Below are 58,267 nucleotides of genomic sequence, written 5' to 3' on the forward strand. Positions count from 1 at the left end.
AATGGATTTTTTTAAAAAATAAAAGTTTAATATTAAAAAAATTGGTGAACCCACAATTTAAAAAAATATATATATTAAAAAATATGTGCAATAATTACATAAATACATATTTCTGTAATTAATTAAAAAATATAATATTTAAAAAAAGCCTTGATTTGGTCAAAGAATTTTTAATTATCACGCAATTCATCTTCTTCTTTTTTTTACATTGGTGATTTAGTCTATATCAAACATCGAATTGTCACATTATTATGGACATCCGATAATTAATTTTTAAAATAAAATTCTACTCAAAATAAACATTTTTAAATTATTTTAAATAGTATATACAAGAGGTATTAAATTATCTTTCGGAAACTTTAAAAAAAATGGCTAGAATGCATAGTGCTCATGTTTGGAATATTAAGTGCCAAAGCCATTGCATGGGTAGGTTGTCCATCCCTAAAATAGAGAATAAATTTTTTTTATAATTTCTTAAGTAACCTCTTTTTTGGTTTGTGAAGATGTCCTTTAAAGAAAAAAAAAAATCAAATGTTAGGATTTATAAAATACTAAATTTAAAAAAATGAAAAAAATGAGAAAACTAAAACTCAAAAACAAAACAAAAAACAAAAAACAAAAAAAAAAAGAGAGTGAGAGAGAATATTTTTCAAATAAGCAATTTCAGTAACACCCAGTGACTTATGTCCAGAAATAGTAAAATTTTTCAGGTTACATATCTAATGGTAACTTGTAAAAATAAGTTTTTTAAAAATTATTATTAAGTATGATTAAAAGAACTAATTCATAATATATCTTATCAACAAGATTGTTACTGTTAGCTCTTTTAGAGAGTCTAGCTCTACCAATGAGAATTCATTCAATCACTTACATTTTTTGAGCAAAAGATTTGAACTTATGTTTCACCCCCAAGTGAAAAGGACCGTGCGCTACAAAGCTTGTAGCTAAACGTCCTTGATCCAAAAATGTTTTTTTATGTGTTTGCTTAATTTTTTATAAGAATTGTTAGAGAAAAAAAATTGAAAAGGCAACTCATAACTTTATTAATCACATAGCCACGCTAACAATTTGTATACATGTTGTAAATTGCAGTCATTGACCATATAAATTAAATCCAATTAAGATTGAAGTTAAAGAATCCTGGTCAAAGTAGAGTTACTACACTCAAATTTTTCTATTTTAACTTAAATTAAATTTTACATAATTAATTAATTAATTATAAGCCTGTGTTTGCCACCAAGTCCAACCTGGTGAGATTGTTTAATTTAATTTTCCATCCAATGTATATATTCTCTAATTTTTTATAGATTCAACTCTAAACAAAAGTTAATAAATTAAACTTGACTCAAACCACGTTTTAGGTTGGTCTACAGAAGACCATGTGTGAACATGACATCCATTTGATCAGTCTTTGATTTAGTCTGAATAACTTTCAATTATCAAGTAACTTATCTATTTTATATGCTTATTACCGGGTCTATATTAAGCATCTAATTGCCATATTATTTTTGACCGACTATAATTATCTTTTTATTTTTTAAATAATGTTTCATTTTAAATAAATATTTTTCAAACCATTTTAGATAGATCCCATAAGGTAAAATAATAATAATAATAATAAAATACTAACAAACGTCTATCTATTTTCTAATTCACTTCATCTAATAATCACGGAATGTGTAAATTGCTTTTATATATATAAATATATATACTTGCAAAATTTTTAATTTTTAAATTTTTGTAATTTTGGAAAGGAAATTGAGACGATCAAGTTGGGTGACCAACAAAGAGAAAACGTGGCAAATAAATAAAGATCCAATGAATCTTGTTGTCAAGAGCTATACAACAAAGAAAGGGAAGTTCACTAAACACCAAACCAAATTGTGCCATTAATCCAGAGAGTTGCATGGACATATTATTATAAATATCAATGTTCAAATTTGCCTCACTCTTGACTTAGCCTCAATAATCCAAACTTTGACTTCCAAACTTACAAAACTCCAAAAAAAAATATAACCTTTTCCATCCCTTGCCTGTTCAACCCCGGAACAAACTTTAGCCAAGTCTCGCTTGCATTTTTAGACTTGTCCCACTTCATTATATGTATATATATATATATATATGCATATGTGTGATGAGTTAAAGGACAACAAAGAGATCATAGAAGAGTGAAGAAGGAGAATAAAGGACCATGGAAGCAGCTCAAGGATTGCTTCAATGTGTTCTTGATGGTTGTCTCTCCGGATTTGATGATGAGATTCGGCGGAGACCTTATCACCGAAATTGTAGTTGTGCTCTTCACCGTTCTGAAGATAAAGCTCATGCTCATCATTGTTTTGCTAGTTCTAAGATCTCTTTCCCTCTCCGTGGTTCTTGGAATCATGCATCAATTTCTTATTCTTCTTCTATGGATTATGTGCGGAGTTGAAATTCAACGGTTAATAGATTTTTGATATTTTTAAAAAAAAATTAAAATTACTTCTGTATCAAAAGTTGTTATTTTATTTTATTTTTCCTGATAAGAGATAAGAAAACGTTTGTTCGGGATTCATAGTGAACAATTGAGTATATAATCTTTGTCATGAGAAATGAATATATGGATTATTTTTTTCAATGGAGAAAAAAAATGTATCATGATATGAAAGTTTTGAATGGCAAATAAACGCTAGCGAATGAATTCATGATGTCTAAATTTGAAGTTCAATTCAATCAGGCTAAAAAAGAATAAAAGGTGTTCAGATTTGCCACTCTCTGACTTAGCTTCAAAATCAAAATGTTTGACTCCAAACTTGGCCAAAAATTCAAGAAAAAAAATCATATTATTCAGCTGTACCTTCCCTTTTGTATCTTTGGCTCTAAATTTGAAGTTCAATTCAATCAGGCTAAAAAAGAATAAATGGTGTTCAGATTTGCCACTCTCTGACTAAGCTTCAAAATCAAAATGTTTGACTCCAAACTTGGCCAAAAATTCAAGAAGAATTATACTCTTCAATTGTGCTTCTTCCGTTTTGCAATTTTGGACCAGCTAGCCTCTCATTCAACACATTTATAGCTATAATTATAACTATCAGCATAACTATATATCTCAATCTAAAATTAACTTAAAAAATTTTTGAAGGACGACATTGTTAGACACTTATTAATTGATATTATTCTTTATGAAAAGATTGTAGGTTTATGATATTTTTCAAAGGTTCATGAGAATCTTCTAATATTTTAATACTTTAAATAATTTTTTAAAAATTATGCCAAAAAAAAAATTTTATTTTTAAAAATTACTAATTTACAATTTTCTTCTCTTTCAAACATGATCTCATCTGATGAATGCACTAGAAAGTTAGTTTCACTTAATACGATGCCTTCGAAACTCTAGCTTACGAAGAACAAAAAGAACTTTTTAAAACCCAGAAAAAATTTTGGAATAAGCTCATTAGTGGAAAAAAAAAAATTAGAGTAAAATGGTAATATTTAAATATGTTAATTCAATTGAAAAATAATTTGCTAAAAACAATGTTTTGTAGCATGAAGACTTTGACGATTTTAAAATTTCAGGTTTTTTTAATATATGCTATGTTCACGAGGAAACAATAAAATGAATGTAACCCCTGTTTTTTCCCATACATAGTGTCCAAGAGGTAAAAAAAAAAATGAATGTAACCCCAATTTTTTTTCCCAAACACGTAGTGTTCAAGAGAAAATGAATGTAACCCCGGTATTTCCACCATACATGCGATGTTCAAGAGGAAAAAAAGGAAAATGAATGTAAGGTAATAAAATTTTTTAAAAGAATCAATATATAAGATACACATAATCAGATAATAATATTATTTTACATACTAAGCGAATAATTTTTTTTTAATAGTATATATTTAACTTAACGTGGTATGAACTCTTCTCTTCAATTGAGACACGGGGTATCATAATGTGTGGTAGTTGAGCGTATTCTTTATTAATAAAGCTAAGCTTCCCAAAAGAGTTCCCTTATGCACATGTTTTCAAAAGTGATTTATCCACTTTGTCAAAATATATATATATATATATATATTTATATTAATTTATTTTTAAAAAAATATAAAATCTAATTGAGAAGTCAAATTTAAATTTTAATTTACGCAAGTGGAGGGTATAGATGTTGTACAACTAAGTTTTTTAAGTATATTTGTCCTTGACATATATTTTATTTATATTTATGTAAATAAATAAATAAAACAATTCTCAAAATTGGATTACAGGAGGACATGAAATTTCACCGTTCCGTAAAATACTGTGGCAATTCGCTGTCAAGTAAAGTGCAACTCTTGAAAATTATGATGCCCTGTGTCCTTGAGTCTGTAAAGAAAACAATTTGCTAATATATGTATTTCAAGTTCAATGATGTTGATGCTATTAATTTTTATTGATGATGTGTCATTACGTGGCTCTATTACTCTTGTCACATCAACTGCCACATATTATCTGGTTTTAAGTTTTTCAAAATTTTTATAATTATTGATGTGATATAAATTGCCAAAATCAACTTACAATGCTTTATTTATCTACTTCGTTTATAATTTCTAATCTTTTAAAATGGTTGAAACAATTTGCAAAAAAGTACAATTGAAACATGAGTTAAATGAGAACCAATAATATTGTTATAGCAAGGACTAAAAATTATATATATACATATATATTTAAAAATCTAAATTGATTGCTTTCAAATTTAAGATAATAAAAAATAGTTTTAACCATTGGATAGCCCAATGGTATGACATCAAAGTGTAAGGGGGAGGTCATGGCTTTAAATCTCTCCCCAGCAGTCACTGATTCATCGTCTTTCGTTCCTCGATCTGTTCATACATTCGCTCACGGGATCAGTATACTATTCTCATACTCAGTACATCCAGGGTTTTTAGTCTGTCTTTAGTCTTGTTTATATTCATAAAAAGGCACATTTGTCGTCTATTATTCAAAAAGTTTCGAAGTAACCTACAAAATTCAAAAAAAAAATTAAAATACTAAAATAATGATAATAGAAATAAAATTAGTGAGAATAACAAACTACAAATTAAAAAAATAATAAGCTTCAGATCAAAGGAGTGGTGATGTTATTAAATTCTATACTAAAAATTGAAAATTTGACTTAAAGAATTTGTGTGCCATAACTTGTCATGTTATAAATACATAAATAAATAAGTTTTTCCCATTCTTACTAAAATATTTTTTTATGAAAAATAACTATAGATAATAAATAAAATATCAACAATGGCATAATTCAGTAGCTAAAGCTTGATAATGTTACAGGAGAGGTTGAGTGTTGAAACTTGAAACCCCGCCTCATGGATAAACAGTGATTTGTCCTCTTTCACATTATTTTAAATTTAAATAAATTTCTAATTAGTTATGTATGTATATATGTATATATTATAAATTAACATCATATATTAATCACTACAGTGATATGACATCGTGATTCATAACTTTTTTAACATAAATAATCAACATTTAAGGTTCAAATGGAAAAATACTAAAATAAATAAATAAATAAACACAGCTAATGCATGCATAGCCCATCATCATTCTATGATTTAAATACCATTACTTAGCTACCTACCCATTATCCATGTACAAACCTATCCATCCTTTCTATCCATCAAGCCATCATTGAACATCAACATGTACAAGATACGATATGAGACAAATGCATTAAAAAAGGGTCTATTAAATCTATATACATAGCTTTTGTCTCTCTACGAAGTCCCAAGTCTTGTCCCAAAGATACTCTCAATTCTTTTCACAAATTTTACTACAAGTACTGGTACAAGATCACAACAAAGAACACGTACAAGCAAGACCTTCACATCACTTCATTCTTTCTTTTCTCTATTACTCACTTGAAAGCAATGAGGTTATGCTTTCATCATTCACACACTATTAACACTTGTATCAAATCATCTTGTTCTCTTTTATCTTTAATATTTGTAAATATATGTATAAAAATAAAAAGTTTGATTGATGGGTTGTTAATATTGTTATTTGTATTATAATTTAAGATGGTGTTTTGGTTGGTTTTATTGTGCCATGATAATGAATGAAAAAAGGGTATCATTTGTTGTAGATATGGAAAGATCATGAGACATCTTTGAGACTTTCCAACCACATCACACCTTTTGTTCTACCCTCATTTATTTTTTTCGTCTCTCAATCAGGAATGGTAAAACTGGATGGAAGTTTTTTATGAGGGAAACTGGGCGGGACGGTTTTGATTTTAGCTTGTATTGCCTACTTACGTGAATTCCAAATAATTTTAATTATATATATATATAATTTTTTTCAAACATTAAAAAATCCAAAGCACTAAATAATGATACAAATAATTTTAATTTTAGATTGTATTGCCTACTTACGTGAATTCCAAATTTTATGGTTTGCCCTATATGAAAAACCATTTGGAGTTTCTATATATATAAGATTTTTAATGTTGGTTTGACAAGTACAAGTCAAGTTTGTTGAGCTCTATATATATGTTTAGTTTTCATATTTTCCAACATAGATATATCAACATTAAATTTATTTTTAAAAAATTTAAAATTTATAAGTAAAATACTAAAATGCAATAGCAATATTTGCAAATAAAAAATCCTTACGGAAATCCCTACGGGGAAGCAATTTCTCCTGTTAGAGAATTGGGAAAGGGAAATCCAGCCCTATTTTTGACACTAACTATACATATATTTGATCATCAAATATTTTTGATTATTGCTGCAATATGTTGTTTGCCCCACACACAACATATATAAATAATTTTTTAAAAATAAATATTGGCAAACCACAATCCTCAACAGTATATATATATATATATTCTTTTTAATCAGTATGTACAGAATGAAATAATAATTTTATATTTTTAATTATATCCATTTTATTTTATTAGCCAAAAGACATAATTAAAAACGGCTAATAAAAACCATGACATTCCTTAAATAAAAATCTTGAGCTTCAATACCAATAAAATTACCTGAAGTTAAATGGGTAGATAAAATTAAATTATTAAACATATTTTTTTTAAAAAAAAAATGTTCATGACAAGTTTATTATAGCATTCTTTCCAATAAACGCATAAGGGAGTGTAAAAAAAAAAAAATTTAAATCCAAACAGGCCTTTAAGAGTTTATTAATATTAACAACAACATTAGTGTTTCACAGACCTTAATTAAAATTATTTGTTAACTATAAATTAAAAAGAGTTATAATTAACCTCGTGAAGTGTACACTTATAAAGAAGACAAACAACATATAATAAATGAAAGATCACCAAAACCTCCACACACACACAGAGAGACATATATATATATATAATATGAAGTGAGACAACAGCACAACACTCATTAGAGACAAACAACACACTCCAAAGTCATCCATGGTTGACCAACAAGCTCCCCACTTGGTCTCCCTCTCAAATTAGTATCACAAGAAAAAAACACAACTTACACAGTGAACTCGATCACTCCTAGTACACATTTCACATTGGATTACATGCACACTAATGAAAAAAGAAACAATAAACATAAAAGAAAGCACACCAAAACACATCAAAAACCAATACATAAAAGTGAACAAAGAATACTCTCCAAAGTCTTGCATGGTTGACCAACACTATCCTTGCTTCCTTCTCAAACCCTCAACTGTGACAATGAGCTCAGTCTACTCCACTTCTCACAAGCACTAGATTACCAAAAGATGAAATAGAAACAATACCAACAAAGAAAGAAGACCAAAAACAAAGTTAGACAAAGAAGAACACTCTCCAACTCATGCCTTGTTTTACTTTTACCAATTCCCCTCATTGTCTTAATTACTACTTTTACTACCACTGCATAAACACAAAGTCATGCATGGTTGACCAAGTGCCCTCCTTGTCTTCCTTTCAAACCCTCAACACAAAAAGAAGTAGAAGTAGAAGAAGAAGATGATGATGATGAAGAAGAAGTGCACAACTGTGAAAATGAACTCACTCTAGTGCATTTCTTCCTACTAGGTGTACTAGTACTAGTAGTAGAATTAGGAGTAGATGGGATTGGAATAGGGATAAAGAGAGAAGAAGGGAAGTTAGTACGAGCTTTGGAGCCTCTAAGTCTCCGGGCAGCGGCGTCATAGGCTTTGGCAGCGTCCTCGGCGGTGTCAAACGTGCCGAGCCAGTGCCGGCACCGGCCAACACGGTCACGTATCTCTGCTGACCATCTTCCCCATGGCCTCTTTCTCACTCCTCTATAATTCTTATTGTTGTTGTCATTGTTGTTGTTGTTGTTGTTGTTTATCATCATCAAAACTCCTTCATTTGATGATGAACTAGTGGTAGTATTGTTTCCATTCTTGATTCTCAAAGTTTCATTTGCTATCAACATTGTAGATTGTTTTTCTTCATGTTTGTTGCCGAATAATACATGATAACCAACTACTGCTCCTATTCCATCCAGTGGTGGTGGTGGTATTGGTGGGTGATGGGTTTCCGGTGAGGTTGGGTATGGTTTGAGTTGGTTCATTTGGTTTTTGGAGGTTGGTGTGGATGGGAATGGTGGAGGTAGTGTGTAGTATATATATATTATATGGGATGTGTAGTGGTGTGGTTACCGGTTGAGAAATGACACAAAAAAGAGTGGGTTGGTGAAAAAGAATTAGTGGGAGCATTTGAAGATACCGTTGGTTTCAATAAGGCTTCCTGAAATTAATTCCATGAAACATAATTAAAAACTACTTTATACACAAACACACACACATATAATATCTGTAATTATGCAAATTCTCAATTTTTTTTTTTTGATAAAAATAATATATAAACCAATGAGGGGTTGGTCCAACTGAGTTTTTTTTCTTTTTTTCAAATATTAATAATTTAGATGTTTAGATAGCTTAATAAATTAATAATTTTAAACTTGAATCTTTATTTATATTAAAAAAATTTTAAAAAAAATCACGTTAAAAGATATCAATTTTTTTTTATAAGTTATTGTACCTCGTTTAAAGTGGTTTAGAGTTTATGACTTGTAAAAAAATCAGTAAGTAAAAACCTGATATATATCCAATAATTATTAGATAAAGATTGTTGACAAATATATATATCATTATCATCATTTTTATTTAATCCTATAAATTAATCTAAATTAAAATTGAAATAATCATAATAAAATAGACAAGTTGGCTCACCAAATATAATTATACAAGATGAAAAGATTAATTAATAAAGATTGTCATGCAGTGAATAGCTCTAGTGTGATTCTTCAAAACATTATTAAAAAAAAAAAAAAAGAACTAAAAGAAAAATTGATGGTTGATGAGGCAAGATCCGGATTGTAAGAAGAGGTACAATCTGTGTCAGTTTGATAAAAGACAAAGTATGAGTTGTAGTCAAGCATTGATCTTCTTCTTCTTCTTCTTCTTCTTCTTCCTGCAGCTGTGGTTGTAGTTGTGTCACTTTGTGTTGAGTTAATTGATACACTCACAGTTTGCTTCCATTGTCCTCTTTAAACATCTTTTCTCAGAAACATATATCACATTGATTGAAACTTGAAAAGATTGAAGATAAAATAAAATAATATATAATTTCTATATTTATACATAAACTAATATATTCTTTATTTAATATTAAATAATAATCATTAGTTAATTTAATTTAAAAATATTTATGTGTATATGAAAGTTAATTATCACTATATATATGTTTTAAAAATAGAGAAAATTACTGTTCACCTCTCGTAATTTTCAAAACTTCCCAAAAACCCCCTCCTACTTTTGCACACCCGGACGCCCGCTTCCGTTAGTGTTTAACTTCCCTTTTACCCCTCACCGCTCACTTCAAATGGGTCCATGTTGTGAAATCCCATTTTTGACTCGAAAATGGTGGGAAAGGAAAGCGCTAAATCACATCGTGTTCAACTCTTTGAAGGGTTTTCTACTTGGTTTAACGTTTAAATATTTTACTAATATGTTTAATAATTATCATATCCGTGTAATACTTCCCATCTCCGTTTAACGTTGTCTTTACATGTATAACTATTCATATTAACGTGTAAATTCTCAAAGTCTCGCGTAAAAGCGGTGATCTTTTTCGTTGATCTGAATTCTTTGGCGGTGGACGTGGCGGTGGCGAGGTTATGGTATCCCGTGCATAAGAATTAATGACGGCATTAAAATTTATGCACGGTAACATAATTTTTCGAACACCCGTTCGTTCTCATCAGTCAATGTCGGCCACTGTGCGTTTAACTTTTTTCTCGGATATGAAGAGTCAGCCTGCTTGTGGAATTCACACCATAAATAACCAGAAAGAACCCTCCCCATGGACAGACCACTCCTCAGTCGTCCTCATCATCCTCCTCCTCCTCCTCCTCGTCCTCCTCTTCCCATGGACAACCACTCTATCTCGAAAGGATGTTTCAGTGAACCTTCTTCCTTATCTTGAGAATCGTTTAGCCGCGATCACGCAACAAGTTAAACTATCTTTTTCGCCCTGAGTCGAAATGCTCTCATAATTGCACGAATCGGAGGATTCTTGACGGTGGATGACGAGGCGAGCAATTAAGCGAGCATTTCGACTTGGGTAAGAAAAGAAATTTTTCACGTATTTCGTGATTGCGAAGGATTCTCTAGAGGAGGGAGATCAGGAAACATCCTTTAAGATGGGGTTGATATTTATCACTTGAGACTTTACGTTACCATTTAAGAACATTACGTCAGTGTACAACTATTACGTTCTGTGTTTAACTATCAGTATCTTCGTTTAAGTCCGACCATGACACATTGATTAATAGTCGTTTTCATGAATGTGTGTTGTTTAACCTTTTTTTAATGTTATACGTTGTGAAGGTTCAAGTTGATGCGCATGTTATCTGACCGACTGTGAGCGTTCGAATGTCTGAGACACTTGTTTTCGATTATCACGGGTCGAGTCGTGAGTGTCAAAGTCCGAGCGGACGTTGTAAATGTTGTAAATGTTGTAAATCTTTTTATAAATAAAAGCGAAACAAGCTTATTTGTTGTGAACTTACGAAATTTAAACATAGACCTAGTAAAAAAACAAACAATGTGGGAAACAAAAAGAGCGTCGTTGTAAACAATAGAAAATACGTAAATATGTTTTAAAGCAGTGACAACGGTGTTTAAGAAAAAGTTACTCTTTAAACAATGACAGCGGTGTAAACAATAGAAAAAGTTAAACACTACTCAAGTTACTCTTTAAACAATGACAGCGGTGTTTAAGAAAATACGTAAAGATGTTTTAAGCGAGTGACCCGGGGAGGTACCCATCTTCAGCGCGATGTCGGTGAAAAGCATTCGATTTAAACAATAACATATTATTTAAATGATATAGACTTTAGTTAAACAATTAACCGTTTTTTTAAACACTATATGTATCTGTTTAAACATAAAAAAAGCTTAGCGTTTACGAGAGACTCATGTTGAGTTGAGAACTTTCATTCGAGCGATGACAATATGTCTTCCTCGCATGACGGTGACATATATTTCCCTTTTTGCCCATTGGGATGGAGGGAAAAAAATACCGCCCAATCACATCACGTCTAGTCTAACCTCTATCGTACTAGCTGTGCACTTTTTTTGTTTGCCTTTCATTGCTTTGTTTGTTCTTTACATCTTCTACTTCTTCTTCTTCGTCTTCTTTTTTTGTTCTTCATTTCATTTGGTTTTGTACGATTTGGTTTTCGACCCGATATATTATGGAGAGTTTTTTTGTGGTATTGCTAGATTCGACGGGGAGGGAAGAGTGCTAATGTTCACGGCTCGAGACTTCTTGGGAGTTGGTGTTAGGCGAGATATGTGAGCGATGGGGTCTCGAAGTTTCTCTTGTCGAGGGTTAAGTTCATCACACGGATGGATATAAAAGCGGTTTGCCCAATCGAAAAAGCGATGTTGACTTCAGTGGATGTGTCACGTCCGTTCCATCTTCAAATGTCGTTGTAGTTGATCTTGTCGTCGAGGGGCAGAAAATGTGCCCGTTGCGAATCCTAATGAAAAGCGAGGGTTTACTCGTTGTAAGTTCCTTTTTCTTTTAATTATTCCGGTTATGCAGGGGTCGTTATTGTTTAAATATGTCCAGTCATTTTGGTTAACATATTATACTAGTCCTTTACGTTATTAGTTAATTGCTTAAGTATTTAATTTAACGTTTAACTATTGTCATTATCGCTTAAACATTATACTCTCAAAAGCTTAACGTATTGATCTTTTCATTTTGGTGAAGTGTTGGCGAGAATTCGATTCTGCGAGTGCTCCCATTCATCCCCATGGTGACCACTGGCGGTGTGGGATGTCTTTCTTCCTCGTCGAGATCATTACGAAGTGTTGTCGTTGGATATTGGACAACGTTTTTGGCGGTGTCGAACATTTTCGAGGGATGTACTTGAAATCATGCGATCAAAAAGAATTTTTGAATTCAAATTCATAAAGAGCGAAAAAAAACATCGGGTGGCTGTGGAATGCTGCTGCCGATGGTTGTCGTTAGCGCCTTCATGCATCAAAAGAGTATAACAAAAAAATACTTTCGAATCAAGACAATCAACCCGTCGCACACTTGCGGTGGTGGCGTAGGTTCGGCGTCGCATCCGAAAAGCGTCGAAAAAAATGGGTTTAGCGCTGCGAGTGATTCGAAGCTCGAGGACCGTCCCTTATGCAAGGCCATCGACATTCGAGAAGGACATGTTGCGGGAACATGGTGTCCACATACCATACAAGCGAGGCTTGGTTGGGAAAAGAGCATGCCGGGTGGTCCTCGGCAGCGGTGACATCTCCGAGCTATGATTTGTTTGCTTTGGTATGTGGATAAGGTGGGTGAGACAAATCCGGCGGCGTTGCGATCGTGGAGAGAGCGGTGATCGTTTTTAAAGCGTGCATTCTTTTCTTTCGGTAGCGTGTATTGTGGGATTCAAGAGGGCTTGCGGGCCGATCTCTGTTTCTCGATGGTACCCACCTCCTTGGAAAATATCGGGGTACACTACTGGGTGCCACAGGGAAAGATGGTAACAATGGGTTTTTCCACGTTGCCTTCGGTATAGTCGACAACGAGACCGATGCCAATTGGACTTGGTTCATATCTAAGTTAGGCGATGCCTTATCACGAGGTGGAGATTAGCATGAGATAATTACCTTCGTGTCGGACGAGTCGAGGGCCTTGTGAGCGCAATTGCGAGAGTCTTCCCTTCTTCGCCACATGCGTACTATCTTCGACATTTGGAGGCCAATTTTATGAAAGCGATGTCGGACTTGGGAAGGCATTGAGGGAGGAGTCTTGGTCTATATGCTTCCGCATTGCGTGGGCATCCACGGCTAAAGATTTCGATGATACAGTGAATGAGCTGCAGGCCCGTATCACCCGAAGCTCATCATTTGGTTGATTAATAAATCGGATATGGCACATTGGTTGAATTATACTGTTCGGAGGTGATCGTTGGGGTGAGATGTATTCGAGCGTCGCGAGTCGTTCAATGCTTGGATCAAGGAAGCTCGTCATTTACGGTGGCCGAAAATGGTCGACTCCATAAGGTCTGCGAATGTTGGTTTACACTTAACATTTAGTATTACCCTTTAAACATTCTCAATCTTTGTTTCATTACACTTGTCTGACTTTAAATATTAATCATTTCGTTTAAATAATTACAATAATGTTTAAACATGTTGACGAGATTATTTAACCATCATCTATCTTTGTTTAACATTATTTGCGAGGTTCAAGTTGATGCGCATGTTATGTAACGGCGTGAGCAAGCGACCAAATGGGAGAGCTACTTATGCCCGGACATACATTCGAAGTTAGAGATCATTGTTGAGGGGACGGCCGAAAGTCTTCGTGTTGGTCGTTGTGTCGATGATCGATTACGAGTGATCGACCAATCTGACAACTACGTGGATCTCGCCATCGAGAACTTGTTCGTATCGAAGGTGGCAAGTTTATGGTATCCCTTGCGAAACATGCTTGGCGTGACTAATGCGAGCGGACACTCAGCGTACATCGATTTATTAGCGGGTACTTCAGCGTCGACAATTACAAGCTGGCGTACAAAGAGCTATATTCCCCATACCCGAGCGATGGCGGGCCTTGAGGGCGAAATCGTGAGCTTCGTTTCGCGACCGCTTTGTGACTAGAAAGCGACTCAGGCGGCCTAGGGCGAAAAAGAGGATCGAGTCATGGCGTTTGATGTCCGCGAGTTACATTGCGGCAGCTGCCGAGGATCCGGTCGCGATCGGCGATCTTGCAGATGAAAGCGTCATGCCCGACTAGGCATTGTTAATAAACCCGGCGATGGCGGGGAAACATTGTGTATTGATGGGAACCTTTCCACATTTAAACTCTTACTCTTTCTAGCGAATTGAATGTATTTACAGGAGACATTGTTATTTTTAAGCGGATCTGATGTAATTTGAAATATTTCAAGCGATGTTTAAACAATGAGTGCATTTATTTAAAGCGAGGCGAGTGTTATTTTTAAGCGGGTACACGTATTTTTGAAATATTTAAAAGCTGATGTTTAAAGCGATATATAGTATATTTAAACAATGAAAGTGAAATGTACACAATTACAGCGTAAATTAAACAATGAAATAAAAACCCGAGATGGAATTTAACACCTTTACAATTCAAAACAAACAAAATTTACATTAAGATATACAAGTCATGTTCTTGAACACGAAAACAATGAATTGAATTTGTCAGTTACATTTGAAAAAAAAATTGTGATCGGATATACTGAGGACATGTTATTCAAAAACAAAAATTTAACCCGCTTGTGCGACCCCCCTTTGTCATGGGCCATGGTGCCCTCCCCTCCTTAAGTATCACGGGTAACATAGCGTGTCCCGAGGTAAGGAGCGTGCATCTGCGGTGGCCGTAACTTCTCACCCCACGATGATTGCTCGATAAACCGCATGGCGTGAGGCGGTCGCAATCGGCGCTTCCTTGTTTTTGGCGTGGGGTTTTACGTATGCCGTGCTGGCGGGTACTTTGCAGTCGCCGACTCGCCCGAACTCCATATCGACACAAAGGTCGAATAGATTCAGTGTCGAGATATGCAAGTCGAGATTAGAATACCGATTTAAATACCAAAGCGAGATATTAATCGGACGTAATTAAAGAACTTACCATGTCAGCAGCGTCCTTATCGTACCCGGACATGAAGAATAATGCACGTATTCTTGTTTATCATTGTCGGAGACGGCGACATGGAAGTGGCCATTCATGATTATCGGGAGGATGACAATTTGAACTTCATGCGGGTTGCTTGCGGCATCCCGATCATAGCCATAATTGTGTCGTATGCGTCGTCACTGCTTTGGCATAAGCAGTATAGCGATCCGGTGATGGGCGCGCCTCTTGTAAGGATATGGCTCTTTGCTCGGCGACTTTTTGTATGATGCATCTGGCGTCCATCACATCATCGATGACCATCTCCTTCCCCTCAGCGGCGTGTATAATCATCGGCGTGTGGTCTTGCGGCGTCGTTCTTCCATGCAGCGGTCTTTGAGGGATTAAGCGATAGCGGATATAATAAGACCATATTGTAAAGTATTTAAATGATATTATCAATTGTTACATGATATTATATATAATTAAGCGATAAGTAGAAAACTTAAATGATAACATAAAAGGTATTAAACACTATTAGGAAATAGTTAAACACTATAAGAAACCCTTTTAAACAATAACATAAAAAGCGTTACACTTACCCGATCCATAGGCGGTTGAGGAAGATCCTCATCGACTCACTGCTCGTATTTGTTAAAACGACTCGAGGCCAACCCATTTCTTCTTCTTGAATAAAAAGCTTTCCGAGCAAAATGCAGTCGATTTTTTGATTGGCCTTGATCATCTCTCTCGTTGCTCGGTCGGGGTCTTCATCGACATCTTCCTTCGATCGCGGGGGACGATGGCGAGCGAGCATCAGCTCGAACACATCCTTACATGGTTGTTCTTGTTGTGGGATTGTATGCGGCTTGGGCTTGATCTCTTGTCGGCCCCGGCCGCGGCCGCGCAGCGGATTCGGCGATCTTCTCAGCCGTGGCCGTGACAACGGCATCGTTGGGAGACACGCCCTTAACTTGTTCTTGATCTTGAGGGATTGTGTCCATCTTTGATGCACTGATCTCGGCGGTCGGTTCCACGGGTCGGCGATTTCATCGAGAAGAGTCGACGACCTTCTCGACCAGCAGCGGCCAGCATCGTCTGATGTCCTCCAGCGTCGTGTCCATGTCATCAGCGAGCGAGACTCGATGACTGACATCGGCCGCCGATGGTGTTGCTATTGTTCATCGTCGGTCGGCGGTGGAGGCAGAGCGATATTATTCTCCTCTTTTTCGCAAGTCTCTTGAATGTGGCCGCCTTGGAATGACCTTCCGATGATGTACGTCGTCGTCGAAATTCCGACGCCTCGTTCGTCCGGGTGCTTCGAGTTCTTTCGAGGGATGGCGCGGTCGGTTGTGAAACGTCCTTCGAGCGCCTCCGCACGGCGACAAGCAGAAACTCGATCGTCAATATCGGCGTACTGCGTAAGAGTTCGCGGTGACATCTTAGCCCGATATCACCGGTGGGAGTGCTCGCGGTCGGAGGAGCTGCCGTGGTCGGGGAGCTATCGTTGTCGTGGTAGGGGGTTGTTGCGATCTGCAGGGGTAGGGGAGGGCTTCTCGGCGTCGAGGAATGCGTGCGGCGTGGTGGGGTGGAAGTAGGAGAGCGGCGTCCGGCACGCCGCGATGAAAGCTGCCCTCTCATCACGCCTTGACAGAGTGGTTCGGGAGCGATGGCATCCATCAGTCGGTTGGCCCCAACAAATATTTCTTCTTGACGTTAGCTGGAACCATCTCGGGGAAACTAACATATGTAAACCCGAAACAATTTCAGTGAGATCATTCATTTTAAACTATAAAAAAACTATATTTAAGCGAGTGTTTATATATTTAAAGCGTTATAGAATATAATTAAGCGGAGAACAAAATATTTAAACCGGTATGAATAATAGTTAAGCGGTAAATACTAAAGTTAAGCGCTAAATAAAATGTTTAAACATTAAAGACTTATGTTAAACATTGTCCATGATTTATTACCTCTTTTTCCATCGGCGATGACAAGCTCGTTTTCTACAGTCGCTTGCTTCGGTGAAAGTACTTTCACCGTAGCACGACATCCTTGGGATCTTGCAGAAGCGGACTTTCTTCCCCGTTCGATCATTTCGTAAAAACCGAGGGCGTTAAGCGCGACCGAAAGCAACCCTTAATGTACCACTGTGTTGGTCTTCTTCCCGGGCGCATCTATCTTGCGCTCGGGCGGCAGCTTGTGGAATATCCTCCATAAGCCAGCTTGTGCGTCGCTGCGCCCGTGCGTATCGCCCATGGGTCGGTAGATCATCGGCGTAATCAGCGATCGATTCGGAACCGAGCATGATGTATTTGGGAAGAGGGACTGTCCCCATGAAGTGCACCATCGGGGAGTTTGACAAAATTATCTTCTTCTCCCTACGTCGAACAAGTTGCACGAGTGCTCTTGATGGAGTCTCTGTGTCTCGTGGGTCTTTGATAGATACCGCCCTTGAGCGGCGACTGGTTTTCTTCTTACGAAAGACCAGCTGCGTCGTCGTCGCTAGCTGAGACCAAAACGAGAGCCACATCTTGAGGTGCGAAACTCGGCGAGGCTTTCCCGATCTGAATTTATTGAGTGCGACCATCGTACCTTCTGCAAAAGAAGAATCAAGAAGGGCCCTCTCTTGGTATATGGCTTCGAGCTCGATGAGCAGCGCATAGACGGTGTCGCTTGAATAATCTCCCGATGTCGAGGGGTCGTGTTAACTTTCAATTCGACTAAGGTCTCCATGGCCCAGGTGTCAAATAGCAGCGCCCGTTAACTAGGTTGACCGCCGTAATCACAAACTGCGACAATAACAACACATTCGACATGCGGTATTGACAAAAGTTTAAGCGGAAATATAAGGTTTTAAGCGGTAAACTCTCGGTTATTAAGCGAGAGATATAAAATGTTAAGCAGAGACCCATTTTTGTTAAGCGAGGCGAGAATACTTAGCAGAGACAACAAATGTTAAGCGTAACATCTCATTTCTTAAGCGTCGACCTCGTTTGTAAAAGCTGCAACCATATCAAGCGAAGCGGGAAATGTACATTTATAAATATTACACGAAATCATAACAATCGAAAAAAACTATTTCGATAGTGTATACATCGACAAATGCAAAAACAAAAACAAAACCCTAGCCCAGAAATCTCCTGCGGACTAACAAAACCCCGGTAGAAATCCCCTGCGAGACTTGATATCTTCCAACAAAAAGCAGAGCACAAAACAAAAGCAGAAAAAAATCTTTCTTTATAGTGAGCAGTTAACGTAAAAACCATACTCAATACCTTAGATTGCAAAGCGATGAAATGCCAACTAGTTCTGGCGGGGGACTTCTCCTTGAGATCTGGGTGGAAAGGGAAAAAGGCGATGAAATGCCAATTCACGGAGGCTTGCGGTAGAGAACGACTCGGAGGCGACTTGAAATGGAAAAAGGCGAAGGCGTGAGTTGAGAAAAAAAGCAATTAAGCGGCTCCGATAAATTCGTCTCTCGGGGTTACCCTACGGAAAACCGCCCACTTCCTCTCAAATCGGCGAGATGGTGCGTGACCCCGACTCCCCATGCTGAGGCATTTTTGTCCAAAAATTTGAAACTCACTCCGTTCATATCCGTTACAGGGTTTGGGGGTTTGAAAAACATAGACTTTAAAAGGAGGGGGTTTTTGGGGATTGTAAAACTAACGGGGTGTTTTTGGCAATTTTACAAACTTAAAGGGTTTTTTTAGCAATTTCCACTTAAAAATATAAAGAACAAATATTATAAACAAATATATATGAATATTTTCCATTTTAATAATAATAACTAATCTTATTTAAATAATTTTTTAAAAATAAAATACAATAAATAAGAGTTTCAAAGCGGTAGAAACATGACTTGTTTCAGTATGTGGTTTTAAATTTAAATTGTTGTATACATAAAAACAAATATATCAAGGAAAAATCTACTCAATCAAACTTACCTCTTTATAAAAGTTTAATTACTATACAGATCCTTGTAATTATGTACTTTCTGCCCCTTTAATCCTTATAATATTTTTAGGCACAATTAACTATTCATATTTAGTCGAGTTGGGTCATTCTAGTCCATAATGTAGATGAGTAAGTGTAAATTAGAAGGATTTAATTATATCTAAAAATATTAGAGTGAACTAAAATGACCCAATCCGATCAAATATGAGAAATTAATTATACCTAAAAATATTAAAATGACTAAAAAAATATAAAGTACATAATTATAGGGACCTGTACTGCAATTAAACCCTTTATAAAAATTTCATAAAATTTTTCTAAATCTGGATATCAATAATAAAAAATTGATAAAAATTAATAAAAAAATATAAGTTTTTTATTTTTTTTGTTTTTTTTTTTGTTTTTTTTCTCACTAGACACTTACAAGTGAGCCTGGAGCTGGTTTTGGTGAATAAAATTATTTGGGAATATTGTGATATATTTTAAAAACATATTTAAAAAAAATTAAAATAAAACTCAAGACACCAGAGATTTGGGTATCACGGCTTCTTCTTGGAATTTTCATTCTCGTTTTGTGGTTTGTTTGTCTTCCATTATCTGGAGGTGGTTGAAATTTGATTCAACTAAAATTAATCAAATTATTTGTTTTCAGATTAATTTTTTTTTATTTTAATTAATTGTTAAATTGATCTTGTTTTAGACTTATTAAAAATTATCAAGATAAATATATAAAAAAAGTGAAAGGTATAGCTTTCGTATAACTTATGGGCACTTAGTTATTTATATTCATTAGATGTTTTAGTTGGAGATGGAGCGTACCAAGGTCACCAAACACTGCTATATTTATAATAACTAGACATTTTTCCCGACTTCGCATCGGAAAATTTAAAATTTTATGAGAAATTTTGAGGCAATATCATATATAAAATAATATAATTAAACAACTCTTATCATAGAAACTATTTTATACCTTTGATCTATTTTATATCTTTGATTTCGAATGTCTTATGATATTTATTACATAAATAATTAATTAGGTGTAATTAATATTTTTTAATTATTAATATTATAAATAATATAAATAAAAAAACTTAAATGTTATTAAAAAAATTAAAAATTATTCCTTAAAAACATTCTCCGAGTAGATTATACATTTATTATAATAATATGTATAGTAAATGTATAGATTATTTAAAATTTACAAATACAGTTAATTAGGGGCATACGTGTGAACAATAAATTGATTGACTAGCCACGCTAGATCCAGTTAACTGCAAACTTGAGACTTATTACCGCCACTACTATGGCCAATGAAATTTGAACTCTAGATAAAGTTAATCGTATAACTGCTTCATCAGAGATATAATTAGCCTTTGAAGATGATTAACAAATCAAATTGAGCTTAAAAATTTCCTAAAATTACAGAAATTACATAAATACCTCACACTGAAATAAACTAAGTTTACACTGAAGCTTTTCATTGAACTATCAAATGTGTGAGATCACACAAAAAACCACCCTTTAGTCATCTCCGAGTTTTATATGAGTCTAATAATTTTCACTTTTTAAACCATATAAAAGGTTTATGTTTAGCTAAGCAAATTACACAGGGGTACTTTGGTCATTTAATCTCATCTTAATTTAAACGCATGTAGATATATAAATGACAGACACCACATAACAAATCACATAAAAATTTCCTAATAATATCACCAAGGTAAAAAAAAATTACAAATGGGTTTCCTCTGTAACTTTCAAATCACAAGTACTTGATAAATAAACCAATATAAACGAAAATCGCTGAATTTAAAAGGCCACCCTTTTTTTTTCAATAACAAGGTCATCATCGCTTTCTTTTTACATTCTACAACACAATGAACGCATGAAAAAGAAAACCAAAGCTTAAAAAGCAAACAGATATCATTTCTGTGCATGTGATTGAACAGGTGGAGGGTGTGGTTGAGCCTGACCTTTAAGGGGGAGGGAAGCTGCCATGGCACGCAGCCGGCGGGCTATCTCGGAGAAACTTGGCCGCTCTGATGGCTCAGCAGACCAGCATTGCTCCATCAATAATCTCCAGTCTGGGTCGCAGTTCTCTGGGATGGGAGGCCGCAATGTATTGCTGACAATCCCACCTATTGACAAAAAGTTTTGCTTAAAATGTTGACAATGAAGAACTAAATTCTTTTCTGCGCGCAAAGGCAGGTGTCATTACCTATAATTGCTCCATAATGTAAATCCGCATATGGTTCTTCTCCAGTGAGGAGCTCCCACATTACAATACCGAAGGAGAACACGTCCACCTGAATTATAATACGAAGTGGATGAGAAAAAGATGTAAACTGCATTATTAACTTTGAGAACATTGTGCGGACCTTCTCTGAGACAAGACTGCTGCTGCCGTTTAGAAGCTCAGGAGCCATCCATGGAAGTGTTCCTCGTACACCACCAGAGATTAAAGTTTGGCATTTCACTTTAGATAAGCCCAGGTCACCAACCTATGGAAAGGTTTAAAAAAAGATCAAATTACATACACCTTACTAGACTTCTAGCACAGACATTGCCCGATAAGTGCCTCGGTAGGCTGAATGAAGTGCATTCAATGTCAAACTGAAGTTTCTTACATAATCAAATTCCTTCTCTCATGTGAACTAACCGAAATAACCAAGAAAAACCAGTGTACTTTTCTGATACAAAGCCTAGGCTATTTTGTATTACAACAGCATGCCGCATATGTTAACCGCCAAATAAGATTTTGTACCAGAAAATCCCAGACAAAACTTCAGCATAAATAACTAGACTAAAATAGTTTGTCATCGAAACATGACGGCACCTGTCCTAGCCAAGGGTCATATTACCGGCAAAGGGTGAATTATGACTTATAATCACATTCAAAATCATGCACTTGAAGCATTTTTTAAAATTCCTTATCTTCATAAAGTCGAAAAAAAAGGGGCAAAAGAGGGGGAAAAAAAGAAAACAAATAAGCTCCTAAGATGATGCAATACATTGATATCTGAGAATTCATGGGGTAAAGAACAAATGAATAATTTAATCTTAAAAAGAACAAACAGCTCCTAGGTGTTATGCTGCGTTTATAGCCAACACAATTGAGGAATTAAGACCCCATTTATCACTAATTCAACAAAGGAACTAAGTTCCTGTTTATAACTGATATGATTCTAGTTTAGCATAGTTATACCCACCGTTTCAAGGATTACAATTTGATCCATTAGGGGAGATTGAGCTGCCAAAGCTAATAATTTCTACAAATGACTGGGAACAAGAAGAATACTAAACAACAATCATGTTAAATAAATTTTGCTTATTACAATCCCCATGTAGGATTAGAAGTCCCATCCTCAGTTGCTTTTATTCATCTAATTCCTCAACCAATAGGGGACCAAAGGCATTGTGTCCTGTTGTCTTGCGTCCACAGAGAATAGGATAGGCCATCATCTGGCTGCTTTCACTTTAAAGCATGAGTTTGAGAGAGAAGACTTTTTTGGCTGAAAGAAGCTAAAGTGGTTTCGAAGTCAGAACATAGGGCATTAAGCCTTAATGATGTAGATAATTTGACACCTCATCTCTGCCAAAGTCGCATATATCAGAGAGATAATTCAACACCAACACAACCACAATCACAATGGAGAAATTAGGTGAGAACAAAAACCGGCCATTACTTGTATAGGTCATCCACAATGACTTCTAAGGTTACAATGAAGAGACTGAATTGAGTACTAAACTCCTATTGCTTGTTGGGGTATCCCAACTCACTTTTTAAGGTATACCCAATGCCAAAACTAACACAAAGTTTGATTTTCACTATCATGCTTTAGCAAGAAGGATGTGTTATGCCAAACTTTTGACTGTAGTCTAATATAAAATAACATGTCTCACAATAATTAACTTCTGATCAGGAGAAATAACATGACTATCAGACAATCAGCATTCCTTGCAAGTTTTAATATTGCAACAAGAAAAATTTTGAACATTAGACAATTGACGCATGAAATTGCAGCATATCCATCATATACATAGAAGAGTTTCAGAGAAAGGATTAAGACCCAAACAAGTAAAAACAAAATAAGGTTCAAGGTAGGAACATATATATAAACTCGATAACAAATCAGGAGATATTTCTAACATTGATCCTCTTCAATGAAGAAGACATCTAGCAGATGCAGCAATAGATTTACGTTGGATCCAGGCATCCAGCCACTGCTAGATCAGTTGGTTAGACACTACTCTCTATTATGCTAAATTTGATCCTGATGGAAAGTGGTTAGCAGTTCAGGCAAAGGCAATCTGGGGATCAAATCTTCAGATTTTAGCATACTGCCAAATCAATTTAGATTAACAATGAAAATGTCATTGGATGATTATAATGACATTTAGAACCTAACAATAAATGAGTGCAAAAATTATTAATGCATGATTTAACTTTTTCAGTAAAATTTGCCTAACAGAAATGGTTAAAGATCTCATTTTTTGGAATCCCGAATCAAAAGACACCAGTATAAGAACCTCTGTTAAAGGAGATGTTAGGTGGACAGTCTCAAAGGTTTTAGATCCAAATTTCTAAAGCACAACAAAAACATGAGTCTCAAACACAAGCACTAGCAATCATGCGCATACGAAAATATTACAAGCAAGTAGAAAATCACAGAACATTTCTTCAATGTGAAAGGAACATGGGAAAATGTGAAGAAATGGAAGGTATTTGCACTTTATATACAATATGATGCACTACTCCAAGATGATTAGTGGAGTTCACAAATTTTAACTCAATCCAACTAAGGCTTATGGCAGCATAAAAGAAGATTAAGGACAATTTTCATGGTATAAAGATTCTGCATATTACATTATCTTAAGTAAATATTAAATGAACACTAAAACTGTTTTGTAACACAAATTGGCTGTAACTGGATTGTTAATGAATTCTTCTTGATGGTTTAACAACATGAAAACAGAGATAAGATCATAAGATCACACCACTATTACCATTGAATTGAAAACTGTTGTAGATAAAAATACCTTGCATATAGGACGTTGAGGATCTCTTAAGTTAACAAGCAAATTGTCGCTTTTCAAGTCAAAGTGTACAATGTTCTTCCCATGTAGATATTCCATTCCAAATGCCACATCCGTTGCAATTAAAAGGCGTTTACGAAAATCAAGTGTCCTGTTGCACGCTAGTAAGAAATCAAACTACTGTAATTTTTGCTGACTGAATGCATAAAGAATAGTACTAGCCAAATATGATTATTGATGCCTTTATCAATTATGCATGGAAGCAAATGACTTACTTGTCATTCTTCTGTAAAGCTTGTTTAAGTGAACCGTTAACCATATATTCAGTTACTGTTGCAACAGAGCCCCCAGGACCATCCAAAACAACACCATAGAATGCTAAGACATTTGGGTGGTGCAAGTCAGCAAGCTTGCTGGCCTCATTCCAAAAATCAGCTCTCTGATATAATATGCAAGTATGAATAGTAAGATTAACCGGTCAGAGGTACAGAAAAGAATTGTTGCAATTTGTGATTACCATGCGTTCTTGCTCAGATGGCTTGCCAGAAAAACACCTATCATTAATCCTTTTTATTGCAACATCTGAGCCTCTCCACTTGCCGTGGTACACGGTTCCAAACGTTCCTGAACCCAGTTCTTTCAATTCTTCAAGATCAATGCTCTTGATTATCTAATAATAGCCCAAAGAAGGGGAAAAGAATAAACTACAATTATCACATATAAGGAGAAAAAAATATTGACAATTAGGTTAAACCTGCAGGCGCCCAATGTCTTCAGTGATTTGAATACCAGTATTGACCTTATCCAACTGTTTTGCCCTTGTTTCCTGAAGCAGAAAATAAATATAAATTAATATCTGCCTACTGCTTAAGATGAAAAGAGAAAGGAAATTAAAAACACATTATCACCTCAACTTTCTGATCAACCATAGCTACAGCACTAAGAAAGTCTGCATTATCTGGGTTATGCGCAGGATTTAAAGATGACTGAATAGGTGCAGAAGTCCGAAGAACTGATGCAGCAACACCCTCAGCAATGGCCTGCAAATCTTGCTTAATTTGGTCCTCGACTGATCCTTCAACAAAAAAGGGAAAAAGGCTTATATTATCATAATAAATTTTGTATTTTGCATTCTATCAAAAAGAGTAAGAAACTATACTTGCAAATACATGAAAAATAAAAGATATTATAAACAAAAACAGAAAAATGAACCTGTTGTGTATTGAACATGTTGGTGTGCCTCCTTGGCCACAGGGTCCAGAGGATGGTGAAGGGCACCTTCCTCTAAAAGAGATACAATATTGGAATCAGTGGTATTTCCTGCAAAGTTTTCCATGCACAAGTCTCTTGCAGCAACTGGCTCTTTGCCGCCCACTCTAATAGTTCTTGGAGGCAATTGATGTGTTACCCCAGCTACATTCCAAGGGTCATGGTTGCTAAAAAGTGAGTCAGATGGTAGAGGTTCTTGGAGATATTCCACATGACTTGCAGGATTGCCTGCTGAGACCAAGGTACTGGACATGTTACCATCTAAAGGAGATGGCATTTGATCAACAGAATTTTGCATGTGAACTCCAGATGTCTCACCTCTCCAGTCACCTACAGCAATCTTATGATTAATGGCGTGGCTATTGTAGGTAGAATCAATGGCAGAAGCATATGTGGGCACCCCAAGCAAACGCTCACTGGGAATTGGAGGCTCATGCCCAGGTTCTAAATTATGTGAATCAGGTATCTGGTTTACAACCATTGATGCACTGCCTATCTCACTTGTCTGAAGACTCTGCAAGTAAGGAACACCATAACTGAGTGGGGGCAGTTGATTTGTTGATATAACACCATTCTTTTCAAGAACTCCATGATTTGCAACAGCATTCGAAACCTGTATGCCAGGTCCTCCAACTTGCACCCCATAAATATGGCTATGCTCAGCCATTAATGAAGTATCAAGTTTTACATCTTTGGGGACGCCATAATTTGGTCTAACAACTGGTTTTCCCTGCTCACCATATCTGGCAGCCTCAGAAAGACCTAATCGGAGACTTCCCATCATCCCATCAACAGGTCTAACATAATCATTGGAGCCCTCTGTAAATGGTATCAGGTTTGATGATTCTGCTGGCTGAAAATTAGCATTCCTAGTCGAACTAACATCAACACCAAGCGGCCTAGATACGACATCCTGCTTAACTGGATATAATGGAGGTGGTACCAAAGTCTGCCCTCTTAGCTGCTGCTGCTGCTGCTGCTGCTGCTGCTGCTGCTGCTGCTGCTGCTGCTGCTGAAAATCTTCAAAATGCATCCAAGGAGGTACATTACCTGCAACCATTCCATATGAAATGTCACCCAGAAAGTCCATCATACTGGCAGGCGCCAAACCCATCACACTGGCAGGAGCCAAACCCCTAGCATGCTCAAGATTTTCCATTTTCTGAAGAACCTCTCTCCCACCTCCACCATACTCAGCCTCAGACATCGGAGCAACCCCATAAACCCCCAAATGACCTCCAAGGACAGCATTTTCAGCTCTTGCATCAACTACATTATCCCCTACTGCAGCTCTATGTTGTCTCATCATATCCTCTGAGTGGTGACTATAAAACACTGGATTCACCTCCGCAAAACTACTCCCCAGAGAAGACGAGGAAGAAGGATTCCCTTTCTCTTGTATCAAGTTATCTGAATGTGCATGCGGCAACGCTCTCTGACACATATAGCAATCATCCAGCCGCACAGTCTGCCCCTGTGCCACAGGCACGGGCATCGCAGGCTTCAAATAAGAAGGTGGCAAAGGTGGCAACTGTGACAGCGGCTGTAATGGTCTCACCGGCACAAAAGACTGCGCCGGCGCCCCAGCCAACTCCGATAGTGGCTGGGGATGCCCATAATGAATCGAAGCAGGCTCTTGGTAACCCAGTTTAGAATCAAGAGTAGGAGAGCTACCTTCATTTGTAGCGCAATCTGTTGCGGCGAAGGCTGTGTCGGAGTTATGCGAAGCACCGCTAGTGGCGCTGGTGGCACTGGTGACGCTGGCAACACTATCACGGCGTCCGATCCCATTAACAGCGTCGATATAGCGGTGCCCAGAGTCCCCAGCCTCAAGGGGGTTGCCATCAGTCTCGGAAGGGGAAAAGAGGAATGCACGGAGCTTGGAGGAGCCATCAGGGGAAGCATCAACAAGCTTATCGTACTCTTCCATCATGTTATCCAAGTCCTCAGGGCAAGACACGGAGACAAGAGCATCAAGGTCCTGATCAGGGAGCTGGTACTTGAGAACAAGAGGGCCGCCAAAGGAGTCCAAGATCTTACGTGAGAGCTCGGAGAACGAAACATCTCGCCGAACAGAGACGATACGTGTGTCTCCGCCGACGTAGCGGAGCGCGCTGTCGCTAGGCCGTGGGAGGATGCGGCCGCCGCAACTGCAGAGGATCTTGACCTTCTTGGGCTCATCGTCGGCGGCCATTAGAGTGATTCTTCGAGCTTGTTAGGGTTTGAAAGGGATCCAAGGAGCACGAGAAGAGGAGGGATTTGGGGGAGAGATGGATATAAAAATTGGATTTTTAATTAGGGTTATTTCGAAGGGTTTAAGGGGGAAGATGGCACGTGGAAAGCGCGTGGTGACATGCAGAGGTATTTGGATGAGTGTGATGGTTTTATGGTCTGGAGGTTCTGCGGACTTTTGTTTTGCGTTAACGTGGGTCTCTTGTTTATATATTTTTAGAATTAGTTTTTCTTTTTAATCACTAAATCATAAATATGACTACAGGCGGGGATTCACCGGAAGAAATATTCTCCAACAAGACTTGCTAAACTCATTCCCGACCTTGTCCCGATGGAGATTACCTAAGTTCAGGGATTCCTTGTCTTCAATTTATTTTTATCATTTATAAATACATGAAATATATTATCTTTAACAATATATATTTTTATTTAATATAAGTAATTTTTTAATATTATATATATAATATTTAAATTATATATTCAACTTTCCTAGTCCCTGCCCTGTCTCTAATGGGGATTTATATCCCCTAGTTCTGACCTTGTTTCTTGAATTTTAGTTTTAGGGTGGAGAATATAATCCGAAGTAAATTGATAATTCGAAAAGAATTTTTAATGGCCACTCAATCAAAGAGTAATGCTATATAGAGCGAAGAAACTACACGAAACCAGCCAAACGACTGATGTGGCTGGTGACGTGAATTTTTTTTAATTAAAAAATTCAATAAAGTAAACACTAGGGCACATCTCTCGTGTGGGACTCTCTCTCGTTTGTGTCGGTCATCGCTTCCCTCCCCCGCGACTGGCCACCGCTTCCGACCACCGCTCGCGCCCTTCGCTTCCCTCCCCCGCTTCCGGCCGCCGCCCCTCTCTCGTTTGTGAAGAGAAACTAGGGCATAGGTCGGCCCTAGTTTGTGTCTCTCTCGTGTGGGACTCTCTCTCTCTCTCTCTCTCATGTGGTTGGGAAGTTACAGCTTGAACAGGGCCGAGAGCGGTGGAGGAAGCAGCGGCTAGGACGGTGGCAGTGAGCGGGGAAGGAAGCGGCGATTAGAACGAGGCTGGGAGCGGGGGAGGAAGCAGCGGCCGGGACGGGAACCGAGAGCGGGGGAGAAAGCGACTGCCGGGATGGGGCCGGGAGCGGGGGAGAGAAGTGACGGTCGGAATGGGGGATGGGAGCAGGAGAGGGAACCGGCGGAGGAAAGAGGTGGAGTGAAGCAAAGGCTGGCAGCGGGGCCTGGGAGTGGGGGAAAGAAGCCATACGAGAGAAAGAGAGAGACAAACTCACGTGGTTTTATCAAAAAAAAATCCACATCACCAGCCACATCAGTCGTGTGGCTGATTTCGTGTGATTTCTTCCCTCTATACAGCATTACTCCTCAATCAAAGCTCAATGAGTTATAGGATGATTTAGCAACCTTTAAGAGAGATTAGTGGGCATTGAGCGCTCAATTGTCACTGGATACTCAACCAATGGAGCCCACCATTTTTTTATTTTAAAAATATTTTTTTAAAATTCGAATAAATTGCATGGCTCATGTATTCATTTTTAAAATTTAAACATTGGGTGAAAGTAATGGCTATTTTTTTTATTTTTTTAAGGGAAAATTACTGTTCATCCCTCGTAATTTTCAAAACTTCCCAAAAACCCCCTCCAACTTTTACACACCCCGGACATCCCTCCGTTATATTTTACATTCCTTTTAACCCCCCGCCGGTAAGTTAAAGTGGGTCCACGATATGAAATTCCTTTTTTGCCCTTGCAAAAGGTGGGAAAAATGGCGCCCAATCATAACTTTCTTTATGCATAGTTTTTCAATTTTTTTTTTGCCTCCTGCTTGCTTTTTCTCAAACAAAGTTTAGAAGGCTCATATCTTGTTCTTCTTGTTCTTGTTCTTGTTCTTGTTCTTTTTCTTCTTCTCATTTGGTGTATTCAATTTTAGCTCTTCCGATTAAATTATGGAGAGTTTTTGTGCTATTGCTAGATACAACGGGGAGGGACGAGTGCTAATGTTCACAGCGCTGATTTCTTGGGAATCAGTGTTAGGTGAAAAATATGTGAGCGATGGGGTCTCGATATTTCCCGTGTCGGGGTGAAGTTTATCACACCCGATGGACATAAAAGCAGTATGTCTCATATAAAAGCGAGGTTGACTTCCAGCAGCATGTGTCACGTGCACTCCATCTTCAAATGTTACATTGTTGATCTTGTTGTTGAGACGGATGATGTGGCATCGTATCCTCACGAAAAGCGAGTTCTCGTTGTAAGTTTCTTCTCGTTTATGTTTATATAGTTGTAGAAGTTAATTATTGTTTATTATCCACTGTCATCTGTTTACATTTATCAAGTTTCCATTTAAACACTATTGTCTCCGATTAACTTATTAACTTATTATTTAACTTTTTTTGTTTTAACGTTTAAGATTTATGTTTATCGTTTAAATATTTTGTGTCTCGTTTAAATATTAATCGTGTTCGTTTAAACTAAAGTGTTGGCAGGAATTCAGAATCTGGCAGCAGCTTGCTCCACATCATGGCGAGCTCGAGGGTGTGGCATGCCTTCCTTCCTCATCCGATCAAGTGAAGTGTTGTCGTTGGATATTGGACAATGTTTTTGAAGGCGTTGAACATTTCGGAGACGCACTTAGAATTTTTGCAATCAAAAGGAATTTTGACTTCAAATTCTTGAAGAACGAGAAACACGGGTGATTGTGGAAGGAAGCTTCGACTTCAAAAATGGCGTATAAGGAAGCTATATTCCCCATACCCGGACAATAGACAGGGCCGATGGATGAAAATCGTGACTGCGTTTGCGACCGCCTTTGTGACGAGAAGGCAACCTCGGGTGTCCTAGCGAAAGAGGATCGAGTCGTAGCGTCCCGAGGTCCGCAAAGTTGCGTTGTAGCCATTACCCGCGTTTCGTGTCACAATCGCAGATCGTGGAATGAATCATTGCCGACTAGGCATTGTGTATATACTTCTTATTATTGTTTAAATATTGAACTTTATATTTAAATATATCTCTTACGTTTTAAATATTTTTATTCTCTGTTTAAGCTAGTTATTTTTTTATCGTTTAAAAATAAATTTGTATCCGCTTAAAATGTACTAACGGGATGGTGCTAGCGGTTCCCCAGCGTAATTAATACACGCTCGGTTCCCCAGCGTTTCCACTCCCGTCGCAGCATAAAAAAATCGGAACATTACATTACACTCTATAAGAGATTATTAAGTAATAAGGATATTTTTAAAGCAGAAAATATTAAGTATATTTTTTTGTTGTAATTACATTGATATTATTAAATAATAAGGATATTTTTAAACGAGAAAATATTAAATTTAAAGCAGAGAAACCTAAACTTAAACGAGAAAAGCGAAAGTTAAAAGGCGAAAAGTTATCATTATACTGATTAAAATGAATGTTGATATTAGCCGATAATGAAAATGAAAATGAAAAGCAGAACCCTACCCGATAATGTACCTACGGACTACAATATCATCCAACAAGAAACGTAACCTCAAAAGCGAAAGCAGAATGAATTTAATTGAATTTAGATACATGTACATTTACATTGACAAAATTTGTCATGTTCTTCGGAAAAAATGAATTGAATTTAAACTGGTTTACATTTGAAACTATTACACCTATACAATGACTATGACCCCGCTTGCGTACACTCCCCTCTGGTTCGTTTTACACAGTAAAACGGAGTTTAAACAATTACATTGATATTTACACAATGAACTATATACTTAAACACTGAAAGTGTATGTTAAACAATGAATCTGGATTATTAAAGAAAGAATCGTGTATACAAATATAGAAAGAATGACTAAGAACCCGCTTGCGAAGACTCCCCTCTGGCTGTGATGCCGGCTGCCCTCCCCTCCCTAAGTATGCGGGAAACATACCTTAATCGCGAGATAAGGGACGTCGAGTCTGCGATACCCAGTAGCTTCTCACCCGGCGAGTAATCGCTCGATAAACCGCATGACATAGACAGCTGCGATCGACACTTCCTTTTTACGTCAGTGGGGCTTCGAGTGTCGTGAACAAGCGGGTACTTTGCGGTCGCCGACTCGCCCTAACTCCATGTCGATACTGAGGTCGAATAGGTTCATTGTCGAGATATACAAGTTCATATTAGAATGCCGATTATTTACCGAACACTATTACACAAACACAAATTATTAAAGCACTTACCATTTCTAGCGTGTTTTTTTATCGTATTCTTCGCTTTGGCATGAAGAATAATGCCCCAGTATTCTTGTTTTTCATTGTCAAGGACTGACTGACATGGAAATGGCCACTCATAATTATCGGGAGGATGACGATGTCCACTTCATGCAAGTTGCGCGCGACATCTCCAATCATAGCCATCGTGGATTCATGTGCGTCGTCACCCTGCTTTGACATGAACAAGGCCCGGTGGCGTGTGATGGAGGCGCGCCTCTTATAACGATATGGCACTACGCTCATCGTCTTTTGCAAGATACATATGAATGCGTCCCATCACATCGATGCAGCGACCATCTCCTTCCCCTCGAGCGGTCGAATAGATTGGCCCGTGTGGTCGTGATGAGTCATTCTTCCACACGACAGTGCTGTGGTTGAACGGAACAAAGACATGTAAACAATGTTGTAAGTATAAAATTAAACGTTAAAGTATAAACTTTAAATTATATATTGAATGTTTAAACGGTAACGGTAATATTTAAAGGGTATCACTTATAAGTTAAATGTTATCTGTAAATTTTAAACGTTAACGCTCCTACTTAAATGGTAACTAAAACAGTTTAAACAATATCATAAAAACTTCAAACTTACTTGTCCATAGGGCGTTGAGGAAGATCCTTATCAACTCCCTGCTCAGTACTTATTGAGGCGCGATTGGCAACGTATTTTTTTCTTCGAATGAAGACTTTCCGAAGTTCTTCTACTTTTTATTGGCTTCCTTTAATGGGGGCACGACGGCAAGCATCAACGGAGACACTTCCTTACATGCTTCTTGTTCTTGTGGGATTGTGTCTCGCCTCGATGCGGCAGCGGTCACCGTTGGTTCCACCGTGAATTCCACTTCGTTGAGGATAGACTCAACGACCTTCTCAACCGTGAGTTCCAAGGCGTAGAGATCAATGGGAGACACAACGTTGTCCGGTTGTTCTTCTTCATGAATTGTGTCCATCTTTGATGCCGCGATTGTCAGCGCCGGTTCCACCAGATGCGTGATGTCGTCCCAACAACGAGTCGACGATCTTTTCCACCGCTGCAAAACTCGGGCAGCCATCTTCAATCTCCTCCACCGTGATGGGCATGTTATCAACGTTAACAACATCGACCGCCGATGGTGCTCGCTGCATGGTAATCTGCTATTATTTCATCGTCGGCCCAGGCACGGGTGGAGACAGAGGCATTATTGTCCTCTTTTTGCAAGCTTCTTGAATGAGGCCGTCTTTGAAGGGCCACCCTCGATGATGTCCTCGTCGTCGAACTCCGACGGCGTATCCGTCCCGGGTGCTTCATTTGTTTGAAGGGAAGGCGCGATCGATCGTGATCGCGACCGGCCTTCCAATGCCTCACCCGAGCGGCAAGTCGAGGGAACTCGATCATCAAAATCGCAAGCTCGCGATGAGAGTTGCGAGTGACATCCTCGCCTAGTGCCGCTAGGGAGCCGCCACGCTCGGGGGCCGACACGGTCGGGGGAAGCCACGGTCGGGCGGGGGTGGGGAGGGCTTCTCGGCCTCGGCGAATGCGTTTTGGCCCAGGCGAGGAGAGCGGCGTCCAACGCGCAAGGAAGAGGTTGCCCTCTCATCTTGCCTTTGAGCAAGCGATTCCGGAGCAATAGCATCCGACCGACGGTTGGCCCGAACAAATACTTCTTCATCAGCATTCGCCGGAACCAGCTCAGGAAACTAGCATGTGTAAAACAAACAATCTTAGCGAAATTATTTAGTTTAAACAATTAAAACTATATTTACACATGTAACTCAGTATATTTAAACGTTATAACCTATTGTGTTAAACATAGAACAAACAAATTAAACATTAAACTAAAAAGTTTAAAAGCGGTAGTTGAACAAAAGTTAAAGCGGTAAGTTATAATGTTAAACGATAGATGAATAAAGTTAAACGGTAAATGATATGGTTAAACGTTAACGCTCTACGCTAAACAAAAATATTTTTTTGAATTATTACCTCTTTTCATTCGAGAGATAACAAACTTGTTTTTATCGTCGCTTGCTTCCCGGTAAGTATTTTCACCGTAGCACAACATCCTTGGGATCTTGCAGAAACGGACATTCTTTCCGGTTCCCGGTCACTCAGTAAAACCCGGATGTTAAGCGCCACCGCTGCAACCCCTTTAACATACCCGGTGTTGGTCTTCTTCCCCGCGATCTAGATTGCAGACTCGGGTAGCGGCTCGTGGTATGTCCTCCATAAGCCACTTCAGTGCGTCGCTACGCCCATGCGTAGCGCCCCCATTCCGTGTAGATCATCGACATAATCAACGATCCGATTAGGAACCGAAAGCAGGAGGTATTTGGGAAGAGGATTGTACCCGTGAGGTACACCATCGATGAGTTTGGCAAAATTCTCCTCTTCTCCCTCCGTCCAACGAGTTCGTCGAAGAGTGCTCCCTCGATGGAGTCTCTCGTCTCTCGTACGTCTTCGATAAATACCTCTCTCGAAAAGTCGATCGTGTTTTTCTTCTTCGAAACACGATCGCCTCCCCATCGCAACGCAGGGCAAGAACGATTGCCACATCTTCGAGCCCTCGAAAGTCGCGATGCTTTCCCGATCCTCGAATTTATCGTGCGGTTATCGTATCTCTCGCAGAGAGAGTCAAGAAGGGCCCGCTCTTGGTATACGAGCTTCCAACTCAAGAATGCTCGCTGAACGGTGTCCTTCGGATGATCTCCCGATGTCGAGGGATCATGTGAACTTTCAATTCGATCCACGGTCTCGACTACTGGGGTGTCAAGTAGCATCGCCCATTAACTAGATTGACCGCCATAATCACAAGCTCGCGACAATAACAAAGACATTGTTAAGCGGAAATGTAATTTGTTAAACGGTAAACACTCGGCTCTTAAACACCGATATCATTTTTTTAAGCAGATGACGTATACTATTAAACGTAGATACAAATAATTAAACGGAGCGAACTAACTTAAGCGGTAAAAGCTCATTGTTTAAACGGAGACCTCATTTTTTTACAATCTGCAACCATATCAACCGAAAGGGTAAACGTAGATTATAAACATTACACAAAAGCACAACAATCGGAAAACCATTTTCGATCAGTATACATAGACGAAAATGTAAAAACAAAACAAAAAAACCCTAGCCGAGACATCTCCCTCGCAGACTAACAAAACCCCAGTAGATTAATCCCCCTGAAAGCTTCAATGTCTTCCAACAAAACAAAATCACAAACCAAAACCGAAAAATGTCTCTTCGTAACAGAATAGTTAACAAAAAACCATAATGAATACCTTAGATTGCAAAGTGACTGAAATGTCGAATACTTGCATGGGACTCTTCTTCGAGACGCCGGTGAAAAAGGGAAGAGTCGCGTGGGAAGAGAAGAGCTGGAGACGCGAGTTGAGCTGAGTCGCGAGTTGAGAGAAGACAAGCAAATTGTAATGCTTAAGAAAAACCCACCCACTTCCCTCTCACACCGCCGAAATGGGTGCGACTACGACTTCCGTGCAAGGGCATTTTCATCCATAAAATTTTTAAATACACTCGCTTAATGCCATACGTACTTTGGGGTTTCAAAAATCATGGAGTTGAAAAAGGAAGGCGTTTTTGGGTATTCCGAAACTATGGGGGTTTGTTTGGCAATTTGGCAAAGTTGTAGGGTTTTTTTGACAATTTCCACTTTTTTTAATTTTAAAATTCTCATTTTATTTATGTAAATACATTTACATTTACAAACAAAATTTATTCTTCTCTACTTCTTCATCTTTAAATTTTCTACTAAAAATAGTCCTCCATCTTTTAAAGTTCTAAATTTTTTAAATAATTTTTAAAATTTATTTTTTTTTATCACCAAATATGTAACATTTAATAATTTTATTAACAATATTTAAAATTTTATTAAATAAATATGTTTTAATAAAATATATAATAACGATAGCTGAAAAGATGAATGAAATGATTCCATATTATAATATAATTATTATGAAAAATAGTTTATGTGTAGGAGTTAATGAGTTGATGGTATTACATCCAAATCAAGGTATCAGATAATATAATGATTAAAGTTTCCCTAAACAGCATTATAATGTCATATAGCAGAGTATGTTAAGTTTAAAATGGGAATAGGGAGCATCCTACCTCAGACTTTAAATATTAATAAATAAGTCGGTCCCAATAAGAAGCCTAGAGATTGATAAAGTAATAAATAAAGGGGAGCATTTTACGCATATACCCCTACTTAATCTTAGTGACTAGGTCTATTTTAATAAATATTTTATAGAATTAATAGATGATAAAATATAATAAAAAAAAAAAATCCACTTATTACTATGCCGACATAGAGTCAAAGAGAATGCCTTGATGTGAGAGTCAAGTGGCCCAAGACCGAAAGAAACCGCCGATTGAGAAAAATAAAAATGGTTTTCCTAATAATGGTTCATTTGCTATATATATATATATATATATATTCTTTGAGAAAATTCATCTTTTTAAAAAAATATTATTCTTTTTTTAATAACTCTATAATATTTTAATATTAAAATTGAAATGAGGAAGTTTTATAATTATAAACAAGGACTTTTAAGATAAATTATACAGTATACAGAGTGGTTTTCAGAGTTTTATATATATATATTTATGACAATAGAGTTTTATGTAATTATAAAATATTATTTATATTAAAAAAAATAAATTTTATAGAATATTTGTTATATTAATCACTAGGCATTTCTCCCGGCTTCATATTGGTGATTTTAAAATTTTGTGAGGAGTTTTGAGGCAATATCATATATATAATAATATAATTAAATAACTCAGAAACTGGAGTATTATGTGTAATTAATATTTTTCAATTATTAATATTATAAGTAATATAAATAAAAATTTAAATATTATTAAAAAATATTAAATTATTTTTTGAAATGCTTTCGGAGTAAATTATGCAACTTTAATAGTATGTATAGATATGTGTGACCAATTGGTTAAAAAAACTTATGAAAAAATTTATAAAACAATTATCTTGATGCATAAGCTTAAAAATTTGATATTAAAAATAAATATTTCCTTTTATTTCCTTTTATTGCATACTCCATTATTATACTATTAATCCTATATATAGTATAATTTATTTGTGAAACTAAGATCTGGACCCACTTGGACTTGGGACCACCAAGTCATAACAAACCCAAATTTAGAAAACAAATGTCAAAAAGAACTTGGCAGAATATCCTTTTCCTTCTTGGTTACATCTGCTATAAAAATTATATATATATATATATATATATCAAAGCTTTATTTTTATTTTATTTTATTTTTTTCAATATTTTTTAACAAAAGTGGGGGTGAAGTGTTTCTTTCTCCTAAAACAAATGATGTGAGAGGTTGATGATACCAAAAGTAGGCTTTTTTTTTTCTTTGAGAAAAAGCTATGAAGGAAAAAGTTCATTATTATATTTATTTGTTTGTTAGATTGTTTTGTTAGATAAGGAATCAATTGGAAGTCGTTTTGCTAGGTGTATTAGTTCTTACCTGCCATTCTTTATTGTTTGGAAAACTTTTAACAGAAACCCATAAAAATAAAAATAAAAAAATAAAAAAATAAAAAAATAAAAAATAGTTACAAAGCAGTAAAATTACCTATTTAGTCACTCTGTAAGTTTATAAATTTTCAGATCAGTCCTTTAATATTGTTTTTATCCTTTTTAAGTTTTTTTTATTATTTTTTTTTTAAGCCTTATACTTTCAATAATTTTTTTTATAATAGTTAAATACTTTAATCTCGTGGGCACACAGCGAGCTCATTCACCTCGTGTCTATGAAAGTAGATATACTAATAAAAAACGGACGAGTTTACTTCCCTTGTCATTACGATAACATATTAAATGTGAGTTTATCCTCTTTATACTCTACCACATCCGCACTTGAGAACTCATATTCTCTCAGTCCCATCAATGCTAGACCTATTGTTGATACAAATGTAGATGAGTAAGCTATGAAAAATTTTAAAATTTTATATAAATTTGAATTTAAAAATAAATAATTGGCGAAATAGAAACATTTTAGAGATATGAAAAATAAAAGATTTTTTATTTAAGTTATAGGAGAATTGGAGAAAACTCCTATTACTTTTATTAAAGTAGAAATTATACTTCAATATAAAATAAATACATAAATAAACATAATACAAATTATTATTATTATTAGAATATTTTGGTTTATAAAATTTAACATTTATCCACAATAGATTATGGGGATGCCTTTTTCACGATAAAAAATAAAAATAAAATAAAAAAATGAAAAAATAAATAACCTGCACAACTTCATTTAGGTTTAAATTGAACTAAAAATTGTTATTTCATATTTAAGTTATTCATGAATATTTGATTTAACACATAAATATATAATCTAATTTAAAAAAAAATATTTACATGAAAATAACAACATTAGTGATGACTAGACTTTGACAGCAACATGGGGGTTGGGGTTGGGAGTGGTTTGTTGGCCGGTTTTCTTTAGGGGAGGGTTTGGGATTGTGTTATCACTTCTAGTGATGCTTTTGTTGTGGTGGTGTTGTGTTTGTTTTGTTGTGGTTCTGTCTGTTTCACTTTTGGTGGGAGCTTGTGTTCTTTCCAGTTATTAATATTAGTTGTGGTTTATCCACTTTTTCAAAAAAAAATAAAATAAAAAATAACAACATTAATAACAACAATAATAAATAGCAACGAAACATTCAGAATAATTTAATATTAAAAATTATTATGCATATTAAAAATGAATCTCACTGAAAAAAGTTTAGACATTTCTAACTATTAATAGAATATATTTAGTATCGACATATATCTTACTAAATTATTATTAAGACTGTTTGGTTTATTTAAAATATCACAACTATTAATCCAGTAAATATGGCATGCTAAATATATATATATATATATCTTCGTAATTATTATTGAGAATTTTTTTATATAGTTTAAAAATGTATAACAATATAGATAAGTGAAATAACAGTAGAATTGCTGAATTATGAGCATTCTTGAACCCATGCTTGTGTTTGAACCCAAACCCATTTGGTATGGACTAGGCCTGTTCAAGACATGGCCCATTCTCATGTAAACTAACTGCAAATTATTTTGTTAAGGCTCAATAAATAAGTAATACAAATTTTCTTGTATGTTTGTAAATATATATATATATATATATATTCCGTCAAAAAAAAATAATAATAATAAGGGGACACCACTTTTACGCATAAAAGTGAATCCTTGAAGAGTTCTATACTGACTTTACTTTGGAGAGAGAATAATTGTGCTTAGTTGGATTTAGAGATTTTGTAATATTTTAAAATCAACATTGGAGGGAAAATTTTTATTAATAGCTAAAATTATGTGTGTATATATATGTATATTAAAACTTCTCACTTTACATTTATTATTAATGTTTTTTTTTTAAAAAAAAAGATAAATCACACACAAAATATAGAGTTATCGTTGAAAACAAAAGAGATGAGAAAAACATAAAAACATTGAGGGAGAAAAGGTGAAATGCATAATCCACTAGAAATAGGTACGATCTTGTTTGCTAGTATATACACCAGGGGCCGTAGCTGGAGCAATTGAAGAGTTTTCTCGTGTGTACACTTCTCCTGCTCACCTCTGAAGACACCTCACACTAGTAGGTGCAACATCTTTATAGAAACCCCAGGAGGCGTTTAGCCTCAATCATATATATTACTAGCATCCCTGTGAATTGTTGAGGTTCTTCAAAAAGCTTCTCCTCTCTTCAGTCACTAGAGACTCAGCACACACCTGCAACAAAGTTACAGAACATACACAACCCACCAAAAGCCTATCAGACTTAATTCATTCAACTGAGAAAGTCATTTTTTCTACATTACTTACTAAAAGGTCATAATAACCTTTGAGAGATAAGGAACGTATCACACTGCGACACGTGCAAAAGTAAAAAACAGAAAGAACAAAAAGTTACTTGCATTAAAACATCCCATATTGGCTTCAGATCTCCACGTACACTATATCAGCTAGCATTAACTAAAGTAACCCTTTTCCTTTCCTGTACGTGCATAGCACCAAGCATATCCCATCGTCTCCATCATCCAGGCTGGCTAGCATCAAGCATCCCAGAGCTTCGATCACATCCTAACATACACTCCCTTGATTGAAGCTTGCACACACCCATCTGTGCCCTGATAACTGAGTGTTGGTCAGCAGGCAAAGGTTTTGTAAGAATATCTACCAACTGACTCTTGGTGTTGCAGTGTTGTAAGAAGATTGCACCTTTTGTAATTAAACCCCTGATTAAGTGATAACGAATATATATCTGCTTGGATCTTTCGTGGAGGGTTCGGTGCTTGGCAATTGAAATGGTGGACTAATTGTCGCACCATAATCTTGTTGGTTCATTGAACTTCATCCCACACTTACTTAACATCCTTTTGAGCCAAATGGTTTGACACGCCGCAGATGTAGCAGCGATATACTTTGCTTTGGTGGTCGACAGTGCCACGATATCTTGTTTTTTAGAACCCCACGTAATAGCACTAGAACCCAACATAAAAATCATGCCCGATGTGCTCCTCCAATCAGTCATTGATCCACCCCAATCACTATCGATAAAGCCCTCTAAAGCACCTTTCGAGCACCGTGATTACCACAATCCGAACTCTATAGTTCCCACCAAATACCTCACTACCCGCTAGGCTACACACATGTGATGTTTGCTCGGGTTTGTCACGAACCTTGATAACAAGCTCATTGCAAAACTGATGTCGGGCATATTGTGCGTTACGTACATCAATTTTCCGATCACACTTCTATATAATTTTGCATTTGCCTTCTCATATCTTTCTTCAAACAAGTGCTTGTCATTCACTCCCATCGGTGTCATCACAGGATTACAGTTTTCCATTTTCAGCTGAGCAATAAGATCCCTCACATACTTTCTTTGTGTCACAAACGTTCCCTCTGCCATCTATTTCACCTCCAAACCCAAAAAATAATTTATTTGACCTAAGTCAGACATATTAAAAGAACTTTTCATGACAGCCTTGAATTCTTAAATTATCTTAGGTGATGAACTGGTGTAGATAATGTCATCTATATAGACATTCGGTAACAGAATCACAACTCCTTAACTCTTCTTGTACATGGTATGTTCATTCTCACTTCTCAACTACCCAAGTTTTTGGAAACACATGTCTAGTTTGCTATACCAAGCCCTGGGGGCTTGCTTCAAGCCATAGAAGGCTTTCTTTATCTTATACACTTTGTCTTCTTTCCCTTTGATCACATATCCTTCAGGTTGCTCTACAAAGACCTCTTCCACTATCTCACCATTTAGAAACGCAGATTTCACGTCGAAATGGTACACCGACCAAACTGCTTGAGCTGTGAAGACAAGGAAAATCCTTCCTGTCTCCATGCGAGACACGGGTGAAAACACCTCGTCATAATCTATCCCCTGTTGCTGAGTATACCCACGAGCAACCAATCTAGCTTTGTGTTTCAAGATTTGACCATCATCTCCACATTTTGTTTTATAAATCCATTTGAGACTAATTGTCGTTTATCTGGAGGTGATTCAGTTAAGCCCCAAGTAATGTTACTTTGGATTGCTAACATTTCTGCCGCCATTGCTTCCTTCTATTCCTTGTTTTTCACTGCTTCACTGTAGCACGATGGATCTGCAATGTTCAACGCGAACGTGCATGAATTGTAGACCTCGGTCAGAGATCTTGTTTTCCTTAGAGGGGATCCATCGGTGGGTGCCACTCTTTGTCTTGATGAATCGCCAGCTTCACAAGGATTCAAGCAAAAATCATCTTCCATTGACTCACTAGATTCTTCAGTTTCATTGGATGAAGCACCAACTCTTTTAGAAGAACCCTTGTCCAAGTCAACTGCTGACTCGTCAACTGAAATCACCAACTTTCTTTTATCCATTTCTCCAAAGTCCCAACGTTTGTTCTCATGGAACATAACGTCTCTAGAAACAACTACCTTTCATGTGGCTTGATTGTATAGCCTATATGCCTTTGTTTGTGAACAATAACCAACCAGAACACATTTTTCAGATTTTTCATCTAACTTTGCATGCTTTTGAGCTGGTATTAAGACAAAAACAATACTCCCAAATACCCTGAGATGACCCACTGCTGGCTTTGCACCATACCACATCTCATATGGGGTTTTGTTTCTAAGAGCTTGAGTCGGAGACCTATTAATAAGATAGACCGAGGTTGAAGCTGCCTCTGCCCAGTAGTTAATTGGTAAACCTGCACTCTTGAGCAAGCATCTTGTCATCTCAACCACGGTTCTATTCTTCCTCTCTACTACGCCATTTTGTTGCGGCGTGTAGGGCACCGTTAACTCTCTTCTGATGCCGAGTTTATCAAAGTATCTCCGGAACTCAAGTGACATGAATTCTCTGCCCCTATCGCTCTGTAACACCTTGAGCTTCTTTCCCATCTCTCTCTCAACGGAAGCATGAAATTTTTCGGAAGCATTCAAAGGTTTCTGCCTTTCTCTTAATAAAGAAAATCAAAGACATCTTGCTAAAATTATCAACTAGCAAAAAGAAATACTTACTTCCATACATGGACTCCATGCTCATTGGACCACACAAGTCAGCATGAACAAGTTGAAGTACAACTGATACTCTCCATGGCTTTCCAATGGGAAACAACCTTCACGTCTATTTGGAGACCACACACTCTTCACACTAAGTTGCTCCCTTCAACGTCGATAATCCATGAACCATCTTCCTTTCTTCTAGTTGTCTCAAACTTCTGAAGTTCAAATGGCCATAATGCATATGCCATAAGTTTGTCATTTCTTAATAATCAACTGCAACATTCACTCTACCAATCTTTGAGATGTCCACTGGGAACATGTTGTTTTGGGTTCTTGGCATAACAATGACTTGTTTCTTGGTTCGTTCATCACGAATGATACAACTATCACCTTCGAATAATACAACGTATCCTCTCGATAGCAATTGGGCCACGTTGAGGAGGTTATATGCCAATCCTAGCACATACTGAACACCATGTGGTTGCTTCATGCTTCCATCTCGAGAAGCCACATTCACTGTGCCAATGCCTTCCACCCTCATCTCCTTGTCGTGTCCTAAACGCACACTCTCTGTCTTGGAATTGTCTAGTTGACAAAAGAATTGCTTTTCACAGGTCATATGGCGTGAGCATCCGCTATCTATCAACCATACTGAGCTTGATTCACCTCTACTATCACAACTGGCCATGAACATATTGCTCGGTTTCTCTTTCTCCTCGGCTACCAGTATACCTCCTTTCTCTTGGGGTTTTCCTCTCCCCCAACACTCCGCCTTGTAGTGGCTGAATTTTTACAATTAAAGCACTGTATGTTGCTTCTTGACTCACTGCTTCTATCGCCACCTCTGCTCATTCCTCTTCCTCGAGAGAAACTTCTTCCTCGTCCTCTGGTAGAATTCCAGGCAGCATGCCCATTGGAGTTTCCTTTCTCTTTGACATTCAAAGCTGAGCTCTCCCCTTTCACATGTAGAGTTTTCTCACTAACCTTCTTTGAGGATCTGTTGACTGTAATCTCGTGGGCTTGCAGTGACTACCTGAGCTCATTAAGGGTGAGGTTCAAGAGATCTCTAGACTCCTTCAAGGCAACGGCTACATAATCAAATTTTGGTGCCAGACTTCGCAGCACCTTGGACACTACTTCAGCTTCAGAGGGCTTGTGCCCAAGCCCCTTTACTTGGTTAACAATTGTTATCACTCTCAAGCAATAGCTTTGAACACTCTCGCTGTCCTCCATCTGCAAGGTCTCAAAACTTTGTCAGAGTGCCTGTTTCCTCACCGTCATTATCTTGGATGAACCCTGATACTGCTTCTTAACTATCTCCCATGCTTCATGCATTATCTCGGTCTCCGCTATTTGATCAAGTATCGGTCCATCCACCGCCTGTTGAATGAGGCATAGGGCTTTAGTATCCCTCTTCTTGTTCTCTCTCTGCTTCACTTCATCCTCTCCATCGCATATCCCCTTCTCAACAAGTTCCCAGAGCTCTTGAGATCGGGAAATAGTCTTCATCCTCAAGCTCCACCTTCCATAGTCTTCCCCCTTGAAGACCGATACACATGGCTGTGTAAGGCTCACTGGAGTGTCAGCAGCCATCATCTCTAAGCTCTGATACCAGAATGTTGAGTTTCTTCGAAGAGTTTCTCCACTCTTCAGTCACTGGAGACTCAGCACACACCTGCAACAAAGTTACAGAACATACACAACCCACCAAAAGTCTCTCAGACTTAATTCATTCAACTGAGAAAGTCATTCATTCTACATTACTTACTAAAAGGTCATAGTAACCTTTGAGAGGTAAGGAACATATCACAGTACAACACGTGCAAAATTAAAAAAACAGAAAGAACAAAAAGCTACATGCATTAAAACACCCCATATTGGGTTCAGATCTCCACATACACTATATCAGCTAGCATTAACTGAAGCCACCCTTTTTCTTTCCTTATTGTGTACATGCACAACACCATGCATATCCCATCATCTCCATCATCTAGGCCGGCTAGCATCAAGCACCTCAAAGCTTCGATCACATCCTAACATAAATATGTGATAAGTTGGTGCATAACTTGGATGGTGGTGGAGTACATGGTGGCGATGTAAGAGTAATGCGTGTAGCACTGCTGCTAGAGCCATGGTGGCTAGCTAGTGTTTGGCCGCCAGCAATGTCGATGGTGTAGATATCAATTATGATTGTTTTTGAACCCTCCACATGCTCCTTGAGTCCCTTCAAAATGTCATTGGCAATGCAAAGGAAGATGATGGAGATGACGATGGAGGTGGTGAGCATGATGGAGCCTATGTGGCCAAAGAAAGCTAGGTTGACGATGTTGAATCCGAAAGATCAAGAGAAGCGATAGAGAACGGTGAAGGTGATGGCGAAGATTGCCATGTCGGTGGCCACCCAGAATTTTATTATCTCCTTTTCTATTTTGCACCATAATCCCTTTATTTATTTATTTATTTATTTTTTTGTGTCGCTTGTTTTTTTTTTTTCAATCTTTCTCTTTGTCTTCCCTCTTGATATTTTTTTATTTTTCTTTTATTTCTTGGCAATGAAATGTGTACTCCGGTCATTTTTCTATTGAATAAGAAGGGAAGGTTGCCTCATTAAAAAAATATATTCAATATATATTTAAATAGTATTAGTTTCCACTAGACTTGTCCAAGGGCCGGGCTACCCGCCCAAGCCATAAGGCTTGCCCGAAAAATGGGAGGGTTTGGACAAATATATAGAGCCCAATGTTCGGGTCTTGGACAAAAAGAGAAGTTCATTTTAAAAATGGCCCTGGTTTGATTTTCATTATTAAAAACCCGACCAGGCCCGGCCCGGCTCGAATTATAAAATATATTTATTAATTAGTTCTGTATATACTTATATATATAATGGTTTGAATTTCCATTGATTATTTTTTAATTAGTTTTGTATATACTTATATAATACATATTTATTGTTGATTGTCATTGATTATAATTGTTTGAATTTTAGTTGTTATAATTGTATAAATATTTGCATTTGGTATTTTAATTTTTAAGTGTTTTGTTAAATAATATTTGATCATATTCACATATTAATATTATTGTTAAGTTTTTTTTTTATAACTTATATATTATTTGATGAAAAACCTATTTGGGCAGGCTTGGGCGAGCCTTGGGTAGAGACCATTAAATTTGGGCTGGTTCTGGCAAGGGTTAAGGCCCAGATTTTCGGGCAAGGCCGGGTTTGGACAAGTTTGAATTTTAGTAATTATGGATAAAGCCAGGCCCGAACCTGGCCCATCCCGGCCCATGGACAGGTCTAGTTTCCACCACTTGATGGAGACGTTATGGTTTTTAGTCATATTAATATTTTCAAAAACCATTCGTTAAATATATTTATTTAATTAGATATATTAAATATTTCTTTTAAAAATATCATTAAATTTTTACAAAATAATACTCCATATGATATAAGAAAAGGTTGCAAACTCTATTAATCATTGGTAATTGATGTTGGAGCCGTGATTAATTTTTGCCTTTCAATAAAATCACTTTTTTTTTTTAATTTCTGTATAGAATTGATTAGATAATTTAATTTGGTCTTATGGAATAGTACATAGAGATATCATATGAACATATTTTTATTGAAAAGATTAAAATATACAATGATATTTAGTATAACCTCACAAATATATACTCACTAATTAACTATATACACATTCAAGATTTGTTTGATACAATTTTTTTTTTGTTATTAGTTTATTTTTCAAATAGGACAGAAGTACAACATAATTTCATAAATTTTTTATACTAAAAAATTATAATAAATTATTTTTAACAAATTACAGAACAATAAAAAATAAACCTATTTTTGATAAAATTTTAAAATCTAAATTATCCTTAATACATACGTAATCCCAACAAAATATAGTAAAAATGGTATGCAGCACGTACGCTAGAATTCAACAGGTTGTATTGCGTTGTATTATTTCTGCTATTATCACCTACAAATCAATCCATTAAAATATCTAAATAAACCCCAGAAATGGCTTATCTTCTAAGCAAACTACTTATTACTCAAACACTTAATCTATACAAAAGAACAATCCCACTTAAGGTCCACAAACTAAGCATCAAAATCATCATTAAATAATAATAATAATAATAATAATAATAATAATAATAATAATAATAATAATAATAATAAATTATTTCCAATTAATAAAATTGAAATTACCCGAAAAGTCTCTCCAAGTTTTACTTATTCACAAATTGTCCAACTCAATTTGGGTATTATAAAAAAAAAATATTTTTTTTAATTTACTTTTTAAAGCTTCTCTTATAAAGATAGCTGACATTGACCGAAATATCTCTCAGCATTTTAAGAGGAAACACATAGTATTAAACAGAAAGATCAGATATTAAATATAAAAAATAAATATTAAACGAAAAAATAATACATTAAGTGAATATATATGTGTTTACACATAAATATGTAATGTGAAACAAAAAATATACTTATTAAACAAGAAGTACATGTAAATAGAATAAATTGACATAATTAGCTACAGTTGAAAATAAAGTAAACTGACAAAAAATAGTCGGAAAAATTCATTTGTCATAAGGTTTGTCTGAAAAATTTTAAAATTTTGAGGGATTTATAATTAATTTTTTCTTAATAAAAAAAAATAACAATAAAAAAATTGTGGTAGTAGTGTCACCAACTTGTCTCTCTCATGGCCATACATCGACCATAACACACACACACTCTCTCTCTATATCCACACGTGCTCATCACGTGTAAACCAGCTAATGGTTGGCCATAAGATAACAATGAAGATAGGAAGAGCGCTAGCAAACTCCTTAATTTTGTTATCTAGTGACATAGGAACCCCCAAGGAAGCTTCACTCTCCCATCTGTCCCTCAGTCTCATTCAACTATTTTAAAGAGAGAACATGCTCATAATATTGATGAATTAAAAAAAAAATGATTTTCATAAATTACAAGAATTATATGTATAACAATAAATATAAATTTTAAATAAAATATTAACAAAAATAAATTGAATATTGACTTGTATAGGAGAATTCGAAGATAGTAATATAACATACAGTGGAGTAAGAGAATGTAATGAATCACTATAATAAAAATGATAAATAGTAATAGAGAACCGATCGATCATACGAGAATGTGGAATCAGAGTTTCTGGTGGTGACTTGTCTTTATGGTAGTACCCTTTCTCTCATCATTACTAGTTGGTTGTGATCCTTTCTAACAAAAATTGCTAAAACTAATTAGAAACTTAAATTATTATTCTCCCATCAACAAATTTATATAAGTACATTAATATTTTTTGAATTATATATACCCAAAAGTATATTTTAATCTTGATACTTAAAATGACAAAAAAAAAAAAAAATGACATAGCAATTGAATTATCATAACATTATTAATATCGGAGCTAAACAAAAGGATTTAGACAAAAATATATAGTTAAGAATCAAAATTGTAATTTTCAAGTTTAAGCAAGAAATATATTTTTTTTTAAGTGATAAAGCAAATGACAAATGGGTATGAAAATGCACTAGTTATGGTGGCTTGATAACAAGAAATATATTTTCCTCTTACATTATGTATATGTGGGTAAAGTACAATAATGGCTTCTAAGATATACCTAAAAATGCATATTGATCTTATAACTACAAAAAATGCATTTTGGTTTTCACACTACAATCTTGCTTCAACCTAATCATTCTCTCTAATTTTGCCAACAAGAGGGCTAGTGATTTATCGCCACATCCACAATGCAGTTAAACAAAAGGGCTAACTTGCACATAAAGATATAGTTCAAGAATCCACATCTACAAGTCTCAAGTTTAATTAAGCATCAAATTTCACTTTCATTTACACAGTATGTATGTATGTATGTACATGCTAAGAATCATTAAACTAAGGATAAGATAAATAAACACAAGATTGTGACTATAAATACACGAGCATATATCATGATAAGGTAAGATATGCATGCATGTACAGAGTAATGAAATGAAGAGGTTGTCTTGGAAGCACATGCAGTTGTTTTCATGTAGAGCCCCCCATGAATTAAAGCCTTAAACAACTTGTCTGCCATGTCTAATAGAATCTCATCGTCATCCTCCTTCGTTAATTAATTTCCTGCCCATATTATTTGTAGGCCAAACTGTTTGTTAGGAGGCCACTTTCACCATGAAGAATATGAGGTCCTATTTATAGTAGTTGTGTGATCTTCTTCCTTCTTTCTTTCTCCTCTTTAGTTTTCTTAACATGGCTGGCATGTTACCTGGTGTTGAGTGTGCCCGGAGAAGAAGGTTTCATCAAGGCGGCTCTTCGGACTCTTCAATGGGTTCTCGCCGTTCATCTTTTTGTTTATACACTACTAGCCATGATAGCCATCTCAACTCCAACTCCAACTCTAAGGTTTGATGTTCATCATTCATCTCCATTTTCAAAACTTCATGGTATTTAATTAGTACTATATATATATATATATATATATATATATGTTTGTATAGCAAAGGAGTGGTTCATTGAACAAAGAGTTTCATGCTTTGGCACTTGGAAGTATTGCAAGAGAGGCTAAAGAGAGGTTGGATGAGAGATTGAGAGCACAAAGAACCTCAGAGATAAAGAGGTAATTAATTAATAAACTATTTTATCTTTGAATTTAAGATATATATATATATATAATGATTTGAATTAATGAAGTGTTGATGAAATGAATGTAGGTATAAGAGTATGGAAAGCATAAAGATTAATAAGAATGAAAGTGGGAGTGGAAGTGTTCATAGAGAGGTGTTTTGCTCAAAGAAAAGTGCAAGGAAGTTTAGTTGGATGAAGTTGGGATGGAAAAGGTCAGAAGAAGATGAGTGTGTGGTGTGCTTGGAAGAGTTTAAGAGAGGAGATATACTTGTGCATTTGCCATGCTTGCATAGGTTTCATTGGACTTGTGTTGTTCCTTGGATTGAGGCTAATTCTCATTGTCCTTGTTGTAGAACTAGTGTTTCCCTTGCTTCTCTTGAATCTTGTTGAGCTTATTTTATTTTATTTTATTTCTTCTTTGTGTGAATTTTAATTAATAATATATATCAAGAATGTTTTTTGTTCTTTTTATGTGTGGATTAATTATTGGATTGTGAGAGTCAAGTTGATGTTTTTATCAAAAGGAGAATGAGAAGAAGTCTGTGTTATCCATTGAAGAGTTCCGTGAAACAAAGAAAAATGGCATGGGTTTTTGCATGTGACCCCCTCACTCTATTTTTTTTAAAACAAATCATGTGTTTTAAAGAAGAAAATCATGGACTTTTTTTGTTTATTAAAAAGAGAAGATGTTATTGTATTTTATATATTGTATAAGATTTAATATAAACAAAGGGGTAGAAGAAAAGTTGTTTTAAAGAATTTCTAAATGTGAGAGACTAGCAAAATAATTTCATTACTTTTCAAGGGGGTGGAAGTAAAAAACCCCACAGAATGATTGTGCTTTTCTTTTCCTTCTCAAAAGTGCAAACATAGCTACCTCCCCATGTGGGGCAACAACCAGTGTTTGTTACACAAGGGATTCGTGTTTGTTAAATAAATAAATAAATAATTAAATAAATAATATATATATATATATATATTAGTTTCTTTTAATAAAATTATAAGTTTCTGAGATCTTGATGTTTGAACATATATGTGCTGATTCTCATGTTTGTTTGTTTTTTGTGTTGAACACTTGAACTACCATTCCAAACTCTAGTTGCTATTTTAATTTTCACATATGTTCATTTTTATGAAATATTATTAATAAATTTAGTAATTTCAATAAAATGTTTAAAAGTAACCTCTCTTAGACTATCTTTGTAAGAGATTAATTTCAACTATACATATACATACATGTATTTATATCATTTTTTTTCTCAATATATTGTCATTTTTTAAGTCACTCCAACTCTTTTATAACCCATGCTCTTCTTTTAGCTCCTATACTTTGAATGGTTTATCCTTTAATTTTTTTTAAGAACAATTATGTGGCCATGTTATGTTGATAAAATCAAAGTAACTTATTTGGGAAAAAAGACTTCAACAAAAAGGAAATCATAACAAAATAGAGTTAGATGAAATTGATCCAAGTTGCAAAGGAGGGAGTATAACAAGATGGTACCAATCAAAGAGTTGTGGGGCTATATCATAGTGGACAAATGTTTATGATATGTCTCTATATTGATGAATTGATGCCACCCATTAAATCCAAAGATGAATTATTGAATTTTCTTTTCATCTCTCTCATAGTTCATTGTCATTGACAATGATTTTTTTTTTTCTCTTTTCTCAGAAGTGTACATGAAAAGCTTATTTGCCTTGAACTTTCAAGAACATCTGCATTTATTAATTAAATGAATGATCCATGGGATGCTGAGCATATCATAGGAATAACTTAAAGCTGACTACTTTGAAAAGTCTCATATGTTAAAGAATTGGAGGATTGTATTCTGATTACGAAGATATGTAATGTTTCATATATGCTAGTTTTTTCTTTGGTTGATTAGGGTTTTTTTCTCTTGTTGGTGAAATGTGAACAAAACACGAGTTGTATTTGAACTCTCTGTATTTGAGTTAGGAGGGAAAGAAAATATCAACTGTTCTATTGTAAGGTTGGTTTAGTTGATTATTTTTTTATTTGTTTTTTACATGATAATTTTAGGAATTATAAACATATCAATATTATGCATATATATTCTAATGAAGCAAATTGCGCCTTAGTTTAGTGACACTCGGTTCTCTACACATGGACGAAGATTAGAAGTTGAATCTTCAACAAGCAAGTGAGGGTGTGATATAGGTAAAAAGTTTACCTATATCCTTAACATGTGGCTTGTATATATTTGTTAATTTTTTTTTTTAAGAAAGAGTCTATTGTTAGTTTTTTTCACCCAAAATTCTCTTATAAGAGTATGTTATATATATATATATAAATAATCCAACGGTTATTATGTTAACAATATTATTGTACTTAAAAACAATAATATAGTGAAAATAATATGCATAGTATTTTAATCTGAATTGTCCAATCACTTTTAGCACATATATATATATATATATATTTAAACATGCTATCTTCACAGATTAAAAACCAACAGTCTCTTTTTAAAAGAGTGTTAGTAAAATATTAATAATTTATTCTACCTTATATTAGAAAAATATATTGAAGGTGCATGGTTATAGTTTGTAAAATAAGCTGAATTAATTAATAAATATTATGAATAATACCTTTTCATATAGAAAAACAATATATACATGTAACACAGAGAAAGGAGAGCAATCTCAAACCATGACCCTAAATCCCAAATTTGAAGTCATGGTTGGTTTCAACCCACTATATTTTCCTATCCCAAATTTGAAGGTGGGGGGTGGGTGACCCCAAATTTAGGGTCTAACTATTGTAACCCCAAATTTGGGGTCCCACTTATTTTATACTTTAATTCAATATTTTTTATTTTAGTATTATAAATAATAAAAATTATAAGTTGTTAATTTATATAATTAATAATTTAATTATAAGTTATATTTTAATATAATTATAAGTAATACTTTAATATAATTATAAATTTTATGTGTAATTAATTATTTAATAATAAAAATTAAATTGAAATCAATGGTGTGTTTATTAATTATTTATCAAACTAATCAAAAAATTTATAATTAAATTAAATCATAAATTAAAGAATACTTTAAATAATTTTTATTAGTAATATATTATATTATAAATAATATTAAATCATCGTTAAAAATAATTCATTTCATGTATTTTGTGGTTAAATAGTAATACTAATAAAAAATAAGATGGGTAAAAGAATATTTTTTTTTAGGGGTAAGGTTTGGGTTTGTGATTGGAGTATAATTTATTATAGCAGAATCAAATTTGAGATTTAGGGTAAAAATTTGAGGATGTGGGTTGGAGATAATAAGGGTTTAATGTAAACTTTATGTTTTTTTTTGAACATGACTAGAATTAGGAAAAATTTTTGTACACAGTTTTTTTTTTTTTTTAATATACTTAACAAATTTCACTAGTTCCATTTAATTATTTCTCTGTTGCTATCATTTTAGTTTAAATAATTTGTGACATGTCTTTATATAAACTTTCTAATTTTTTATTAATTTTACCTCTACAAAACCAAGATTTTTATACATTATATTTCTGCAAATTAATGTTTTCCTTTGCCTAAAGTCGAATAAAATTTTTTAGAATTTACCATGTGCCTTATTAGGTTAAACATGACATAGAAACTATCCAGATTTATTAGCAATGAGTTTTATTTTATTTTTATTTTTTTAAAATAAATTAATCACAATTTTATTAAAAAAACATTTCAATTTATTTTTTTCAATTAATGATATATTATAATGTATCACATACCTATTGGCACCTCATCTCTCCCTTATTTTTTTTCCTTTCAATTTTTTTCCCAACATCCATAATACAATCGAGTCATAAGCATAATTATAGAAAAATAAAAAATTAGAAAAAAAAAATAATTTTGTTATTAAAAAATATTAAATTAAATTAATAAAGAATAACTTTTTGATATCTTTCTTTTTTTCCGGGGATTTTAATTTGTATTTATATTATTTTAAAAAAATAAATAAATCACATTAAATGAAGGGTTTACATTAAAGTTTGTAAAAAATAAAAAGATGGATCAATCATTAGAGGATGCCATGTCATAATCTTTGTAAGTTATCCACTTTTATCAAATAATAATAATAATAATAATAATAATAATAATAATAATAATAATAATAATAATAATCTTTGTAAGCTTTTTATACATTGAAGAATCTTCATCTTCACGACATTGGCATTTCTAATAATGATATGTGTGTTTTTTAAAAAAGGGTAGAGTTAGAGAAGGCATTTCTAAAAGATATACAATAAAATTGGCAGAGTTATTGTCATGTGTGTTTTTCATCCCTAGATCTTTCTTTTGTTGTATGTTAGTTTTTGTCCATCCTAGTGTATGTCTGTTGTCATTTTCTTTTCTTTCTATTTTTTACCTTTTTTTTGTAATGTCTGTTGGTGTTGTAGTATCTATATTTATTTATTTATTTTTTGATAAATGTTGTTTATTAAAAAAAAAAACTAGTTCAAATGTTTTTTATTTTTTTTATTTTTTATTTTGATATCTGAAGCACAAAACTTCAACACTTAAATATTAAGGGAACATATGATTAATGCTTCCATCTAACTTCTTGGATATACATAACCAAGTCTGACTTTGCATGGGACTGGTCACGTCCATATGAGCTGTGTGTGCCCTTGATGTTGACAAGTCAACTTTATCTTTATATTTAGCTGTTAAACTAGAGTATGCTATTAGTCCTTTTTGGTCACCTTTTGACACTGTTATCATATCAAGTCCAGCTATATATGCTGGTTGTATGGCTGTATTTTTGAGTAGAATGAAGACTTATCCTATTACTCAACTTAAACCTTGACTTTCATTCTCTACAAAGTGGTATCAGAGACATTTACTTCTTTTCTCTTCTTCAAGCCAAAACACATCAACAATGAGTGAAACCAACTCTCAACTTCCGGTGCCGATACTCAAAGAGGGAGTGAGATATGAGAGATGGGTGTTGAAAATGAAAGCTTTACTGAGATCTCAGGGTGTGTGGGATCTAGTAGAGAAAGGTCTACCAGAAGGAGAAGCGGATGAGCAAAAGTTGAAGAAGGAGGCTAAAGCCTTTTTCTTGATCTTACAAGCTGTTGATGAAGACACTCTTACAAGCATTGAAGGAGCCACCAGTGCCAAAGAAGCATGGGACATCCTCAAGGCTGAGTTTCAAGGTGACAACAAGCAGGCTATTCTCAAGGCACAAAACCAAAGGCATGACTTCGAGGTCATGCAAATGAAGCCATCTGAAGGTGTTCAGAGCTTTGTTGCACGAGTTCGTGCAGCTGTGAATAGGGTTCGTGCATATGGTGAAGAAGTAACTGAAAGGACGATCGTCACCAAAGTATTGAGAAGCCTCACACCCAAGTATAACTTCATTGTGGTGGCTATTACTGAGGCTCGAGACGTCACGAAAATGACACTAGAAGAGTTAAGCAGTGCATTGCAACTGCATGAAGCTCAAATGTTTCGCGGTGAAGCTGTTGAAGGAGCTGCATTTCATATTCGTCACGAAGCCAAAGGAGAGTCAACCAAACAACGAGCTGAAGCTGGTGGCAGAGGTTTCACTAGAGGCCGAGGTCGTGGAAGAGGAAGAGGAAGAGGTTACGGTCGTGGTAACAATTTCAACAAAGAGACGGGTAATGTAAACACCTTCAATGGTGAACAGAAACCTCAACTCAACTACATACAGTGTCATCACTGTAAGAAATATGGTCACATTAGATCCCAGTGCTGGTATAAAGATCAACCCATGAATGAAGGTGCAGGCTTGGTTGCTGAAGAAGAAGACACTAGTGAAAATTGCAACCTCTTCATGGCTTGTGGTGATGATGTAATGCTTGAGCCATTGGTTTGGCTAATAGATAGTGGTTGTTCAAACCACATGTCTGGAAACAGGCATCTCTTCACAACTCTTGATGAGTCACAAACACTCACAGTTCGGTTGGGAGACAACAAGGAAGTGGAGGTTGCCGGAAAAGGTACTGTGGTGCTGAGCTCAAAGGATGGAAAAACAAGGTTGTTGCATGATGTCCAGTTTGTTCCAAAGCTCGCCCATAATCTCCTCAGTGTTGGGCAGCTCATGGCCAGTGGATTCATGGTTGTCTTTGATGACAACTGCTGCATAATTAAACATAAAGCCACCGGAGTGCAACTTGCGAATGTTCGACAAATGAGAAACAATATGTTTCCTTTAGATGTGAAAGAGGTTAAGGGTTGTAACATGGTTCTAAGAGCTACTTGTAGCTCTACCCTATGGCACAAAAGGTATGGCCATTTAAACTACAACAGCCTCAAACAATTACACTCAGACAACCCTAGTTAATGGGCTACCAACTATAAAGGAAGAAGGAAACTGTGATGATTGTTTGTATGGCAAACAAGTGAGAAGACCATTCCCTGTTGGTAGAGCAAATAGAGCTTTAGAAAGGCTTCAGCTCATCCACGCTGATCTATGCGGGCCGATGCAAACAAGCTCTCTAGGAGGTAACAAATATTTTGCTCTTTTCATTGACGATTGCACTCGCATGTGCTGGGTGTACTTCATCAAACTTAAATCAGAAGCCTTCAATGCATTTCTAAAGTTTCAAGCAGCAACAGAAAGACAGACAGGCCTCAAAATCAAAACTCTTCGCACTGACAGAGGTGGGGAGTTCACCTCACATGAGTTCTCTTCTTATTGTGAGACAATGGGCATCAAAAGGGAGCTCACGGCGCCTTACACCCCCCAACAGAACGGAGTTGCCGAAAGGAAAAACAGAAACATCGTTGAGAAGGCTCGCAGCATGCTAAAAGGGAGCAACTTGCCGACTATCTTCTGGGCAGAGGCTGTAGCGACCGCAGTATATCTCATCAATATGTCCCCAACTTCAGCTCTACAAGGTACCATTCCATATGAAGCATGGCAAGGTGAGAAACCTTCTGTATCTCATCTTAAGGTATTTGGTTGTATAGCTTTTGCTCTAATTCCCTCTAAAGCTCTGCAAAAGCTAGATGAAAAAACACAGAAGTGTATCTTCTTGGGTTATTGTCTAAACACCAAAGGTTTTAAACTATATAATCCCTCTACTCGAAAGGTTATTGTTAGTAGGGACGTGGTGTTCAGAGAAGACTCATATTGGAGTTGGGAAGATAAAGGAGAAGAAGGCGAGAATGCTCAACTGAAGATTTCACTAATGAGTGAAGATGAAGTTGAACAAAACTGCCACTCTCCAGCTGAGGTAATATTCAATGATTCTACACACAATAATAATAATCTCAATGAAGGCTCTCCATCTGAGGCAATGTTTGATGACTCTACACACAATGAAGCATTACCAACAACCGACTCACCTCCTAGAAGAACCCGAAGTTTGATGGAACTATATGAGAGCTGTACATTTGCTCTAAATATAGCTGATCCAAATTCTTTTGAGGATGCTGTCAAACATCCTGGATGGCGCGCAGCTATGGAAGAAGAACTAAACTCCATTCAAAAGAATGGAACTTGGGAGCTCACAACAATACCTCCTGGAAGGAAATTGATTGGTTTGAAGTGGGTTTTCAGAACAAAATATGGAGCAGATGGGGAAGTTCTCAAGCTCAAGGCTCGCCTTGTTGCCAAGGGCTATGTCCAAGAGTATGGAGTGGATTTCGAAGAGGTTTTTTCTCCTGTTGCAAGAATGGAGACCGTAAGGCTTCTTCTTGCTATTGCTGCTCAACAAAATTGGCCGGTTTTCCATCTCGATGTCAAGTCCGCATTTCTCAATGGAGAAATCACCGAAGAGGTTTACGTTGAGCAACCACTCGGTTATAAAGTCCGAGGCAAAGAAGAAATGGTGTATCGACTGAGAAAAGCCCTCTACGGACTGAAACAAGCTCCGAGAGCTTGGTACAGTAAGGTAGATGGGTTCTTTCTTCATCTTGGCTTTGTTCGGAGCTTGAATGAACACACCCTGTACACCAAAAGGGATGATCATGGGCATATAATGCTAGTTTGCATCTATGTTGACGATGTGCTCTGCATGGGATCATCAATAGACCTCGTGAAAGACTTTCAAGCTAGCATGAAAAAGAAGTTTGAAATGTCCGATTTGGGCCTACTTAGTTACTTCTTGGGTTTAGAAGTAAAACAAGGGCAAAGAGGTACTTTCATTACTCAAAGAAAATACATACAAGACTTGTTGAAAGACTACAACATGACGGGCTGTAAAAGTGTGGCAACTCCTTTGAATTCAAATGAAAAACTTAAAGCTGAGGATAGTTCAGAAGCCATGGATGCTAGGATCTTCAGATGCCTCGTTGGGAAGCTCATGTACATCACTCACACTCGACCCGACATCTCCTACGCAGTAGGAATTCTGTCAAGATTCATGAACAACCCAACGAAACACCACTTCGGAGCGTGTAAGCGTGTGCTTAGATACTTGGCCGGCTCTCTCCAACTTGGTCTACTGTATACTCACACCAAGGGATGCACATTGGAGGGTTATTCCGATAGCGACTGGGGCGGCTCAATTGAAGATCGCAAAAGCACATCAGGCATTGTCTTCACCATAGGTTCAGCCGCTATCTCCTGGAACTCCAAGAAGCAAGATATCACTGCGCTCTCCACCACCGAGGCTGAATACATCGCGGCCGCTGCGGCTGCATGTCAGTGTGTCTGGTTAAGAAGACTCCTCACAGACTGCGGCCAAACTCAAAAGAATGCATCAATAATTTGGTGTGACAACCAGTCCACCATCAACATTGCCAAAAACCCAACTCTACACGGCAGAACGAAACATATTGACCTTCGCTATCACTTCATCCGGGATCTTGTTACTGATGAAATTATACTTCTGAACTATTGTACTACGGATGAGCAACGCGCAGACATTCTCACCAAATCCCTACCTACGTGGAAGCATGAGCACCTGAGAGCAAGTTTGGGTCTTTGCACTCTTTCATCATGGGAGGGTGTTGAAGCTAAAGACTGATGCAAGAGTACAAAAGAAGCTGACTTTGCATGGGACTGGTCACGTCCATATGAGCTGTGTGTGCCCTTGATGTTGACAAGTCAACTTTATCTTTATATTTAGCTGTTAAACTAGAGTATGCTATTAGTCCTTTTGGTCACCTTTTGACACTGTTATCATATCAAGTCCAGCTATATATGCTGGTTGTATGGCTGTATTTTGAGTAGAATGAAGACTTATCCTATTACTCAACTTAAACCTTGACTTTCAT

General features: G+C 36.0%; 3 protein-coding genes across 6 annotated transcripts; 1 reads left to right on the forward strand and 2 right to left on the reverse strand.

Moving 5' to 3' along the window:
* Positions 1 to 7,810: 7,810 nt before the first annotated feature.
* LOC120282588 (ethylene-responsive transcription factor ERF084-like) lies at positions 7,811 to 8,457 on the reverse strand. The gene has a single exon (XM_039289429.1). The coding sequence runs from the start codon at positions 8,379 to 8,381 to the stop codon at positions 7,866 to 7,868; it is 516 nt and encodes a 171-aa protein (XP_039145363.1). The 5' UTR covers positions 8,382 to 8,457; the 3' UTR covers positions 7,811 to 7,865.
* Positions 8,458 to 20,744: 12,287 nt separating this feature from the next.
* On the reverse strand, positions 20,745 to 27,658 carry LOC120252506. 4 transcript variants are annotated; one of them, XM_039260689.1, is made up of 10 exons: positions 25,688 to 27,656; positions 25,313 to 25,600; positions 25,009 to 25,175; positions 24,855 to 24,926; positions 24,618 to 24,770; positions 24,376 to 24,539; positions 24,104 to 24,251; positions 21,442 to 21,564; positions 21,282 to 21,369; positions 20,745 to 21,201 (listed from the first exon to the last, which is right to left on the reverse strand). In XM_039260689.1, the coding sequence occupies exons 1-10, from the start codon at positions 27,561 to 27,563 to the stop codon at positions 20,987 to 20,989; spliced, it is 3,294 nt and encodes a 1,097-aa protein (XP_039116623.1). In that variant the 5' UTR covers positions 27,564 to 27,656; the 3' UTR covers positions 20,745 to 20,986. The 4 variants fall into 4 exon arrangements, with proteins under 4 accessions (XP_039116623.1, XP_039116619.1, XP_039116612.1 ...); XM_039260685.1 differs by having other exon boundaries at positions 25,009 to 25,169; positions 25,313 to 27,656; XM_039260678.1 differs by having other exon boundaries at positions 25,313 to 27,656.
* A 20,720-nt stretch (positions 27,659 to 48,378) lies between these two features.
* Positions 48,379 to 49,508, forward strand: LOC120254218 (probable E3 ubiquitin-protein ligase RHY1A). The gene is made up of 3 exons (XM_039262365.1): positions 48,379 to 48,821; positions 48,917 to 49,035; positions 49,130 to 49,508. The coding sequence occupies exons 1-3, from the start codon at positions 48,669 to 48,671 to the stop codon at positions 49,431 to 49,433; spliced, it is 576 nt and encodes a 191-aa protein (XP_039118299.1). The 5' UTR covers positions 48,379 to 48,668; the 3' UTR covers positions 49,434 to 49,508.
* The last annotated feature ends 8,759 nt before the right edge of the window (positions 49,509 to 58,267 follow it).

This window comes from Dioscorea cayenensis, chromosome 3, assembly GCF_009730915.1.
Source record: "Dioscorea cayenensis subsp. rotundata cultivar TDr96_F1 chromosome 3, TDr96_F1_v2_PseudoChromosome.rev07_lg8_w22 25.fasta, whole genome shotgun sequence".
NCBI classification, from domain to species: Eukaryota; Viridiplantae; Streptophyta; class Magnoliopsida; order Dioscoreales; family Dioscoreaceae; genus Dioscorea; species Dioscorea cayenensis.

What these genes read in the sequence shown, in the direction of transcription:
- LOC120282588 (XM_039289429.1), bottom strand. Translation starts at nt 8,381, where the DNA reads ATGTTGATAGCAAATGAAACTTTGAGAATCAAGAATGGAAACAATACT.
- LOC120252506 (XM_039260678.1), bottom strand. Translation starts at nt 27,563, where the DNA reads ATGGCCGCCGACGATGAGCCCAAGAAGGTCAAGATCCTCTGCAGTTGC. An exon ending in CTCAACGTCCTATATGCAAG is followed by an intron (nt 21,565 to 24,103) that starts GTATTTTTATCT and finishes ACCTTTCCATAG; the next exon opens with GTTGGTGACCTGGGCTTATC. An exon ending in GCAGTCTTGTCTCAGAGAAG is followed by an intron (nt 21,370 to 21,441) that starts GTCCGCACAATG and finishes ATTATAATTCAG; the next exon opens with GTGGACGTGTTCTCCTTCGG.
- LOC120254218 (XM_039262365.1), top strand. Translation starts at nt 48,669, where the DNA reads ATGGCTGGCATGTTACCTGGTGTTGAGTGTGCCCGGAGAAGAAGGTTT. An exon ending in ACTCCAACTCCAACTCTAAG is followed by an intron (nt 48,822 to 48,916) that starts GTTTGATGTTCA and finishes ATGTTTGTATAG; the next exon opens with CAAAGGAGTGGTTCATTGAA. An exon ending in AGAACCTCAGAGATAAAGAG is followed by an intron (nt 49,036 to 49,129) that starts GTAATTAATTAA and finishes AAATGAATGTAG; the next exon opens with GTATAAGAGTATGGAAAGCA.